Genomic DNA, 72,089 nt, shown 5'->3' on the forward strand with positions numbered 1-72,089 from the left:
CGCATGGTGACTGTTGTATTCAATACCGATGCAATTTCTGTGTTTCATCAACACTCTGATAGTCCACAGATTACAGAATGCCTCCAGATGTGCATCGGAAACCACTACTGGTCTTCCAGGGAACGATCAAAGCGTAGACTGTTTGAGACATTACTCCCATGGAGGAAAGTGCGCATGGTGACTGTTCTATTCAATCCCGATACAATTTCTGTGCTTCATCAACACTCTGATAGTCCACAAATTACAGAATGCCACCAGATGTGCATCGTAAACTACTACCGGTCTTCCAGGGAACGATCAAAGCGTAGACTGTTTGAGAATTACTCCCATGGAGGATAGTTCGCATGGTGACTGTTGTATTCAATCCCGATGCAATTTCTGTGTTTCGTCAACACTCTGATACTCCACAGATTACAGAATGCCTCCAGATGTGCATCGGAAACTACTACTGGTCTTCCAGGGGACGATCAAATCGTAGACTGTTTGAAACATTACTCCCATGAAAGAAAGTGCGCATGGCGACTGTTGTATTCAATCCCGATGCAATTTCTGTGTTTCATCAACATTCTGATAGTCCACAGATTACATAATGCCACCAGATGTGCATCGGAAACTACTACTGGTCTTCCAGGGAACGATCGAACCGTAGACTGTTTGAAACATACCTCCCGTGGAGGAAAGTGCGCATCATGACTGTTGTAATCAATCCCGATGCAATTTCTGTGTTTCATGAACAATCTGATAGTCCACAGATTACAGAATGGCACCAGATGTGCATCGGAAACTACTACTGGTCTTCCAGGGAATGATCAAAGCGTAGACTGTTAGAGACATTACTCCTATGGAGGAAATTGCGCATGGTGACTGTTGCATTCTATCCCGATGCAATTTCTGTGTTTCATCAGCACTCTGATAGTCCACAGATTACAGAATGCCTCCAGATGTGCATCGGAAACTACTACTGGTCTTCCAGGGAACGATCAAAGCGTAAACTCTTTGAGACATTACTACCATGGAGGAAAGTGCGCATGGTGACTGTTGTATTCAATCCCGATACATTTTCTGTGATTCATCAACACTCTGATAGTCCACACATTACAGAATGCCACCAGATGTGCATCGGAAACTACTACTGGTCTTCCAGGGAACGATCAAATCGTAGACTGTTTGAGACATTACTCCTGTATAGCAAAGTGCGCATGGTGACTGTAGTATTCAATCCCGATGCAATTTCTGTGTTTCATCAACACTCTGATAGTCCACAGATTACAGAATGCCTACAGATGTTCTTCGGAAGCTAATACTGGTCTTCCAGGGAACGATCAAAGCGTAGACTGTTTGAGACATTACTCCCATGAAGGAAACTGCGCATGGTGACTGTTGTATTCAATACCGATGCAATTTCTGTGTTTCATCAACACTCTGATAGTCCACAGATTACAGAATGCCTCCAGATGTGCATCGGAAACCACTACTGGTCTTCCAGGGAACGATCAAAGCGTAGACTGTTTGAGACATTACTCCCATGGAGGAAAGTACGCATGGAGACTGTTGTATTCAATCGCGATGCAATTTCTGTGTTTCATCAACACTCTGATAGTCCACAAATTACAGAATGCCACCAGATGTGCATCGGAAACTACTACTGGTCTTCCAGGGAACGATCAAAGCGTAGACTGTTTGAGAATTACTCCCATGGAGGATAGTTCGCATCGTGACTGTTGTATTCAATCCCGATGCAATTTCTGTGTTTCGTCAAGACTCTGATACTCCACCAGATTACAGAATGCTTCCAGATGTGCATCGGAAACTACTACTGGTCTTCCAGGGGACGATCAAATCGTAGACTGTTTGAGACATTACTCCCATGTAAGAAAGAGCGCATGGCGACTGTTGTATTCAGTCCCGATGCAATTTCTGTGTTTCATCAACATTCTGATAGTCCACAGATTACAGAATGCCACCAGATGTGCATCGGAAACTACTACTGGTCTTCCAGGGAACGATCGAATCGTAGACTGTTTGAAACATACCTCCCGTGGAGAAAAGTGCGCATGTTGACTGTTGTAAACAATCCCGATGCAATTTCTGCGTTTCATGAACAATCTGATAGACCACAGATTACAGAATGGCACCAGATGTGCATCGGAAACTACTACTGGTCTTCCAGGGAATGATCAAAGCGTAGACTGTTAGAGACATTACTCCTATGGAGGAAAGTGCGCATGGTGACTGTTGTATTCTATCCCGATGCAATTTCTGTGTTTCATCAACACTCTGATAGTCCACAGATTACAGAATGCCTCCAGATGTGCATCGGAAACTACTACTGGTCTTCCAGGGAACGATCAAAGCGTAAACTCTTTGAGACATTACTCCCATGGAGGAAAGTGCGCATGGTGACTGTTGTATTCAATCCCGATACATTTTCTGTGTTTCATCAACACTCTGATAGTCCACACATTACAGAATGCCACCAGATGTGCATTGGAAACTACTACTGGTCTTCCAGGGAACGATCAAATCGTAGACTGTTTGAGACATTACTCCCATGAAGGAAACTGCGCATGGTGACTGTTGTATTCAATACCGATGCAATTTCTGTGTTTCATCAACAATCTGATACTCCACAGATTACAGAATGCCTCCAGATGTGCATCGGAAACTACTTCTGGTCTTCCAGGGGACGATCATATCGTAGACTGTTTGAGACTTTACTCCCATGAAAGAAAGTGCGCATGGCGACTGTTGTATTCAATCCCGATGCAATTTCTGTGTTTCATCAACATTCTGATAGTCCACAGATTACAGAATGCCACCAGATGTGCATCGGAAACTACTACTGGTCTTCCAGCGAACGATCGAATCGTAGACTGTTTGAAACATACCTCCCGTGGAGGAAAGTGCGCATCTTGACTGTTGTAATCAACCCGATGCAATTTCTGTGTTTCATGAACAATCTGATAGTCCACAGATTACAGAATGGCCCCAGATGTGCATCGGAAACTACTACTGGTCTTCCAGGGAATGATCAAAGCGTAGACTGTTAGAGACATTACTCCTATGGAGGAAAGTGCGCATGGTGACTGTTGTATTCAATACCGATGCAATTTCTGTGTTTCATCAACAATCTGATACTCCACAGATTACAGAATGCCTCCAGATGTGCATCGGAAACTACTTCTGGTCTTCCAGGGGACGATCAAATCGTAGACTGTTTGAGACTTTACTCCCATGAAAGAAAGTGCGCATGGCGACTGTTGTATTCAATCCCGATGCCATTTCTGTGTTTCATGAACAATCTGATAGTCCACAGATTACAGAATGGCACCAGATGTGCATCGGAAACTACTACTGGTCTTCCAGGGAACGATCAAAGCGTAGACTGTTTGAGACATTACTCCCATGAAGGAAACTGCGCATGGTGACTGTTATATTCAATACCGATGCAAATTCTGTGTTTCATCAACACTCTGATAGTCCGCAATTTACAGAATGCCTCCAGATGTGCATCGGAAACCACTACTGGTCTTCCAGGGAACGATCAAAGCGTAGACTGTTTGAGACATTACTCCCATGGAGGAAAGTGTGCATGGTGACTGTTGTATTCAATCCCGATGCAATTTCAGTGTTTCATCAACACTCTGATAGTCCACAAATTACAGAATGCCACCAGATGTGCATCGGAAACTACTACTGGTCTTCCAGGGAACGATAAAAGCGTAGACTGTTTGAGAATTACTCCCATGGAGGATAGTTCGCATCGTGACTGTTGTATTCAATCCCGATGCAATTTCTGTGTTTCGTCAACACTCTGATACTCCACAGATTACAGAATGCCTCCAGATGTGCATCGGAAACTACTACTGGTCTTCCAGGGGACGATCAAATCGTAGACTGTTTGAGACATTACTCACATGAAAGAAAGTGCGAATGGCGACTGTTGTATTCAATCCCGACGCAATTTCTGTGTTTCATCAACATTCTGATAGTCCACAGATTACAGAATGCCACCAGATGTGCATCGGAAACTACTACTGGTCTTCCAGGGAACGATCGAATCGTAGACTGTTTGAAACATACCTCCCGTGGAGGAAAGTGCTCATCATGACTGTTGTAATCAATCCCGATTGCAATTTCTGTGTTTCATGAACAATCTGATAGTCCACAGATTACAGAATGGCACCAGATGTGGATCGGAAACTACTACTGGTCTTCCAGGGAATGATCAAAGCGTAGACTGTTAGAGACATTACTCCTATGGAGGAAAGTGCGCATGGTGACTGTTGTATTCTATCCCGATGCAATTTCTGTGTTTCATCAACACTCTGATAGTCCACAGATTACAGAATGCCTCCAGATGTGCATCGGAAACTACTACTGGTCTTCCAGGGAACGATCAAAGCGTAAACTCTTTGAGACATTACTCCCATGGAGGAAAGTGCGCATGGTGACTGTTGTATTCAATCCCGATACATTTTCTGTGTTTCATCAACACTCTGATAGTCCACACATTACAGAATGCCACCAGATGTGCATCGGAAACTACTACTGGTCTTCCAGGGAACGATCAAAGCGTAGACTGTTTGAGACATTACTCCCATGAAGGAAACTGCGCATGGTGACTGTTGTATTCAATACCGATGCAATTTCTGTGTTTCATCAACACTCTAATAGTCCACAATTTACAGAGTGCCTCCAGATGTGCATCGGAAACCACTACTGGTCTTCCAGGGAACGATCAAAGCGTAGACTGTTTGAGACATTACTCCCATGGAGGAATGTGCGCATGGTGACTGTTGAATTCAATCCCGTTGCAATTTCTGTGTTTCATCAACAACCTGATAGTCCACAAATTACAGAATGCCACCAGATGTGCATCGGAAACTACTACTGGTCTTCCAGGGAACGATCAAAGCGTAGACTGTTTGAGAATTACTCCCATGGAGGATAGTTCGCATGGTGACTGTTGTATTCAATCCCGATGCAATTTCTGTGTTTCGTCAACACTCTGATACTCCACAGATTACAGAATGCCTCCAGATGTGCATCGGAAACTACTACTGGTCTTCCAGGGGACGATCAAATCGTAGACTGTTTGAGACATTACTCCCATGAAAGAAAGTGCGCATGGCGACTGTTGTATTCAATCCCGATGCAATTTCTGTGTTTCATCAACATTCTGATAGTCCACAGATTACAGAATGCCACCAGATGTGCATCGGAAACTACTACTGGTCTTCCAGGGAATGATCAAAGCGTAGACTGTTAGAGGCGTTACTCCTATGGAGGAAAGTGCGCATGGTGACTGATGTATTCAATCCCGATGCAATTTCTGTGTTTCATCAACACTCTGATAGCCCACAGATTACAGAATGCCTCCAGATGTTCATCGGATACTACTACTGGTCTTCCAGGGAACGATCAAAGCGTAGACTGTTTGAGACATTACTCCCGTATAGCAAAGTGCGCATGGTGACTGTAGTATTCAATCCCGATGCAATTTCTGTGTTTCATCAACACTCTGATAGTCCACAGATTACAGAATGCCTCCAGATGTTCTTCGGAAGCTACTACTGGTCTTCCAGGGAACGATCAAAGCGTAGACTGTTTGAGACATTACTCCCATGAAGGAAACTGCGCATGGTGACTGTTGTATTCAATACCGATGCAATTTCTGTGTTTCATCAACACTCTGATAGTCCACAGATTACAGAATGCCTAAAGATGTGCATCGGAAACCACTACTGGTCTTCCAGGGAACGATCAAAGCGTAGACTGTTTGAGACATTACTCCCATGGAGGAAAGTGCGCATGGTGACTGTTGTATTCAATCCCGATGCAATTTCTGTGTTTCATCAACACTCTGATAGTCCACACATTACAGAATGCCTAAAGATGTGCATCGGAAACTACTACTGGTCTTCCAGGGAACGATCAAAGCGTAGACTGTTTGAGAATTACTCCCATGGAGGATAGTTCGCATCGTGACTGTTGTATTCAATCCCGATGCAATTTCTGTGTTTCGTCAACACTCTGATACTCCACAGATTACAGAATGCTTCCAGATGTGCATCGGAAACTATTACTGGTCTTCCAGGGGACGATCAAATCGTAGACAGTTTGAGACACTACTCCTATGAAAGAAAGTGCGCATGGCGACTGTTGTATTCAATCCCGATGCAATTTCTGTGTTTCATCAACATTCTGATAGTCCACAGATTACAGAATGCCACCAGATGTGCATCGAAAACTACTACTGGTCTTCCAGGGAACGATCGAATCGTAGACTGTTTGAAACATACCTCCCGTGGAGAAAAGTGCGCATCTTGACAGTTGTAATCAATTTCGATGCAATTTCTGTGTTTCATGAACAATCTGATAGACCACAGATTACAGAATGGCACCAGATGTGCATCGGAAACTACTACTGGTCTTCCAGGGAATGATCAAAGCGTAGACTGTTAGAGACATTACTCCTATGGAGGAAAGTGCGCATGGTGACTGTTGTATTCTATCCCGATGCAATTTCTGTGTTTCATCAACACTCTGATAGTCCACAGATTACAGAATGCCTCCAGATGTCCATCGGAAACTACTACTGGTCTTCCAGGGAACGATCAAAGCGTAAACTCTTTGAGACATTACTCCCATGGAGGAAAGTGCGCATGGTGACTGTTGTATTCAATCCCGATACTTTTTCTGTGTTTCATCAACACTCTGATGGTCCACACATTACAGAATGCCACCAGATGTGCATCGGAAACTACTACTGGTCTTCCAGGGAACGATCAAAGCTTAGACTGTTTGAGACATTACTCCCATGAAGGAAAGTGCGCATGGTGACTGTTGTATTCAATACCGATGCAATTTCTGTGTTTCATCAACACTCTGATAGTCCACAGATTACAGAATGCCTCCAGATGTGCATCGGAAACCACTACTGGTCTTCCAGGGAACGATCAAAGCGTAGACTGTTTGAGACATTACTCCCATGGAGGAAAGTGCGCATGGTGACTCTTCTATTCAATCCCGATACAATTTCTGTGCTTCATCAACACTCTGATAGTCCACAAATTACAGAATGCCACCAGATGTGCATCGTAAACTACTACCGGTCTTCCAGGGAACGATCAAAGCGTAGACTGTTTAAGAATTACTCCCATGGAGGATAGTTCGCATGGTGACTGTTGTATTCAATCCCGATGCAATTTCTGTGTTTCGTCAACACTCTGATACTCCACAGATTACAGAATGCCTCCAGATGTGCATCGGAAACTACTACTGGTCTTCCAGGGGACGATCAAATCGTAGACTGTTTGAAACATTACTCCCATGAAAGAAAGTGCGCATGGCGACTGTTGTATTCAATCCCGATGCAATTTCTGTGTTTCATCAACATTCTGATAGTCCACAGATTACAGAATGCCACCAGATGTGCATCGGAAACTACTACTGGTCTTCCAGGGAAGTATCGAACCGTAGACTGTTTGAAACATACCTCCCGTGGAGGAAAGTGCGCATCTTGACTGTTGTAATCAACCCGATGCAATTTCTGTGTTTCATGAACAATCTGATAGTCCACAGATTACAGAATGGCCCCAGATGTGCATCGGAAACTACTACTGGTCTTCCAGGGAATGATCAAAGCGTAGACTGTTAGAGACATTACTCCTATGGAGGAAAGTGCGCATGGTGACTGTTGTATTCAATACCGATGCAATTTCTGTGTTTCATCAACCATCTGATACTCCACAGATTACAGAATGCCACCAGATGTGCATCGAAAACTACTACTGGTCTTCCAGGGAACGATCGAATCGTACACTGTTTGAAACATACCTCCCGTGGAGAAAAGTGCGCATCTTGACTGTTGTAATCAATCTCGATGCAATTTCTGTGTTTCATGAACAATCTGATAGACCACAGATTACAGAATGGCACCAGATGTGCATCGGAAACTACTACTGGTCTTCCAGGGAATGATCAAAGCGTAGACTGTTAGAGACATTACTCCTATGGAGGAAAGTGCGCATGGTGACTGTTGTATTCTATCCCGATGCAATTTCTGTGTTTCATCAACACTCTGATAGTCCACAGATTACAGAATGCCTCCAGATGTCCATCGGAAACTACTACTGGTCTTCCAGGGAACGATCAAAGCGTAAACTCTTTGAGACATTACTCCCATGGAGGAAAGTGCGCATGGTGACTGTTGTATTCAATCCCGATACTTTTTCTGTGTTTCATCAACACTCTGATGGTCCACACATTACAGAATGCCACCAGATGTGCATCGGAAACTACTACTGGTCTTCCAGGGAACGATCAAAGCTTAGACTGTTTGAGACATTACTCCCATGAAGGAAAGTGCGCATGGTGACTGTTGTATTCAATACCGATGCAATTTCTGTGTTTCATCAACACTCTGACAGTCCACAGATTACAGAATGCCTCCAGATGTGCATCGGAAACCACTACTGGTCTTCCAGGGAACGATCAAAGCGTAGACTGTTTGAGACATTACTCCCATGGAGGAAAGTGCGCATGGTGACTGTTCTATTCAATCCCGATACAATTTCTGTGCTTCATCAACACTCTGATAGTCCACAAATTACAGAATGCCACCAGATGTGCATCGTAAACTACTACCGGTCTTCCAGGGAACGATCAAAGCGTAGACTGTTTGAGAATTACTCCCATGGAGGATAGTTCGCATGGTGACTGTTGTATTCAATCCCGATGCAATTTCTGTGTTTCGTCAACACTCTGATACTCCACAGATTACAGAATGCCTCCAGATGTGCATCGGAAACTACTACTGGTCTTCCAGGGGACGATCAAATCGTAGACTGTTTGAAACATTACTCCCATGAAAGAAAGTGCGCATGGCGACTGTTGTATTCAATCCCGATGCAATTTCTGTGTTTCATCAACATTCTGATAGTCCACAGATTACAGAATGCCACCAGATGTGCATCGGAAACTACTACTGGTCTTCCAGGGAACGTTCGAACCGTAGACTGTTTGAAACATACCTCCCGTGGAGGAAAGTGCGCATCATGACTGTTGTAATCAATCCCGATGCAATTTCTGTGTTTCATGAACAATCTGATAGTCCACAGATTACAGAATGGCACCAGATGTGCATCGGAAACTACTACTGGTCTTCCAGGGAATGATCAAAGCGTAGACTGTTAGAGACATTACTCCTATGGAGGAAATTGCGCATGGTGACTGTTGCATTCTATCCCGATGCAATTTCTGTGTTTCATCAGCACTCTGATAGTCCACAGATTACAGAATGCCTCCAGATGTGCATCGGAAACTACTACTGGTCTTCCAGGGAACGATCAAAGCGTAAACTCTTTGAGACATTACTCCCATGGAGGAAAGTGCGCATGGTGACTGTTGTATTCAATCCCGATACATTTTCTGTGTTTCATCAACACTCTGATAGTCCACACATTACAGAATGCCACCAGATGTGCATCGGAAACTACTACTGGTCTTCCAGGGAACGATCAAATCGTAGACTGTTTGAGACATTACTCCCGTATAGCAAAGTGCGCATGGTGACTGTAGTATTCAATCCCGATGCAATTTCTGTGTTTCATCAACACTCTGATAGTCCACAGATTACAGAATGCCTACAGATGTTCTTCGGAAGCTAATACTGGTCTTCCAGGGAACGATCAAAGCGTAGACTGTTTGAGACATTACTCCCATGAAGGAAACTGCGCATGGTGACTGTAGTATTCAATACCGATGCAATTTCTGTGTTTCATCAACACTCTGATAGTCCACAGATTACAGAATGCCACCAGATGTGCATCGGAAACTACTACTGGTCTTCCAGCGAACGATCAAAGCGTAAACTCTTTGAGACATTACTCCCATGGAGGAAAGTGCGCATGGTGACTGTTGTATTCAATCCCGATACATTTTCTGTGTTTCATCAACACTCTGATAGTCCACACATTACAGAATGCCACCAGATGTGCATCGGAAACTACTACTGGTCTTCCAGGGGACGATCAAATCGTAGACTGTTTGAAACATTACTCCCATGTAAGAAAGAGCGCATGGCGACTGTTGTATTCAGTCCCGATGCAATTTCTGTGTTTCATCAACATTCTGATAGTCCACAGATTACAGAATGCCACCAGATGTGCATCGGAAACTACTACTGGTCTTCCAGGGAACGATCGAATCGTAGACTGTTTGAAACATACCTCCCGTGGAGAAAAGTGCGCATGTTGACTGTTGTAATCAATCCCGATGCAATTTCTGCGTTTCATGAACAATCTGATGGACCACAGATTACAGAATGGCACCAGATGTGCATCGGAAACTACTACTGGTCTTCCAGGGAATGATCAAAGCGTAGACTGTTAGAGACATTACTCCTATGGAGGAAAGTGCGCATGGTGACTGTTGTATTCTATCCCGATGCAATTTCTGTGTTTCATCAACACTCTGATAGTCCACAGATTACAGAATGCCTCCAGATGTGCATCGGAAACTACTACTGGTCTTCCAGGGAACGATCAAAGCGTAAACTCTTTGAGACATTACTCCCATGGAGGAAAGTGCGCATGGTGACTGTTGTATTCAATCCCGATACATTTTCTGTGTTTCATCAACACTCTGATAGTCCACACATTACAGAATGCCACCAGATGTGCATCGGAAACTACTACTGGTCTTCCAGGGAACGATCAAAGCGTAGACTGTTTGAGACATTACTCCCATGAAGGAAACTGCGCATGGTGACTGTTGTATTCAATACCGATGCAATTTCTGTGTTTCATCAACAATCTGATACTCCACAGATTACAGAATGCCTCCAGATGTGCATCGGAAACTACTACTGGTCTTCCAGCGAACGATCGAATCGTAGACTGTTTGAAACATACCTCCCGTGGAGGAAAGTGCGCATCTTGACTGTTGTAATCAACCCGATGCAATTTCTTTGTTTCATGAACATTCTGATAGTCCACAGATTACAGAATGGCCCCAGATGTGCATCGGAAACTACTACTGGTCTTCCAGGGAATGATCAAAGCGTAGACTGTTAGAGACATTACTCCTATGGAGGAAAGTGCGCATGGTGACTGATGTATTTAATCCCGATGCAATTTCTGTGTTTCATCAACACTCTGATAGCCCACAGATTACAGTGTAATTATGTAATAGGCGTATTTAAACTGTTTTAGCATGTAATTATCTGAACTGTTTCTTATTTAAATAGTTTTGTTAATTAAATTGCATTGTGTATTATTGAGAAAGAGCGGGAAACCGCGCATAGATACATTTTGAGAAAGAGCGGGAAACAGCGCGCAGTAATACATCTGTAATGGTAGCAGGGATTGTCTGCACCAAAAACCATTGTAGGCGGCGATACCGCACTTTTGTAGCATTGAGCGTTGGAAGCGAGCAGTTGCGAGTAAGATGTGAGACGAGGCAGTCGTAGCTAGCGAGACATTGGAGGAGGTCGCTGTAAGCGAGGTATGAATTAACACTTTGAAAGAAGCGGTGTGCTCGCCAGCCACTCGCTATATGTAGCGCAATGCTAGTTTTTATGAATTTTTGTAAAGAACTATGCCCCTTGTAATTGTTTGTCAAGATCGTTCTCAGAATATAGTTATGTAATTTTGATGGAAAATTAGGTACGTAGCGCTACGCTACTTTTTAAGAATTTTTGTAAAGAACTATGCCCCTTGTAATTGTTTGTCAAGATCGTTCTCAGAATATAGTTATGTAATTTTGATGGAAAATTAGGTATGTAGCGCAACGCTACTTTTTAAGAATCTTTGTAAAGAACTATACCCTTTGTAATTGTTTGTCAAGATCGTTCTCAGAATATAGTTAACTTCTACCAGATTAAATGCATTAAGAATTTTCTATCCCAAAATCATTCACGTAAATGCTTTACGGAATTTATTGTTATCTTAAAAGAAAAGTCTAAACTGAGCTTCAGCTTTTATCAAATCTAAATTAACTTCAACTTAAAGAATTCCAGTCACAAAGTATTATGAAACTCCACCAGCAGCTTATAATTATGTTAAAGAGAAGTAAGTATATTCATTCCACAGTTTGCTGTAGCAGTCAGATGGCGATCCAGTATAAATAATTAAAGGTAAGAATCAGTCTTAATAATTTCAGGTAACGACTGAGGGCCACGGCGACAACACATTTTATGTTTCGTCGTAATAATCAGCAGGTAGTCTTGACAGAGCAGCAGTTAAAAGATTTTAAGAGACGCAGCGTTCAGTCAGCAAGCAAACGTTCATCCAATATTAGACGGGAAGGTTTCACTTGGCGATATCCATTCAGTACGACATTTTAGTGAATCTACTGTGGATATGAATATACTGACTTTGATAATAGTGTGAATAAGTTACTGTTAAGTGGCGCAACGCATATACTAAAGTGTATAACTTTTATCCACAGGTCTTCGGCAATTCTGTTTGCTTTATTGATTCGGCGTGGAAAAGTGTTTGTTCAGTGTTGAATCCGCTTTGAACAGTGATATATTTTGTTGCGTTGATGATTATAGACAATGTCCCGCAGAATAATTACTCGTTCTCAAACTGATAAAACTTTTTGTTGCGTGTGATGATTATAGACAATGTCCCGCAGAATAATTACTCGTTCTCAAACTGATAAAACTGTAAAAATACTGACGAGAGATTCTTTTCTGGAATAGGAAGTAATAATACGTGTGAAAACCCTGATTCTGAAACGGTAGGTGAACAGACATTTAATAACTGTAACAATATGGAAGCGTTTAACGAACAAGTAACTTCAGAAATGCCCACAGACAATGAAACGGTAGTGCAAAATAATTTGGCATTAAATGCAACAGACGGTACACAGTCACAAATTCCGCATAGTAGGCATAACAGTTTCAGTAACGAAACCACTACAATGAAGTCAGACAGAGAGACTCCATTAAGCACTGATTTAGATTCAAATGGTACACAGCTACACAACCTGCGTAGCAGATCCAACAGTTCTCATGACCAAAATTCCGAAATTACGGAAAACGTGACGCAGTCACAATCATCTGAGGATGTTCAAATGAACACAGATCTACAGCCTTTAACAACGAATACAAATACACACAGAAGTCAATCTGAAACGGATCCAATAATGGCATTTTTGCTACAAATGAGACAAGACATGAATCAAAACTTTAACAGAGGGTCACAAGAATTAGAAAAAAGGTCACAAGATCTAAAAAACGAAATTAAGGCAGAACACGCACACACAGATCAGAAATTAGACAACATGTACCAAAATCTAAAACACGAAATCAAAGTAGAAATTCAAACAGTCGCTGAAAAATGTTCACAATCAACACAAGAATTACGCGACAAAATTCAAGAAATATCCGATAACCAAGCAACATTTGCAGTTAGTATACGGGAAACAATGACAGAAAACTTTGCTAAACAAAACGCTCAGATTGATGAACGTTTTAACAATCACACAGAAAACTGTTAGATACGTCACCGTAAACTGGTGCGATCGCAGGATAAAGAACGAAAAGAATTACTACAAACAATCACTAAACAGCGTCAGGACGACAAAAAGAAAGTGTTTGCCCAGGGCAAAACATATGTAGACAATCACATACAGTCGATCTCGGAAGAAATGTAAACGGTCAAAGAAACAAATAATCAAATACAAGACAGGCTTACAGAAATCCAAACACAGACAATCGATGTGAAAACTTCTACAGACAATGAAATCCAGAATGTTGAAGATAAATTAACAGAGGACGTTCAGACACTAACTGACAAAATAGAACACATAGAAATTAACCATGACACAGAAAATTTAAAGGCAGATTTTAAGAAAGTCACCAAAAGCAACCGTAAATTACGAAACGAACTGACAGAAAAGATCAATGAACTCACTACAAGAATAGATCTTTTAGATACTAACAATGACGAGAGATCAGACGACACTGCACCAGTCCCAGTGCAACAGAACTCTAATACTAATAACACGCCATTGACAAATATACAACAAAGTATCACAGATCTAAAATCGCGTAATGATTCATTGCATCAGCAAATAAATTCTCTACAGCAAGAGATAGCGGACGCACAAGAAACCGCCGCACATAATCATTTTCAACAGAACACACACCGTTACGAAATGCCTCAGATCCATAATACATATAATGTTGGTAGACTTCAGAGAGTAAGAGATTTTACCCAGGAAGAAAGACACCCGAATCCATATTCAAGACAATACGACAACACTTACACACACAGACATGACAGTTTTGATCACAAACATTTTCTTTCAGTTAGAAAGTTTAAAACATTTAAAAACGACAGGGCGCAAATACATCCGTTGGATTTTATCCAACAGTTCAGGGGAGCACTTCCACTATCATGGCCAGTACAACATAAGTTAGAATTTATTGTCAGTTTTCTTGAAGGAGAACCAGCACGACGAATGCGACCAATTGCTAGACAATGTTTTTCCGTAGAAGCATTTGAGGAAGCATTTTTATCAGCATATTGGTCTGACACTACACAAAACAGCATCAAAGATCGGCTACTTAGTTTGCCAAACTTTGAAAATTCTACCTTTCCAACAATCACACAATTTTTCGAGTACATGGTGGAACAGAACCAGTACCTCAACGAGCCATACAGTCAATCGGCATTAATACAGCTTTGCATTTCAAAACTGCCCAGAGCTTTGAAAGTGTCATTACTGACAGGGCAACAAAAGGACAATGTATCCGCTTTTAGAGACATCTTACAACTATTAGAAGCACACCAGGCAGACTACGCATTTGTTAACAAAAATTTTTCACGACAGAACGGAAAACAAACAAACTCAGCTACTTTTGAACAAACACGATTTGGTAATAACAATCCGAGTAAACGCTTTCGCAGCGAAAATGACAACGAAAACAGGAGTAATGAAAAACATTATACTGACACGGTAAATTTATATTCAGGACTTCAACAGAATCTGAGACTTAACACGCAACCGAATAGGTCAAATTTCCATATGAATCATCGCTCAGATAATGCGACCGGGGAAGCCCATTACGCGGGTCGACCGCAAAATGAACAAAAACAAACGTTTCTACGAGGTGCAGGTGGGCTGCCGTACAGTCACAGTTATAACGACAGGAGAAAAGAAAACGAACACAGACCGCCGAGGACGTTCCACAATGACAATTTTAACGGAAACTACAACAGGGCCCAACAGCTGCGTTACCGTATGAATGTACCAGACACCAGATATCATCCACCAGACACTGCTAATAATCAAAACGGCAGAACTGTACAGTTGATAGAACACATACCAAACTCTCAAGCTGAAAATCACATATCGGAAGAATTATGACTAGAGGAAACCTGCAATGAATCTCTTAATGTCGATACTATGAAATCACACAGAGGAAACATAACGACCGAAAATGCCATTACATTTGACGACGTGAGAGACACATTGTTACAGGAAAAACCAATCCTACAGAAAACAATATATCACCCAATAATAGAGATAAATTTACAGTCGCACAATATTTTAGCGATAATTGATTCAGGTTCACCTATGTGCGTAATTAACGAAGACACATTTAACAGATGCAATAGCAATAATGATTACCCAGTATTTCCATTAAACAGAACGAAGGTCAAGGGAGCTTTTGCAGGAAAAGGCATTGAAGTTAAAAGACAGACACAATTAACATTTGTTTTTGCAGGGGAAACGTTCCACAGTGATTGTTGGATAGTTCCGAATTTAACAACAGACATGATATTAGGAATAAATTTTCTTGTTCAGTACGATGCGAAGATTGACTTCAAATCGTCATACCTCACACTACAAAAGAAAAACAGGGAAGTGATCGTAAGATTTCAAAACACAGTATCCTCCGAAGAACAAAATATGCACAGGATCGAGATTATTACTGATTCTCAAGATAACGATTGTTATATCGCACTATACACGAACACACTTAATAATGACTTGGTAGAGGAACAGGAGTACAATATGTTCGAGACAATTACACGCAAGGTAGACAATAGTGTAGCAAAATGCGACGCAGAACGCACAGAACTTGAAAATATTCTGGTACAACACAGAGCAGTTTTTGCCAATGTTCCAGGAACAATGACAGGATTTATGTACGAATTTCAGGTGAAACCACACGAGACCTTCAAAGCAAAGCATTATCCAATCCCACACATACACACAGAAGCAGTTAAGAAAGAATTACGAGCAATGATCGATCAAGGAATAATAGAACCAACAGCCAGCCAATATATAAATCCACTACACATTGTTGAAAAGAAGGATGGATCACTACGTTTAGTTTTAGATTCACGTCAAGTTAATAAAATAATCAATACAGAAACCGACCGACCACAGACGTTAGAAGAGTTACTGCAAAAATTTCATGGCACCTCCATTTATACTACACTCGACCTCAAATCAGGGTTTTGGCAAATCCAACTACACCCAAATTGCCGAAAATATACGGCATTCCTTTGCTTTGGGGAATGCTATCAATTTTGTAAACTTCCGCCTTTATACGAGGCATGAATACTATTCTACCACAAGATCTGAAAAACAAAATTACTACATATGTCGATGACATTTTAATTGCAGCAGAAAACTGGGAACAACACAATCATACTCTTCAACAATTACTGAATACATTCGAGCAGAATGGTATAACTATAAACTTGCGTAAATCTGAATTTGGTAAAGCGTCAATAAAATTTCTAGGGCACATTATCTCACAAACAGGTATCGCACCAGACCCTGACAAATTGCAAGCACTGAAAGACATCGACGTGCCAACAAACAAAAAGGAACTTCGGAGCTTTTTCGGTCTTATCAATTATTTTAGAAAATTTATCCACTACAAAGCATTAGACACGCCCTTGCTATACCAGCTTACAAGTAAAAACACACTTTGGTCATGGAATGAAGACGTTGAAGCTGAATTCGAGAACTTGAAAGAAGCGTTATTAAAAGCACCTTTGTTATCACACCCTGACCCAACACAAAACTTTTCCGTTGCAACAGATAGTTCAACCACAGCACTAGGAGTACATATTTTCCAAGAAATAAAGGAAGAAGATAAGACAGTCGTGAAACACATTGCTTTTGCAAGCAGGATACTTTCTCCAGCAGAGCGCAATTATTCTGTAACAGAATTAGAGACACTATGTGTAATTTACGCTTTTAAGCGATTCCGTCATTTTCTATATGGCCGACATACAACAATATATACCGATCACCGAGCAATCCAGTTTTTATTGTCAGCAAAACTTACGCACGATAGATTAAGCCGCTGGAAATTATACTTACAAGAGTTTGATTTTACCATTATACACATTCCAGGCACGCAGAATACTGTTGCCGACGCATTGTCGAGGTCCATTCACAATAAACGCATGGAGAAAGAAAATACCTTTTGCTACAACAACCATAGTATTATGTATATTAAACAAGTAGCTTTCGAAAACTTTATATCAGCAGCATTACAGGATATAGAGAGAGAACAGCAGAAAGATGAAACACTGAAAGAGATTGTAACGCTTTGGAAAGACAGAAGTAACGCTAAAGTCAGACTTCATTACACTGTACATCAAAATATACTCTTTATTCGATCATACCGAGACGGTAATAATTGGCTTTTATGCATTCCGGAAGGGATCGTAAATAAACTGATATGGTATACACATCTAAGTTATGGACACTACGGAGCGAGGAAATGCTTTCTGATTCTGCGACAAAATTGCCACTTTAATAACATGGAAAAACACATAAGAAAAGTAATAGCATCATGCAAGATATGTCAAAAAGCTAAATCATCAACAGTGTCACACATTCCACCATTGTATCCCATCATACCGGTTAAGTTAAGACACATGGCAGCAGTGGATCTTTTCGGTCCAATCCCCAGAACAAATAATGGTTATAGTTATATTTTTGTAGCTGTAGAACTAACATCCAAATTTGTAACATTTTCTCCACTAAGGAAAGCAACAGCAAGAACAGTATCAAGAGCGTTTGTAAGAGATTTTCTATCAGTAGTAGGACGTGTACAGAAGGTTATTTCAGATAACGGTCCGCAGTTTAGGTCAGACGTATGGAAGAAAATGTTAGAAAGTAAGAACATAACACCTATTTACATATCAAGATATCACAGTTCTTCCAACCCATCAGAAAGAATAATGAAAGAGATCGGGAAGTTATGCAGAATTTATTGTCATAAAAGACATACAACATGGGATAAATATATTTTACAGTTTCAAGAAGTGATAAATGCAATACCCAATGAATCTACGATGCTATCACCAACCGTAATACTGACAAACAAACACCCACCGAACAAAATTACCGAACTAATTACTTTTCCTAAGACGCGTAGGCTTCGACATTGTGAAATAATAGACACAGCATTAGCAAACACTAAAAGAGCTGCAGATCGGAGGACGAAACAACAGAAGCAGGTAAGTCGACTACAGAAGTACGAGATTGGCGACAAAGTACTGATTCGCACTTATTTTCTTTCCAACAAAGGTAAGCACAGATGCCGTAAATTCGAACTTCTGTATGCAGGCCCTTACAGAGTTCGTAATATTCCACACGCTAATGTAGTGCATGTGGAAACGCTACGTAAGAAGAAATCATTAGGGAATCATCATGTATCCAACGTGAAACATTTCTTGACTTAAATTTTTGCATTTCAGCTGACGAAAGGACGGCGTGACACGTAAGTATGCAACAATGGTAGTTTCAGCGCGCTACAGTAACAAACAAAGCCGCGACACGCAGCGGGCCGCTAATATTTCACCGTACCTTAAAGAACACAGCAGTACTTAATGATGCTACGCCAGCCAAGACAAATAAAAACACGAGAAACATTTCCTAACTTAAAGAGAACATGCAGACAACGACACGACGTATGAATTTGTGCACTGAGAGCTCATAAATGAAAGAAATTTTTTTTATAACGTGACATAATTACTTAAGAAAATGTCGATTTTTGCAATAGCTAAACTGATAATATAGATCGTTCATTAATCAATTATTTTAGTGGTAACATTAACATGTACTCTTTATTCCAGAATGCAGCATTGTTGTCACACGTCATCAAAATGAAACGTAGTTTTAGTTAGAATAAGGATGTGAATCTTTAGGTCACGCAGATAGCTGACGCTAATTGTTATTACAGAAATTTTATAGGTCATGCCGAGAGCTGACGTGATTTTGCAGCAGTTAATATTATGATAAAGTGTTTTATAGGTCATGCCAGGAGCGGACGAGAAGTAACAGAAGATGTTTATTGAAGTCATGCCGTGCACTGACGATAATTAATACTGAATGTTTTATAATAAGTCATGCCGTGGGCTGACGTTAATTAATGCTGAATGTTTATAACAGGTTATGCAGAGAGTTGACACAGATGCAGAAGAGGAATGTGTATGTTATGTTAGTATATAAGAAATGTATGATGTTAAGAAATAATTTTGCTAGCATGTGACACATTGCAACACTATGGATGGGGACCACACATTACAATGTCTAACCAGAATAATGTTTACCTTAATTTTCAGCTGCAAAAAAATACTTTAAATAATTTTATGACAGTAATTTTATTGTATATTATGACCTGACATTTGACGACTCATAACTGACGACTACACCCCTGAATGGAAGATAAAATTTTAGGACAGTAAGTCAAGAAATGCATTGTCAACAAAATTTATAATTAATGATGTAAGAAACTAAGATATGTAAATACAGAATAAGTAATAATGTACTTGTCTATAACAAATCTGTATACTATCAAATACTGAATAAGTAGGAACTTTTATGTGTTTTATATATGAGAATAATTTTCTGGAAGAATTCTTAAATTAAAACTACATATTGTTACAAATTACGACACAACATATTTTGTCATAGGGAAAATTATTTGGTAGTCAAATTATGGTACCAACAATGTCCGTGAACCCATTGCCAAAACAATTTTACCCGTACCTTAATTCCTGTGCATCCCCATGGTTATTGAGCACAGAATCAGTGAATTGTGAAACACGTGACTTCAACCAATGATGTTCTCGACGAGGTGTTTGCATACCTAGATGCACACCACAGCCCGATGTATGTCAATTGGTGCCTACCTACCTAGATACACACCACAGTATGATGTACGACAATAGGTGTTTGCATACCAAGATGCACACCACCAACCTTAATGGACCATTGGAGATGGAACTTAATCCTGATGTGGCTGCGGCAACTCAGGCTACTCGACGACGTACTTAGTGTTTGGGTACACTAAAACTATGGAGCAAGGCGATGATGGAACCACATGGCGAAACCTGGTGTTGTGCGATGTGAGGGAAAGGAACAGACTTTTGAGTGCATTCACAGACAGTTGCCAGTGCTTTGACCATGCTATCCAATTCCTTTTGTACCTTCCTTAATTGTAGTACTAAGAGATGCCAATTTGAATTAAATGTTTCATAATGTAAACTTTCAATTGCTTCATATGATCTGTATATTGATTTTCACATTTACTCTTATTCTTGTTGTTAAATTTAAGGGAACCAAATTTTACTTGATGTACAATTCCTACTAAAACCCTTTCTATTTACATATTCTCTTTATTAGAGATAGACAAATCATTTCGTATGACAGCATTTGTATATACACTTTGTTCAAACTATTTTCTATAATCAAATTTTATACTTATGTTGAGTCCATATGACTCAATACCGTAGTAAAATTTTAAGAAAGCCGAGTAGCGGCATATGTAATTATGTAATAGGCGTATTTAAACTGTTTTAGCATGTAATTATCTGAACTGTTTCTTATTTAAATTGTTTTGTTAATTAAATTGCATTGTGTATTATTGAGAAAGAGCGGGAAACCGCGCATAGATACATTTTGAGAAAGAGCGGGAAACAGCGCGCAGTAATACATCTGTAATGGTAGCAGGGATTGTCTGCACCAAAAACCATTGTTGGCGGCGAGACCGCACTTTTGTAGCATTGAGCGTTGGAAGCGAGCAGTTGCGAGTAAGATGTGAGACGAGGCAGTCGTAGCTAGCGAGACATGAGAGGAGGTCGCTGTAAGCGAGGTATGAATTAACACTTTGAAAGAAGCGGTGTGCTCGCCAGCCACTCGCTATATGTAGCGCAATGCTAGTTTTTAAGAATTTTTGTAAAGAACTATGCCCCTTGTAATTGTTTGTCAAGATCGTTCTCAGAATATAGTTATGTAATTTTGATGGAAAATTAGGTATGTAGCGCTACGCTATATTTTAAGAATTTTTGTAAAGAACTATGCCCCTTTTAATTGTTTGTCAAGATCGTTCTCAGAATATAGTTATGTAATTTTGATGGAAAATTAGGTATGTAGCGCAACGCTACTTTTTAAGAATTTTTGTAAAGAACTATACCCCTTGTAATTGTTTATCAAGATCGTTCTCAGAATATAGTTAACTTCTACCAGACTAAATGCCTTAAGAATTTTCTATCCCAAAATCATTCACGTAAATGATTTACGGAATTTATCGTTATCTTAAAAGAAAAGTCTAAACTGAGCTTCAGCTTTTATCAAATCTAAATTAACTTCAACTTAAAGAATTCCAGTCACAAAGTATTATAAAACTCCACCAGCAGCCTATAACTATGTTAAAGAGAAGTAAGTATATTCATTCCACAGTTTGCTGTAGCAGTCAGATGGCGATCCAGTATAAATAATTAAAGGTAAGAATCAGTCTTAATAATTTCAGGTAACGACTGAGGGCCACGGCGACAACACATTTTATGTTTCGTCGTAATAATCAGCAGGTAGTGTTGACAGAGCAGTAGTTAAAAGATTTTAAGAGACGCAGCGTTCAGTCAGCAAGCAAACGTTCATCCAATATTAGACAGGAAGGTTTCAACAGAATGCCTCCAGATGTGCATCGGTAACTACTACTGGTCTTCCAGGTTATGGTCAAAGCGTAGACTGTTTGAGACATTACTCCCATGGAGGAAAGTGCGCATGGTGACTGTGGTATTCAATTTCGATGCAATTTCTGTGTTTCATCAACACTCTGATAGTCAACAGATTACGGAAAGCTCCAATGTGCATCGGAAAGTACTACTGGTCTTCCAGGGAACGATCAAAGCGTAGACTGTTTGAGACATTACTCCCATGAAGGAAACTGCGCATGGTGACTGTTGTATTCAATCCCGATGCAATTTCTGTGTTTCATCAACACTCTGATAGTCCACAGATTACAGAATGCCTCCAGATGTGCATCGGAAACCACTACTGGTCTTCCAGGGAACGATCAAAGCGTAGACTGTTTAGCACATTACTCCCATGGAGGAAAGTGCGCATGGTGACTGTTGTATTCAATCCCGATGCAATTTCTGTGTTTCATCAACACTCTGATAGTCCACAAATTACAGAATGCCTCCAGATGTGCATCGGAAACTACTACTGGTCTTCCAGGGAGCGATCAAAGCGTAGACTGTTAGAGACATTACTCCCATGGAGGAAAGTGCGCATGGTGACTGTTGTATTCAATCCCGATGCAATTTCTGTGTTTCATCAACACTCTGATAGTCCACAAATTACAGAATGCCACCAGATGTGCATCGGAAACTACTACAGGTATTCCAGGTAAAGATCAAAGCGTAGAGTGTTTGAGACATTACTCCCATGAACGAAAGTGAGCATGGTGACTGTTGTATTCAATCCCGATCCAATTTCTGTGTTTCATCAACACTCTGATAGTCAAGAGACTACAGAATGCCTCCAGATGTGCATCGGAAACTACTAATGGTCTTCCAGGGAACGATCAAAGAGTAGACTGTTTGAGACATTACTCCCATGGAGGAAAGTGCGCATGGTGACTGTTGTATTCAATCCCGATGCAATTTCTGTGTTTCATCAACACTCTGATAGTCCACAGATTACAGAAAGCCTCCAGATGTGCTACGGAAAGTACTACTTGTCTTCCAGGGAACGATCAAAGCGTAGACTGTTAGAGACATTACTCCCATGGAGGAGAGTGCGCATGGTGACTGTTGTACTCAATCCCGATGAAATTTCTGTGTTTCATCAACACTCTGATAGTCCACAGATTACAGAATGCGCCCAGATGTGCATCGGAAACTACTACTGGTCTTCAAGGGAACGATCAAAGCGTAAACTCTTTTAGACATTACTCCAATATGGGGAAGTGCGCATGGTGACTGTTGTATTCAATCCCGATGCAATTTCTGTGATTCATCAACACTCTGTTGTCCACAGATTACAGAATGCCTTCAGATGTGCATCGGAATCTACTACTGGTCTTCCTGGGAACGATTAAATCGTAGACTGTTTGAGACATACCTCCCGTGGAGTAAAGTGCGCATGGTGCCTGTTGTATTCAATCCCGATGCAATTTCTGTGTTTAATCAACACTCTGATACTCCACAGATTACAGAATGCCACCAGATGTGCATCGGAAACTACTACTGGTCTTCCAGGGAACGATCAAATCGTAGACTGTTTGAGACATTACTCCTGTGGAGGAAAGTGCGCATGGTGACTGTTGTATTGAATCCCGATGCAATTTCTGTGTTTCATCAACACTCTGATAGTCCACTGATTACAGAATGCCACCAGATGTGCATCGGAAACTACTACTGGTCTTCCAGGGAACGATCAAAGCGTAGACTGTTTAGCACATTACTCCCATGGAGGAAAGTGCGCATGGTGACTGTTGTATTCAATCCCGATGCAATTTCTGTGTTTCATCTACACTCTGATAGTCCACTGATTACAGAATGCCACCAGATGTGCATCGGAAACTACTACTGGTCTTCCAGGGAACGATCAAAGCGTAGACTGTTTAGCACATTACTCCCATGGAGGAAAGTGCGCATGGTGACTGTTGTATTCAATCCCGATGCAATTTCTGTGTTTCATCAACACTCTGATAGTCCACAAATTACAGAATGCCACCAGATGTGCATCGGAAACTACTACTGGTCTTCCAGGGAACGATCAAAGCGTAGACTGTTTGAGAATTACTCACATGGAGGATAGTTCGCATGGTGACTGTTGTACTCAATCCCGATGCAATTTCTGGGTTTCGTCAACACTCTGATACTCCACGGATTACAGAATGCCTCCAGATGTGCATCGGAAACTACTACTGGTCTTCCAGGGGACGATCAAATCGTAGACTGTTTGAGTCATTACTCCCATGAAAGAAAGTGCGCATGGCGACTGTTGTATTCAATCCCGATGCAATTTCTGTGTTTCATCAACACTCTGATAGTCCACAGATTACAGAATGCATCCAGATGTGCATCGGTAACTACTACTGGTCTTCCAGGTTATGGTCAAAGCGTAGACTGTTAGAGACATCACTCAAATGGAGGAAAGTGCGCCTGGCGACTGTTGTATTCAATCCCGATACAATTTCTGTGTTTCATCAACACTCTGATAGTCCGCAGATTACAGAATGCCTCCAGATGTGCATCGGTAACTACTACTAGTCTTCCAGGGAACGATCAAAGCGTAGACTGTTTGTGACATTACTCCGGTGGAGGTAAGTGCGCATTGTGACTGTTGTATTCAATCCCGATGCAATTTCTGTGTTTCTTCAACGCTCTGATAGTCCACAGATTACAGAATGCCACCAGATGTGCATCGGAAACTACCACTGGTCTTCCAGGGAACGATCAAAGCGGAGACTGTTTGAGAATTACTCCAATGGAGTAAAGTTCGCATGGTGACTGTTGTATTCAATCCCGATGCAATTTCTGTGTTTCATCAACACTCTGATACTCCACAGATTACAAAATGCCTAAAGATGTGCATCGGAAACTACTACAGGTATTCCGTGTAAAGATCAAAGCGTAGAGTGTTTGAGACATTACTCCCATGAACGAAAGTGAGCATGGTGACTGTTGTATTCAATCCCGATCCAATTTCTGTGTTTCATCAACACTCTGATAGTCAAGAGACTACAGAATGCCTCCAGATGTGCATCGGAAACTACTAATGGTCTTCCAGGGAACGATCAAAGAGTAGACTGTTTGAGACATTACTCCCATTTAGGAAAGTGCGCATGGTGACTGTTGTATTCAATCCCGATGCAATTTCTGTGTTTCATCAACACTCTGATAGTCCACAGATTACAGAAAGCCTCCAGATGTGCTACGGAAAGTACTACTTGTCTTCCAGGGAACGATCAAAGCGTAGACTGTTTAGCACATTACTCCCATGGAGGAAAGTGCGCATGGTGACTGTTGTATTCAATCCCGATGCAATTTCTGTGTTTCATCTACACTCTGATAGTCCACTGATTACAGAATGCCACCAGATGTGCATCGGAAACTACTACTGGTCTTCCAGGGAACGATCAAAGCGTAGACTGTTTAGCACATTACTCCCATGGAGGAAAGTGCGCATGGTGACTGTTGTATTCAATCCCGATGCAATTTCTGTGTTTCATCAACACTCTGATAGTCCACAGATTACAGAATGCGCCCAGATGTGCATCGGAAACTACTACTGGTCTTCAAGGGAACGATCAAAGCGTAAACTCTTTTAGACATTACTCCAATATGGGGAAGTGCGCATGGTGACTGTTGTATTCAATCCCGATGCAATTTCTGTGATTCATCAACACTCTGATTGTCCACAGATTACAGAATGCCTTCAGATGTGCATCGGAATCTACTACTGGTCTTCGTGGGAACGATTAAATCGTAGACTGTTTGAGACATACCTCCCGTGGAGTAAAGTGCGCATGGTGCCTGTTGTATTCAATCCCGATGCAATTTCTGTGTTTAATCAACACTCTGATACTCCACAGATTACAGAATGCCACCAGATGTGCATCGGAAACTACTATTGGTCTTCCAGGGAACGATCGAATCGTAGACTGTTTGAGACATTACTCCTGTGGAGGAAAGTGCGCATGGTGACTGTTGTATTCTATCTAGATGCAATTTCTGTGTTTCATCAACACTTTGATAGTCCACAGATTACAGAATGCCTCCAGATGTGCATCGGTAACTACTACTAGTCTTCCAGGGAACGATCAAAGCGTAGACTGTTTGTGACATTACTCCGGTGGAGGTAAGTGCGCATTGTGACTGTTGTATTCAATCCCGATGCAATTTCTGTGTTTCTTCAACGCTCTGATAGTCCACAGATTACAGAATGCCACCAGATGTGCATCGGAAACTACCACTGGTCTTCCAGGGAACGATCAAAGCGTAGACTGTTTAAGACGTTACACCCATGGAGGAAAGTGCGCATGGTGACTGTTGTATTCAATCCCGATACAATTTCTGTGTTTTTCATCAACACTCTGATAGTCCACAGATTACAGAATGCCTCCAGATGTGCATCGGAAACTACTACTGGTCTTCCAGGGAACGATCAAAGCGTAGACTGTTTGAGACGTTACACCCATGGAGGAAAGTGCGCATGGTGACTGTTGTATTCAATCCCGATGCAATTTCTGTGTTTCATCAACACTCTGATAGTCCACAAATTACAGAATGCCTCCAGATGTGCATCGGAAACTACTACTGGTCTTCCAGGGAGCGATCAAAGCGTAGACTGTTAGAGACATTACTCCCATGGAGGAAAGTGCGCATTGTGACTGTTGTATTCAATCCCGATGCAATTTCTGTGTTTCATCAACACTCTGATAGTCCACTGATTACAGAGTGCCACCAGATGTGCATCGGAAACTACTACTGGTCTTCCAGGGAACGATCAAAGCGTAGACTGTTTAGCACATTACTCCCATGGAGGAAAGTGCGCATGGTTACTGTTGTATTCAATCCCGATGCAATTTCTGTGTTTCATCAACACTCTGATAGTCCACAAATTACAGAATGCCACCAGATGTGCATCGGAAACTACTACTGGTCTTCCAGGGAACGATCAAAGCGTAGACTGTTTGAGAATTACTCCCATGGAGGATAGTTCGCATGGTGACTGTTGTACTCAATCCCGATGCAATTTCTGGGTTTCGTCAACACTCTGATACTCCACGGATTACAGAATGCCTCCAGATGTGCATCGGAAACTACTACTGGTCTTCCAGGGGACGATCAAATCGTAGACTGTTTGAGACATTACTCCCATGAAAGAAAGTACGATTGGCGACTGTTGTATCCCGATGCAATTTCTGTGTTTCATCAACACTCTGATAGTCCACAGATTACAGAATGCCTCCAGATGTGCATCGGTAACTACTACTGGTCTTCCAGGTTATGGTCAAAGCGTAGACTGTTAGAGACATTACTCCCATGAACGAAAGTGAGCATGGTGACTGTTGTATTCAATCCCGATCCAATTTCTGTGTTTCATCAACACACTGATAGTCAACAGATTACAGAATGCCTCCAGATGTGTATCGGAAACTACTAATGGTCTACCAGGGAACGGTCAAAGAGTAGACTGTTTGGGACATTACTCCCATGGAGGAAAGTGCGCATTGTGACTGTTGTATTCAATCCCGATGCAATTTCTGTGTTTCATCAACACTCTGATAGTCCACTGATTACAGAAAGCCTCCAGATGTGCTACGGAAAGTACTACTGGTCTTCCAGGGAACGATCAAAGCGTAGACTGTTAGAGACATTACTTCCATGGAGGAGAGTGCGCATGGTGACTGTTGTATTCAATCCCGATGCAATTTCTGTGATTCATCAACACTGTGATTGTCCACAGATTACAGAATGCCTTCAGATGTGCATCGGAAACTACCACTGGTCTTCCTGGGAACGATTAAATCGTAGACTGTTTGAGACATACCTCCCATGGAGTAAAGTGCGCATGGTGACTGTTGTATTCAATCCCGATGCAATTTCTGTGTTTAATCAACACTCTGATACTCCACAGATTACAGAATGCCACCAGATGTGCATCGGAAACTACTACTGGTCTTCCAGGGAACGATCAAATCGTAGACTGTTTGAGACATTACTCCTGTGGAGGAAAGTGCGCATGGTGACTGTTGTATTCAATCTAGATGCAATTTCTGTGTTTCATCAACACTTTGATAGTCCACAGATTACAGAATGCCTCCAGATGTGCATCGGTAACTACTACTAGTCTTCCAGGGAACGATCAAAGCGTAGACTGTTTGTGACATTACTCCGGTGGAGGTAAGTGCGCATTGTGACTGTTGTATTCAATCCCGATGCAATTTCTGTGTTTCTTCAACGCTCTGATAGTCCACAGATTACAGAATGGCACCAGATGTGCATCGGAAACTACCACTGGTCTTCCAGGAAACGATCAAAGCGGAGACTGTTTGAGAATTACTCCAATGGAGTAAAGTTCGCATGGTGACTGTTGTATTCAATCCCGATGCAATTTCTGTGTTTCATCAACACTCTGATACTCCACAGATTACAAAATGCCTCCAGATGTGCATCGGAAACTACTACAGGTATTCCAGGTAACGATCAAAGCGTAGAGTGTTTGAGACATTACTCCCATGAACGAAAGTGAGCATGGTGACTGTTGTATTCAATCCCGATCCAATTTCTGTGTTTCATCAACACTCTGATAGTCAACAGATTACAGAATGCCTCCAGATGTATATCGGAAACTACTAATGGTCTTCCAGGGAACGATCAAAGAGTAGACTGTTTGAGACATTACTCCCATGGAGGAAAGTGCGCATGGTGACTGTTGTATTCAATCCCGATGCAATTTCTGTGTTTCATCAACACTCTGATAGTCCACAGATTACAGAAAGCCTCCAGATGTGCTACGGAAAGTACTACTGGTCTTCCAGGGAACGATCAAAGCGTAAATTTGTTAGAGACATTACTCCCATGGAGGAGAGTGCGCATGGTGACTGTTGTACTCAATCCCGATGAAATTTCTGTGTTTCATCAACACTCTGATAGTCCACAGATTACAGAATGCGCCCAGATGTGCATCGGAAACTACTACTGGTCTTCAAGGGAACGATCGAAGCGTAAACTCTTTTAGACATTACTCCAATATGGGGAAGTGCGCATGGTGACTGTTGTATTCAATCCCGATGCAATTTCTGTGATTCATCAACACTCTGATTGTCCACAGATTACAGAATGCCTTCAGATGTGCATCGGAAACTACTACTGGTCTTCCTGGGAACGATTAAATCGTAGACTGTTTGAGACATACCTCCCGTGGAGTAAAGTGCGCATGGTGACTGTTGTATTCAATCCCGATGCAATTTCTGTGTTTAATCAACACTCTGATACTCCACAGATTACAGAATGCCACCAGATGTGCATCGGAAACTACTACTGGTCTTCCAGGGAACGATCAAATCGTAGACGGTTTGAGACATTACTCCTGGGGAGGAAAGTGCGCATGGTGACTGTTGTATTCAATCTAGATGCAATTTCTGTGTTTCATCAACAATTTGATAGTCCACAGATTACAGAATGCCACCAGATGTGCACCGGAAACTACTACTGGTCTTCCATGGAACGATCAAAACGTAGACTGTTTCAGACATTACTCCCATGGAGGAAAGTGCGGATGGTGACTGTTGTATTCAATCTAGATGCAATTTCTGTGTTTCATCAACACTTTGATAGTCCACAGATTACAGAATGCCTCCAGATGTGCATCGGTAACTACTACTGGTCTTCCAGGGAACGATCAAAGCATAGACTGTTTGAGACATTACTCCCATGGAGGAATGTGCTCATGGTGACTGTTGCATTCAATCCCGATGCATTTTCTGTGTTTCTTCAACATTCTGATAGTCCACAGATTACAGAATGCCGCAAGATGTGCATCGGAAACTACTACTGGTCTTCCAGGGAACGATCAAAGCGTAGACTGTTTAAGACGTTACACCCATGGAGGAAAGTGCGCATGGTGACTGTTGTATTCAATCCCGATACAATTTCTGTGTTTTTCATCAACACTCTGATAGTCCACAGATTACAGAATGCCTCCAGATGTGCATCGGAAACTACTACTGGTCTTCCAGGGAACGATCAAAGCGTAGACTGTTTGAGACGTTACACCCATGGAGGAAAGTGCGCATGGTGACTGTTGTATTCAATCCCGATGCAATTTCTGTGTTTCATCAACACTCTGATAGTCCACAAATTACAGAATGCCTCCAGATGTGCATCGGAAACTACTACTGGTCTTCCAGGGAGCGATCAAAGCGTAGACTGTTAGAGACATTACTCCCATGGAGGAAAGTGCGCATTGTGACTGTTGTATTCAATCCCGATGCAATTTCTGTGTTTCACCAACACTCAGATAGTCCACTGATTACAGAATGCCACCAGATGTGCATCGGAAACTACTACTGGTCTTCCAGGGAACGATCAAAGCGTAGACTGTTTAGCACATTACTCCCATGGAGTAAAGTGCGCATGGTGACTGTTGTATTCATTCCCGATGCAATTTCTGTGTTTCATCAACACTCTGATAGTCCACAAATTACAGAATGCCACCAGATGTGCATCGGAAACTACTACTGGTCTTCCAGGGAACGATCAAAGCGTAGACTGTTTGAGAATTACTCCCATGGAGGATAGTTCGCATGGTGACTGTTGTACTCAATCCCGATGCAATTTCTGGGTTTCGTCAACACTCTGATACTCCACGGATTACAGAATGCCTCCAGATGTGCATCGGAAACTACTACTGGTCTTCCAGGGGACGATCAAATCGTAGACTGTTTGAGACATTACTCCCATGAAAGAAAGTACGATTGGCGACTGTTGTATCCCGATGCAATTTCTGTGTTTCATCAACACTCTGATAGTCCACAGATTACAGAATGCCTCCAGATGTGCATCGGTAACTACTACTGGTCTTCCAGGTTATGGTCAAAGCGTAGACTGTTAGAGACATTACTCCCATGAACGAAAGTGAGCATGGTGACTGTTGTATTCAATCCCGATCCAATTTCTGTGTTTCATCAACACTCTGATAGTCAACAGATTACAGAATGCCACCAGGTGTGTATCGGAAACTGCTAATGGTCTACCAGGGAACGATCAAAGAGTAGACTGTTTGGGACATTACTCCCATGGAGGAAAGTGCGCATGGTGACTGTTGTATTCAATCCCGATGCAATTTCTGTGTTTCATCAACACTCTGATAGTCCACAGATTACAGAAAGCCTCCAGATGTGCTACGGAAAGTACTACTGGTCTTCCAGGGAACGATCAAAGCGTAGACTGTTAGAGACATTACTTCCATGGAGGAGAGTGCGCATGGTGACTGTTGTACTCAATCCCGATGCAATTTCTGTGTTTCATCAACACTCTGATAGTTCACAGATTACAGAATGCGCCCAGATGTGCATCGGAAACTACTACTGGTCTTCAAGGGAACGATCAAAGCGTAAACTCTTTTAGACATTACTCCAATATGGGGAAGTGCGCATGGTGACTGTTGTATTCAATCCCGATGCAATTTCTGTGATTCATCAACACTCTGATTGTCCACAGATTACAGAATGCCTTCAGATGTGCATCGGAAACTACTACTGGTCTTCCTGGGAACGATCAAATCGTAGACCTTTTGAGACATACCTCCCGTGGAGTAAAGTGCGCATGGTGACTGTTGTATTCAATCCCGATGCAATTTCTGTGTTTAATCAACACTCTGATACTCCACAGATTACAGAATGCCACCAGATGTGCACCGGAAACTACTACTGGTCTTCCATGGAACGATCAAAAACGTAGACTGTTTCAGACATTACTCCCATGGAGGAAAGTGCGGATGGTGACTGTTGTATTCAATCTAGATGCAATTTCTGTGTTTCATCAACACTTTGATAGTCCACAGATTACAGAATGCCTCCAGATGTGCATAGGTAACTACTACTGGTCTTCCAGGGAACGATCAAAGCATAGACTATTTGAGACATTACTCCCATGGAGGAAAGTGCTCAAGGTGACTGTTGCATTCAATCCCGATGCATTTTCTGTGTTTCTTCAACAATCTGATAGTCCACAGATTACAGAATGCCACCAGATGTGCATCGGAAACTACTACTGGTCTTCCAGGGACGATCAAAGCGTAGACTGTTTGAGACGTTACACCCATGGAGGAAAGTGCGCATGGTGACTGTTGTATTCAATCCCGATACAATTTCTGTGTTTTTCATCAACACTCTGATAGTCCACAGATTACAGAATGCCTCCAGATGTGCATCGGAAACTACTACTGGTCTTCCAGGGAACGATCAAAGCGTAGACTGTTTGAGACGTTACACCCATGGAGGAAAGTGCGCATGGTGACTGTTGTATTCAATCCCGATGCAATTTCTGTGTTTTATCAACACTCTGATAGTCCACAGATTACAGAAAGCATCCAGATGTGCATCAGAAAGTACTATGGTCTTCCAGGGAACGATCAAATCGTAGGCTGTTAGAGACATTACTCCCATGGTTGAAAGTGTTCATGGTGACGGTTGTATTCAATCCCGATGCAATATCTTTGTTTCATCAACACTCTGATAGTCTACATATTACAGAATGCCACCAGATGTCCATCGGAAACTACTACTGGTCTTCCAGGAAACGATCAAATCGTAGACTGTTTGAGACATTATTCCCATGGAGGAAACTGCGCATGGAGACTGTTGTATTCAATCCCGATGCAATTTCTGTGTTTCATCAACACTCTGAAAGTCCACAGATTACAGAAAGCATCCACATGTGCATCGGAAACTACTACTGGTCTTCCAGGGAACGATCAAAGCGTAGACTGTTTGAGACGTTACACCCATGGAGGAAAGTGCGCATGGTGACTGTTGTATTCAATCCCGATGCATTTTCTGTGTTTCATCAACACTCTGATAGTCCACAGATTACAGAATGCCTCCAGATGTGCATCGGAAACTACTACTGGTCTTCCAGGGAACGATCAAAGCGTAGACTGTTTGAGACGTTACTTTTATGGAGGAATATGCTCATGGAGACTGTTGTATCCCATCCCAATGCAATTTCTGTGCTTCATCAACACTCTGATAGTCCACAGATTACAGAATGCCTCCGGATGTGCATCGGAAACTACTACTGGTATCCAGGGAACGATCAAAGCGTAGACTGTTTGAGACACTACTCCCATGGAGGAAACTGCTCATGGAGACTGTTGTAATCAATCCCGATGCATTTTCTGTGTTTCATCAACACTCTGATAGTCCACAGATTACAGAATGCCGCCAGATGTGCATCGGTAACTACTACTGGTCTTCCAGGGAACGATTACAGCGTAGACTGTTTCAGGGTTACTCCCATGGAGGAAAGTGCGCATGGTGACTGTTGTATTCAATCCCGATGCAATTTCTTAGTTTCATCAACACTCTGATGCACCACAGATTACAGAATGCCTCCAGATGTGCATAGGAAACTACTACTGGTCTTCCAGGGAACGATCAAAGCGTAGACTGTTTGAGACGTTACTCCCATGGAGAAAAGTGCGCATGGTGACTGTTGTATTCAATCCCGGTGCAATATCTGTGTTTCATCAACACTCTGATAGTCCACAGAGTCAGAAAGCCTCCAGATGTGCATCGGAAACTACTACTGGTCTTCCAGGGAACGATCAAAGCGTAGACTGTTTGAGACGTTACTTTTGTGGAGGAAAGTGCTCATGGTGACTGTTGTATTCAATCCCGATGCAATTTCTGTGTTTCATCAACACTCTGATAGTCTACAGATTACAGAATGCCTCTAGATGTGCATCGGAAACTACTACTGGTCTTCCAGGGAACGATCAGAGCGTAGACTGTTTGAGACGTTACACCCATGGAGGAAAGTGCGCATGGTGACTGTTGTATTCAATCCCGATGCATTTTCTGTGTTTCATCAACACTCTGGTAGTCCACAGATGACAGAATGCCACCAGATGTGCATCGGAAACTACTACTGCTCTTCCAGGGAACGATCAAAGCATAGACTGTTTGAGACATTACTCCCAAGGAGGAAAGTGCTCATGGTGACTGTTGCATTCAATCCCGATGCATTTTCTGTGTTTCACAACAATCTGATAGTCCACAGATTACAGAATGCCGCCAGATGTGCATCGGAAACTACTACTGGTCTTCCAGTTAACGATCAAAGCGTAGACTGTTTGAGACGTTACACCCATGGAGGAAAGTGCGCATGGTGACTGTTGTAGTCAATCCCGATGCATTTTCTGTGTTTCATCAACACTCTGACAGTCCACAGATTACAGAATGCCACCAGATGTGCATCGGAAACTACTACTGGTCTTCCAGGGAACGATCAAAGCGTAGACTGTTTGAGACGTTACTTTTATGGAGGAATATGCTCATGGAGACTGTTGTATCCCATCCCAATGCAATTTCTGTGTTTCATCAACACTCTGATAGTCCACAGATTACAGAATGCCTCCGGATGTGCATCGGAAACTACTACTGGTATCCAGGGAACGATCAAAGCGTAGACTGTTTGAGACACTACTCCCATGGAGGAAACTGCTCATGGAGACTGCTGTAATCAATCCCGATGCATTTTCTGTGTTTCATCAACACTCTGATAGTCCACAGATTACAGAATGCCGCCAGATGTGCATCGGTAACTACTACTGGTCTTCCAGGGAACGATTACAGCGTAGACTGTTTCAGGGTTACTCCCATGGAGGAAAGTGCGCATGGTGACTGTTGTATTCAATCCCGATGCAATTTCTTAGTTTCATCAACACTCTGATGCACCACAGATTACAGAATGCCTCCAGATGTGCATAGGAAACTACTACTGGTCTTCCAGGGAACGATCAAAGCGTAGACTGTTTGAGACGTTACTCCCATGGAGAAAAGTGCGCATGGTGACTGTTGTATTCAATCCCGGTGCAATATCTGTGTTTCATCAACACTCTGATAGTCCACAGATTACAGAAAGCCTCCAGATGTGCATCGGAAACTACTACTGGTCTTCCAGGGAACGATCAAAGCGTAGACTGTTTGAGACGTTACTTTTGTGGAGGAATGTGCTCATGGAGACTGTTGTATCCCATCCCGATGCAATTTCTGTGTTTCATCAACACTCTGATAGTCCACAGACTACAGAATGCCTCCAGATGTGCATCGGAAACTACTACTGGTATCCAGGGAACGATCAAAGCTTAGACTGTTTGAGACACTACTCCCATGGAGGAAACTGCGCATGGAGACTCTTGTATTCAATCCCGATGCAATTTCTGTGTTTCATCAACACTCTGAAAGTCCACAGATTACGGAAAGCCTCCAGATGTGCTACGGAAAGTACTACTGGTCTTCCAGGGAACGATCAAAGCGTAGACTGATTGAGACATTACTCCCATGGAGGAGAGTGCGCATGGTGACTGTTGTATTCAATGCCGATGCAATGTCTGTGTTTCATCAACACTCTGATAATCCACAGACTACAGTATGCCACCAGATGTGCATCGGAAACTACTACTGGTCTTCCAGGGAACGATCAATGCGTAGACTGTTTGAGACATAACTCCCATGGAGGAAAGTGCGCATGGTGACTGTTGTATTCAATTCCGATTAAATTTCTGTGTTTCATCAACACTCTGATAGACCACAGATTACAGAATGCCACCAGATGTGCACCGGACACTACTACTGGTCTTCCATGGAACGATCAAAACGTAGACTGTTTCAGACATTACTCCCATGGAGGAAAGTGCGGATGGTGACTGTTATATTCAATCTAGATGCAATTTCTGTGTTTCATCAACACTTTGATAGTCCACAGATTACAGAATGCCTCCAGATGTGCATCGGTAACTACTACTGGTCTTCCAGGGAACGATCAAAGCATTGACTATTTGCGACATTACTCCCATGGAGGAAAGTGCTCATGGTGACTGTTGCATTCAATCCCGATGCATTTTCTGTGTTTCTTCAACAATCTGATAGTCCACAGATTACAGAATGCCGCCAGATGTGCATCGGAAACTACTACTGGTCTTCCAGGGAACGATCAAAGCGTAGACTGTTTGAGACGTTACACCCATGGAGGAAAGTGCGCATGGTGACTGTTGTATTCAATCCCGATACAATTTCTGTGTTTTTCATCAACACTCTGATAGTCCACAGATTACAGAATGCCTCCAGATGTGCATCGGAAACTACTACTGATCTTCCAGGGAACGATCAAAGCGTAGACTGTTTGAGACGTTACACCCATGGAGGAAAGTGCGCATGGTGACTGTTGTATTCAATCCCGATGCAATTTCTGTGTTTTTCATCAACACTCTGATAGTCCACAGATTACAGAATGCCACCAGATGTGCATCGGAAACTACTACTGGTCTTCCAGGGAACGATCAAAGCGTAGACTGTTTCAGACATTACTCCCATGGCGGAAAGTGCGGATAGAGACTGTTGTATTCAATCCCGAAGCAATTTCTGTGTTTCATCAACACTCTGATAGACCACAGAATACAGAATGCCACTAGATGTGCATCGGAAACTACTACTGGTCTTCCAGGGAACGATCAAAGCGTAGACTGTTTTAGACATTACTTTTATGGAGGAAAGTGCGCATGGTGACATTGGTATTCAATCCCGATGCAATTTCTGTGTTTCACCAACACTCTGATAGTCCACAGATTACAGAATGCCTCCAGATGTGCATCGGAAACTACTACTGGTCTTCCAGGGAACGATCAAAGCGTAGACTGTTTGAGACATTACTCCCATGGAGGAAACTGCTCATGGAGACTGTTGTATTCAATCCCGATGCAATTTCTGTGTTTCATCAACACTCTGATAGTCCACAGATTACAGAAAGCATCCAGATGTGCATCAGAAAGTACTATGGTCTTCCAGGGAACGATCAAATCGTAGGCTGTTAGAGACATTATTCCCATGGTTGAAAGTGTTCATGGTGACGGTTGTATTCAATCCCGATGCAATATCTTTGTTTCATCAACACTCTGATAGTCTACATATTACAGAATGCCACCAGATGTGCATCGTAAACTACTTCTGGTCTTCCAGGAAACGATCAAATCGTAGACTGTTTGAGACATTACTCCCATGGAGGAAACTGCGAATGGAGACTGTTGTATTCAATCCCGATGCAATTTCTGTGTTTCATCAACACTCTGAAAGTCCACAGATTACAGAAAGCATCAAGATGTGCATCGGAAACTACTACTGGTCTTCCAGGGAACGATCAGAGCGTAGACTGTTTGAGACGTTACACCCATGGAGGAAAGTGCGAATGGTGACTGTTGTATTCAATCCCGATGCATTTTCTGTGTTTCATCAACACTCTGATAGTCCACAGATGACAGAATGCCACCAGATGTGCATCGGAAACTACTACTGCTCTTCCAGGGAACGATCAAAGCATAGACTGTTTGAGACATTACTCCCAAGGAGGAAAGTGCTCATGGTGACTGTTGCATTCAATCCCGATGCATTTTCTGTGTTTCACAACAATCTGATAGTCCACAGATTACAGAATGCCGCCAGATATGCTTCGGAAACTACTACTGGTCTTCCAGGGAACGATCAAAGCGTAGACTGTTTGAGACGTTACACCCATGGAGGAAAGTGCGCATGGTGACTGTTGTATTCAATCCCGACGCATTTTCTGTGTTTCATCAACACTCTGATAGTCCACAGATTACAGAATGCCACCAGATGTGCATCGGAAACTACTACTGGTCTTCCAGGGAACGATCAAAGCGTAGACTGTTTGAGACGTTACTTTTATGGAGGAATATGCTCATGGAGACTGTTGTATCCCATCCCGATGCAATTTCTGTGTTTCATCAACACTCTGATAGTCCGCAGATTACAGAATGCCTCCGGATGTGCATCGGAAACTACTACTGGTATCCAGGCAACGATCAAAGCGTAGACTGTTTGAGACACTACTCCCATGGAGGAAACTGCTCATGGAGACTGTTGTAATCAATCCCGATGCATTTTCTGTGTTTCATCAACACTCTGATAGTCCACAGATTACAGAATGCCGCCAGATGTGCATCGGTAACTACTACTGGTCTTCCAGGGAACGATTACAGCGTAGACTGTTTCAGGGTTACTCCCATGGGGAAAGTGCGCATGGTGACTGTTGTATTCAATCCCGATGCAATTTCTTAGTTTCATCAACACTCTGATGCACCACAGATTACAGAATGCCTCCAGATGTGCATAGGAAACTACTACTGGTCGTCCAGGGAACGATCAAAGCGTAGACTGTTTGAGACGTTACTTCCATGGAGGAAAGTGCGCATGGTGACTGTTGTATTCAATCCCGGTGCAATATCTGTGTTTCATCAACACTCTGATAGTCCACAGATTACAGAAAGCCTCCAGATGTGCATCGGAAACTACTACTGGTCTTCCAGGGAACGATCAAAGCGTAGACTGTTTGAGACGTTACTTTTGTTGAGGAATGTGCTCATGGAGACTGTTGTATCCCATCCCGATGCAATTTCTGTGTTTCATCAACACTCTGATAGTCCACAGATTACAGAATGCCTCCAGATGTGCATCGGAAACTACTACTGGTATCCAGGGAACGATCTAAGCTTAGACTGTTTGAGACACTACTCCCATGGAGGAAACTGAAAATGGAGACTCTTGTATTCAATCCCGATGCAATATCTGTGTTTCATCAACACTCTGAAAGTCAACAGATTACGGAAAGCCTCCAGATGTGCTACGGAAAGTACTACTGGTGTTCCAGGGAACGATCAAAGCGTAGACTGATTGAGACATTACTCCCATGGAGGAGAGTGCGCATGGTGACTGTTGTATTCAATGCCGATGCAATTTCTTTGTTTCATCAACACTCTGATAGTCCACAGATTACAGAATGCCTCCAGATGTGCATCGGAAACTACTACTGGTCTTCAAGGGAACGATCAAAGCGTAAACTCTTTTAGACATTACTCCAATATAGGGAAGTGCGCATGGTGACTGTTGTATTCAATCCCGATGCAATTTCTGTGTCTCATCAAAACTCTGATTGGCCACAGATTATAGAATGCCTTCAGATGTGCATCGGAAACTACTACTGGTCTTCCTGGGAACGATCAAAGCGTAGGCTGTTTGAGACATTATTCCCATGAGGGAAAGAACGCATGGTGACTGTTGTATTATATCCCGGTGCAATTTCTGTGTTTCATCAACATTCTGATAGTCCACAGATTACAGAATGCCACCAGACGTGCATCGGAGACTACTACTGGTCTTCCAGGGAACGATCAAAGCGTAGACTGTTTGAGACATTACTCCCATGGAGGAAAGTGCGCATGGTGACTGTTGTATTCCATCCCGATGCAATTTCTGTGTTTCATCAACAGCCTTATAGTCCACAGATTACAGAATGCCTCCAGATGTGCATCGGAAACTACTACTGGTCTTCCAGGGAACGATCAAATCGTAGATTGTTTGAGACATTACTCCCATGGAGGAAATTGCGTATGGTGACTGTTGTATTCAATTCCGATTCAATTTATGTGTTTCATCAACACTCTGGTAGACCACAGATTACAGAATGCCACCAGATGTGCACTGGTAACTACTACTGGTCGTCCAGGGAACGATCAAAGCGTAGACTGTTTCAGACATTACTCCCATGGAGGAAAGTACTCATGGTGACTGTTGCATTCAATCCCGATGCATTTTCTGTGTTTCATCAACAATCTGATAGTGCACAGATTACAGAATGCCGCCAGATGTGCATCGGAAACTACTACTGGTCTTCCAGGGAACGATCAAAGCGTAGACTGTTTGAGACGTTACTTTTATGGAGGAATATGCTCATGGAGACTGTTGTATCCCATCCCGATGCAATTTCTGTGTTTCATCAACACTCTGATAGTCCACAGATTACAGAATGCCTCCGGATGTGCATCGGAAACTACTACTGGTATCCAGGGAACGATCAAAGCGTAGACTGTTTGAGACACTACTCCCATGGAGGAATCTGCGCATGGAGACTGTTGTATTCAATCCCGATTCAATTTCTGTGTTTCATCAACACTCTGAAAGTCCACAGATTACAGAAAGCATCCAGATGTTCATCGGAAACTACTACTGGTCTTGCAGGGAACGATCAAAGCGTAGACTCTTAGAGACATTACTCCCATGGAGGAAGGTGCTCATGGTGACTGTTGTATTCAATCCCGATGCAATTTCTGTGTTTCATCAACACTCTGATAGCCCACAGATTACAGAATGCCTCCAGATGTACATCGGAAACCACTACTGGTCTTCCAGGGAACGATCAAAAACGTTGACTGTTTGAGACATAATTCCCATGGAGGAAACTGCTCATGGAGACTGTTGTATTCAATCCCGTTGCAAGTTCTGTGTTTCATCAACACTCTGATAGTATACAGATTACAGAATGCCTCCAGATGTGCATCGGAAACTATTACTGGTCTTCCAGGGCACGATCAAATCGTAGACTGTTTGAGACATTACTCCCGTGGAGGAAAGTGCGCATGGTGACTGTTGTATTCAATCCCGATGCAATTTCTGTGTTTCATCAACACTCTGATAGTCCACAGATTACCGAATGCCTCCAGATGTTCATCGGAAACTACTACTGGTCTTCCAGGGAACGATCAAAGCGTAGACTGTGTGAGACATTACACCAATGGAGGAAAGTGCGCATGGTGACTGTTGTATTCAATCCCGATGCATTTTCTGTGTTTCATCAACACTCTGATAGTCCACAGATTACAGAATGCCACCAGATGTGCATCGGAAACTACTACTGGTCTTCCAGGGAACGATCAAAGCGTAGACTGTTTGAGACGTTACTTTTATGGAGGAATATGCTCATGGAGACTGTTGTATCCCATCCCGATGCAATTTCTGTGTTTCATCAACACTCTGATAGTCCACAGATTACAGAATGCCTCCGGATGTGCATCGGAAACTACTACTGGTATCCAGGGAACGATCAAAGCGTAGACTGTTTGAGACACTACTCCCATGGAGGAAACTGCGCATGGAGACTGTTGTATTCAATCCCGATGCAATTTCTGTGTTTCATCAACACCCTGAAAGTCCACAGATTACAGAAAGCAACCAGATGTTCATCGGAAACTACTACTGGTCTACCAGGGAACGATCAAAGCGTAGACTGTTTGAGACATTACTCCCATGGAGGAAAGTGCTCATGGTGACTGTTGTATTCAATCCCGATGCAATTTCTGTGTTTCATCAACACTCTGATAGCCCACAGATTACAGAATGCCTCCAGATGTACATCGGAAACCACTACAGGTCTTCCAGGGAACGATCAAAAATGTTGACTGTTTGAGACATTATTCCCATGTAGGAAACTGCTCATGGAGACTGTTGTATTCAATCCCGATGCAATTTCTGTGTTTCATCAACACTCTGATAGTATACAGATTACAGAATGCCTCAAGATTTGCATCGGAAACTACTACTGGTCTTCCAGGGCACGATCAAAGCGTAGACTGTTTGAGACATTACTCCCGTGGAGGAAAGTGCGCATGGTGTCTGTTGTATTCAATCCCGATGCAATTTCTGTGTTTCATCAACACTCTGATAGTCCACAGATTACCGAATGCCTCTAGATGTTCATCGGAAACTACTACTGGTCTTCCAAGGAACGATCAAAGCGTAGACTGTGTGAGACATTACTCCCGTGGAGGAAAGTGCGCATGGTGACTGTTGCATTCAATCCCGATGCAATTTCTCTGTTTCATCAACACTCTGATAGTCCACAGATAACAGAACGCCTCCAGATGTTAATCGGAAACTACTACTCGTCTTCCAGGGAACGATCAAAGCGTAGACTGTTTGAGACATTACTCCCATGAAGGAAAGTGCGCATGGTGACTGTTGTATTCAATCCCGATGCAATTTCTGTGTTTCATCAACACTCTGATAGTCCACAGATTACAGAATGCCTCAAGATGTGCATCGGAAACCACTACGGGTCTTCCAGGGAACGATCAAATCGTAGACTGTTTGAGACATTACTCCCATGGAGGAAAGTGCGCATGGTGACTGTTGTATTCAATCTCGATGCATTTTCTGTGTTTCATCAACACTCTGATAGTCCACAGATTACAGAATGCCGCCAGATGTGCATCGGAAACTACTACTGGTCTTCCAGGGAACGATTACAGCGTACACCGTTTCAGGGTTACTCCCATGGAGGAAAGTGCGCATGGTGACTGTTGTATTCAATCCCGATGCAATTTCTTAGTTTCATCAACACTCTGATACACCACAGATTACAGAATGCCTCCAGATGTGCATAGGAAACTACTACTGGTCTTCCAGGTAACGATCAAATCGTAGACTGTTTGAGACGTTACTCCCATGGAGGAAAGTGCGCATGGCGACTGTTGTATTCAATCCCGGTGCAATATCTGTGTTACATCAACACTCTGATAGTCCACAGATTACAGAAAGAATCCAGATGTGCATCGGAAACTACTACTGGTCTTCCAGGGAACGATCAAAGCGTAGACTGTTTGAGACGTTACTTTTATTGAGGAATGTGCTCATGGTGACTGTTGTATCCCATCCCCATGCAATTTCTGTGTTTCATCAACACTCTGAAAGTCCACAGACTACAGAAAGCATTCAGATGTGCATCGGAAACTACTACTGGTCGTCCAGGGAACGATCAAAGCGTAGAATCTTAGAGACATTACTCCCATGGAGGAAAGTGCTCATGATGACTGTTGTATTCAATCCCGATGCAACTTCTGTGTTTCATCAACACTCTGATAGTCTAAAGATTACAGAATGCCTCCAGATGTGCATCGGAAACTACTACTGGTCTTCCGGGGAACGATCAAAGAGTAGACTCTTTGAGACATTACTCCCGTGGAGGAAAGTGCGCATGGTGACTGTTGTATTCAATCCCGATGCAATTTCTCTGTTTCATCAACACTCTGATAGTCCACAGATAACAGAATGCCTCCAGATGTTCATCGGAAACTACTACTGGTCTTCCAGGGAACGATCAAAGCGTAGACTGTGTGAGACATTACTCTCGTGGGGGAAAGTGCGCATGGTGACTGTTGTATTCAATCCCGATGCCATTTCTCTGTTTCATCAACACTCTGATAGTCCACAGATAACAGAATGCCTCCAGATGTTAATCGGAAACTACCACTGGTCTTCCAGGGAACGATCAAAGCGTAGACTGTTTGAGACATTACTCCCATGAAGGAAAGTGCCCATGGTGACTGTTGTATTCAATCCCGATTCATCTTCTGTGTTTCATCAACACTCTGATAGTCCACAGATTACAGAATGCCTCCAGATGTGCATCGGAAACCACTACTGGTCTTCCAGGGAACGATCAATGCGTAGACTGTATGAGACATTACTCCCATGGAGGAAACTGCTCATGGAGACTGTTGTATTCAATCCCGATGCAATTTCTGTGTTTCATCAACACTCTGAAAGTCCACATATTACAGAAAGCATCCAGATGTGCATCGGAAACTACTACTGGTCTTCCAGAGAACGATCAAAGCGTAGACTGCTTGAGACATTACTCCCATGGAGGAAAGTGCGCATGGTGACTGTTGTATTCAATCCCGATGCATTTTCTGTGTTTCATCTACACTCTGATAGTCCACAGATAACAGAATGCCTCCAGATAATAATCGGAAACTACTACTGGTCTTCCAGGGAACGATCAAAGCGTAGACTGTATGAGACATTACTCCCATGAAGGAAAGTGCGCATGGTGACAGTTGTATTCAATCCCGATGCAATTTCTGTGTTTCATCAACACTCTGATAGTCCACAGATTACAGAATTCCTCCAGATCTGCATCGGAAACCACTACTGGTCTTCCAGGGAACGATCAAAGCGTAGACTGTTTGAGACATTACTCCCATGGAGGAAAGTGCGCATGGTGACTGTTGTACTCAATCCCGATGCATTTTCTGTGTTTCATCAACACTCTGATAGTCCACAGATTACAGAATGCCGCCAGATGTGCATCGGAAACTACTACTGGTCTTCCAGGGACGATCAAAGCGTAGACTGTTTGAGACGTTACACCCATGGAGGAAAGGGCGCATGGTGACTGTTGTATTCAATCCCGATACAATTTCTGTGTTTTTCATCAACACTCTGATAGTCCACAGATTACAGAATGCCTCCAGATGTGCATCGGAAACTAGTACTGGTCTTCCAGGGAACGATCAAAGCGTAGACTGTTTGAGACGTTACACCCATGGAGGAATGTGCGCATGGAGACTGTTGTATTCAATCCCGATGCAATTTCTGTGTTTCATCAACACTCTGAAAGTCCATAGATTACAGAAAGCATCCAGATGTGCATCGGAAACTACTACTGGTCTTCCAGGGAACGGTTAAAGCGTAGACTGTTTCAGGGTTACTCCGATGGAGGAAAGTGTGTATGGTGACTGTTGTATTCAATCCCGATGTAATTTCTTAGTTTCATCAACACTCTGATACACCACAGATTACAGAATGCCTCCAGATGTGCATAGGAAACTACTACTGGTCTTCCAGGGAACGATCAATGCGTAGACTGTTTGAGACGTCACTCCCATGGTGGAAAGTGCGCATGGTGATTGTTGTATTCAATCCCGGTGCTATATCTGTGTTTCATCAACACTGTGATAGTCCACAGATTACAGAAAGCCTCCACATGTGCATCGGAAACTACTACTGGACTTCCAGGGAACGATCAAAGCGTAGACTGTTTGAGACATTACTCCCATGGAGGAAACTGCTCATGGAGATTGTTGTATTCAATCCCGATGCAATTTCTGTGTTTCATCAACACTCTGATAGTCCACAGATTACAGAAAGCATCCAGATGTGCATCAGAAACTACTACTGGTCTTCCAGGGAACGATCAAATCGTAGGCTGTTAGAGACATTACTCCCATGGTTGAAAGTGCGCATGGTGACTGTTGTATTCAATCCCGATGCAATATCTTTGTTTCATCAACACTCTGAAAGTCCATAGATTACAGAAAGCATCCAGATGTGCATCGGAAACTACTACTGGCCTTCCAGGGAACGATCAAAGAGTAGACTCTTTGAGACATTACTCCCGTGGAGGAAAGTGCGCATGGTGACTGTTGTATTCAATCCCGATGCAATTTCTCTGTTTCATCAACACTCTGATAGTCCACAGATAACAGAATGCCTCCAGATGTTCATCGAAAACTACTACTGGTCTTCCAGGGAACGATCAAAGCGTAGACTGTGTGAGACATTACTCTCGTGGGGGAAAGTGCGAATGGTGACTGTTGTATTCAATCCCGATGCCATTTCTCTGTTTCATCAACACTCTGATAGTCCACAGATAACAGAATGCCTCCAGATGTTAATCGGAAACTGCCACTGGTCTTCCAGGGAACGATCAAAGCGTAGACTGTTTGATACATTACTCCCATGAAGGAAAGTGCCCATGGTGACTGTTGTATTCAATCCCGATTCATCTTCTGTGTTTCATCAACACTCTGATAGTCCACAGATTACAGAATGCCTCCAGATGTGCATCGGAAACCACTACTGGTCTTCCAGGGAACGATCAATGCGTAGACTGTATGAGACATTACTCCCATGGAGGAAACTGCTCATGGAGAATGTTGTATTCAATCCCGATGCAATTTCTGTGTTTCATCAACACTCTGAAAGTCCACATATTACAGAAAGCATCCAGATGTGCATCGGAAACTACTACTGGTCTTCCAGAGAACGATCAAAGCGTAGACTGCTTGAGACATTACTCCCATGGAGGAAAGTGCGCATGGTGACTGTTGTATTCAATCCCGATGCATTTTCTTTGTTTCATCTACACTCTGATAGTCCACAGATAACAGAATGCCTCCAGATAATAATCGGAAACTACTACTGGTCTTCCAGGGAACGATCAAAGCGTAGACTGTATGAGACATTACTTCCATGAAGGAAAGTGCGCATGGTGACTGTTGTATTCAATCCCGATGCAATTTCTGTGTTTCATCAACACTCTGATAGTCCACAGATTACAGAATACCTCCAGATCTGCATCGGAAACCACTACTGGTCTTCCAGGGAACGATCAAAGCGTAGACTGTTTGAGACATTACTCCCATGGAGGAAAGTGCGCATGGTGACTGTTGTACTCAATCCCGATGCATTTTCTGTGTTTCATCAACACTCTGATAGTCCACAGATTACAGAATGCCGCCAGATGTGCATCGGAAACTACTACTGGTCTTCCAGGGACGATCAAAGCGTAGACTGTTTGAGACGTTACACCCATGGAGGAAAGGGCGCATGGTGACTGTTGTATTCAATCCCGATGCATTTTCTGTGTTTCACAACAATCTGATAGTCCACAGATTACAGAATGCCGCCAGATATGCTTCGGAAACTACTACTGGTCTTCCAGGGAACGATCAAAGCGTAGACTGTTTGAGACGTTACACCCATGGAGGAAAGTGCGCATGGTGACTGTTGTATTCAATCCCGACGCATTTTCTGTGTTTCATCAACACTCTGATAGTCCACAGATTACAGAATGCCACCAGATGTGCATCGGAAACTACTACTGGTCTTCCAGGGAACGATCAAAGCGTAGACTGTTTGAGACGTTACTTTTATGGAGGAATATGCTCATGGAGACTGTTGTATCCCATCCCGATGCTATTTCTGTGTTTCATCAACACTCTGATAGTCCGCAGATTACAGAATGCCTCCGGATGTGCATCGGAAACTACTACTGGTATCCAGGCAACGATCAAAGCGTAGACTGTTTGAGACACTACTCCCATGGAGGAAACTGCTCATGGAGACTGTTGTAATCAACCCCGATGCATTTTCTGTGTTTCATCAACACTCTGATAGTCCACAGATTACAGAATGCCGCCAGATGTGCATCGGTAACTACTACTGGTCTTCCAGGGAACGATTACAGCGTAGACTGTTTCAGGGTTACTCCCATGGGGAAAGTGCGCATGGTGACTGTTGTATTCAATCCCGATGCAATTTCTTAGTTTCATCAACACTCTGATGCACCACAGATTACAGAATGCCTCCAGATGTGCATAGGAAACTACTACTGGTCGTCCAGGGAACGATCAAAGCGTAGACTGTTTGAGACGTTACTTCCATGGAGGAAAGTGCGCATGGTGACTGTTGTATTCAATCCCGGTGCAATATCTGTGTTTCATCAACACTCTGATAGTCCACAGATTACAGAAAGCCTCCAGATGTGCATCGGAAACTACTACTGGTCTTCCAGGGAACGATCAAAGCGTAGACTGTTTGAGACGTTACTTTTGTTGAGGAATGTGCTCATGGAGACTGTTGTATCCCATCCCGATGCAATTTCTGTGTTTCATCAACACTCTGATAGTCCACAGATTACAGAATGCCTCCAGATGTGCATCGGAAACTACTACTGGTATCCAGGGAACGATCTAAGCTTAGACTGTTTGAGACACTACTCCCATGGAGGAAACTGCGCATGGAGACTCTTGTATTCAATCCCGATGCAATTTCTGTGTTTCATCAACACTCTGAAAGTCCACAGATTACGGAAAGCCTCCAGATGTGCTACGGAAAGTACTTCTGGTGTTCCAGGGAACGATCAAAGCGTAGACTGATTGAGACATTACTCCCATGGAGGAGAGTGCGCATGGTGACTGTTGTATTCAATGCCGATGCAATTTCTTTGTTTCATCAACACTCTGATAGTCCACAGATTACAGAATGCCTCCAGATGTGCATCGGAAACTACTACTGGTCTTCAAGGGAACGATCAAAGCGTAAACTCTTTTAGACATTACTCCAATATAGGGAAGTGCGCATGGTGACTGTTGTATTCAATCCCGATGCAATTTCTGTGTCTCATCAAAACTCTGATTGGCCACAGATTATAGAATGCCTTCAGATGTGCATCGGAAACTACTACTGGTCTTCCTGGGAACGATCAAAGCGTAGGCTGTTTGAGACATTATTCCCATGAGGGAAAGAACGCATGGTGACTGTTGTATTATATCCCGGTGCAATTTCTGTGTTTCATCAACATTCTGATAGTCCACAGATTACAGAATGCCACCAGACGTGCATCGGAGACTACTACTGGTCTTCCAGGGAACGATCAAAGCGTAGACTGTTTGAGACATTACTCCCATGGAGGAAAGTGCGCATGGTGACTGTTGTATTCCATCCCGATGCAATTTCTGTGTTTCATCAACAGCCTTATAGTCCACAGATTACAGAATGCCTCCAGATGTGCATCGGAAACTACTACTGGTCTTCCAGGGAACGATCAAATCGTAGATTGTTTGAGACATTACTCCCATGGAGGAAATTGCGTATGGTGACTGTTGTATTCAATTCCGATTCAATTTATGTGTTTCATCAACACTCTGGTAGACCACAGATTACAGAATGCCACCAGATGTGCACTGGTAACTACTACTGGTCGTCCAGGGAACGATCAAAGCGTAGACTGTTTCAGACATTACTCCCATGGAGGAAAGTGCTCATGGTGACTGTTGCATTCAATCCCGATGCATTTTCTGTGTTTCATCAACAATCTGATAGTGCACAGATTACAGAATGCCGCCAGATGTGCATCGGAAACTACTACTGGTCTTCCAGGGAACGATCAAAGCGTAGACTGTTTGAGACGTTACTTTTATGGAGGAATATGCTCATGGAGACTGTTGTATCCCATCCCGATGCAATTTCTGTGTTTCATCAACACTCTGATAGTCCACAGATTACAGAATGCCTCCGGATGTGCATCGGAAACTACTACTGGTATCCAGGGAACGATCAAAGCGTAGACTGTTTGAGACACTACTCCCATGGAGGAATCTGCGCATGGAGACTGTTGTATTCAATCCCGATTCAATTTCTGTGTTTCATCAACACTCTGAAAGTCCACAGATTACAGAAAGCATCCAGATGTTCATCGGAAACTACTACTGGTCTTGCAGGGAACGATCAAAGCGTAGACTCTTAGAGACATTACTCCCATGGAGGAAGGTGCTCATGGTGACTGTTGTATTCAATCCCGATGCAATTTCTGTGTTTCATCAACACTCTGATAGCCCACAGATTACAGAATGCCTCCAGATGTACATCGGAAACCACTACTGGTCTTCCAGGGAACGATCAAAAACGTTGACTGTTTGAGACATAATTCCCATGGAGGAAACTGCTCATGGAGACTGTTGTATTCAATCCCGTTGCAATTTCTGTGTTTCATCAACACTCTGATAGTATACAGATTACAGAATGCCTCCAGATGTGCATCGGAAACTATTACTGGTCTTCCAGGGCACGATCAAATCGTAGACTGTTTGAGACATTACTCCCGTGGAGGAAAGTGCGCATGGTGACTGTTGTATTCAATCCCGATGCAATTTCTGTGTTTCATCAACACTCTGATAGTCCACAGATTACCGAATGCCTCCAGATGTTCATCGGAAACTACTACTGGTCTTCCAGGGAACGATCAAAGCGTAGACTGTGTGAGACATTACACCAATGGAGGAAAGTGCGCATGGTGACTGTTGTATTCAATCCCGATGCATTTTCTGTGTTTCATCAACACTCTGATAGTCCACAGATTACAGAATGCCACCAGATGTGCATCGGAAACTACTACTGGTCTTCCAGGGAACGATCAAAGCGTAGACTGTTTGAGACGTTACTTTTATGGAGGAATATGCTCATGGAGACTGTTGTATCCCATCCCGATGCAATTTCTGTGTTTCATCAACACTCTGATAGTCCACAGATTACAGAATGCCTCCGGATGTGCATCGGAAACTACTACTGGTATCCAGGGAACGATCAAAGCGTAGACTGTTTGAGACACTACTCCCATGGAGGAAACTGCGCATGGAGACTGTTGTATTCAATCCCGATGCAATTTCTGTGTTTCATCAACACCCTGAAAGTCCACAGATTACAGAAAGCAACCAGATGTTCATCGGAAACTACTACTGGTCTACCAGGGAACGATCAAAGCGTAGACTGTTTGAGACATTACTCCCATGGAGGAAAGTGCTCATGGTGACTGTTGTATTCAATCCCGATGCAATTTCTGTGTTTCATCAACACTCTGATAGCCCACAGATTACAGAATGCCTCCAGATGTACATCGGAAACCACTACAGGTCTTCCAGGGAACGATCAAAAATGTTGACTGTTTGAGACATTATTCCCATGTAGGAAACTGCTCATGGAGACTGTTGTATTCAATCCCGATGCAATTTCTGTGTTTCATCAACACTCTGATAGTATACAGATTACAGAATGCCTCAAGATTTGCATCGGAAACTACTACTGGTCTTCCAGGGCACGATCAAAGCGTAGACTGTTTGAGACATTACTCCCGTGGAGGAAAGTGCGCATGGTGTCTGTTGTATTCAATCCCGATGCAATTTCTGTGTTTCATCAACACTCTGATAGTCCACAGATTACCGAATGCCTCTAGATGTTCATCGGAAACTACTACTGGTCTTCCAAGGAACGATCAAAGCGTAGACTGTGTGAGACATTACTCCCGTGGAGGAAAGTGCGCATGGTGACTGTTGCATTCAATCCCGATGCAATTTCTCTGTTTCATCAACACTCTGATAGTCCACAGATAACAGAACGCCTCCAGATGTTAATCGGAAACTACTACTCGTCTTCCAGGGAACGATCAAAGCGTAGACTGTTTGAGACATTACTCCCATGAAGGAAAGTGCGCATGGTGACTGTTGTATTCAATCCCGATGCAATTTCTGTGTTTCATCAACACTCTGATAGTCCACAGATTACAGAATGCCTCAAGATGTGCATCGGAAACCACTACGGGTCTTCCAGGGAACGATCAAATCGTAGACTGTTTGAGACATTACTCCCATGGAGGAAAGTGCGCATGGTGACTGTTGTATTCAATCTCGATGCATTTTCTGTGTTTCATCAACACTCTGATAGTCCACAGATTACAGAATGCCGCCAGATGTGCATCGGAAACTACTACTGGTCTTCCAGGGAACGATTACAGCGTACACCGTTTCAGGGTTACTCCCATGGAGGAAAGTGCGCATGGTGACTGTTGTATTCAATCCCGATGCAATTTCTTAGTTTCATCAACACTCTGATACACCACAGATTACAGAATGCCTCCAGATGTGCATAGGAAACTACTACTGGTCTTCCAGGTAACGATCAAATCGTAGACTGTTTGAGACGTTACTCCCATGGAGGAAAGTGCGCATGGCGACTGTTGTATTCAATCCCGGTGCAATATCTGTGTTACATCAACACTCTGATAGTCCACAGATTACAGAAAGAATCCAGATGTGCATCGGAAACTACTACTGGTCTTCCAGGGAACGATCAAAGCGTAGACTGTTTGAGACGTTACTTTTATTGAGGAATGTGCTCATGGTGACTGTTGTATCCCATCCCCATGCAATTTCTGTGTTTCATCAACACTCTGAAAGTCCACAGACTACAGAAAGCATTCAGATGTGCATCGGAAACTACTACTGGTCGTCCAGGGAACGATCAAAGCGTAGAATCTTAGAGACATTACTCCCATGGAGGAAAGTGCTCATGATGACTGTTGTATTCAATCCCGATGCAACTTCTGTGTTTCATCAACACTCTGATAGTCTAAAGATTACAGAATGCCTCCAGATGTGCATCGGAAACTACTACTGGTCTTCCAGGGAACGATCAAAGAGTAGACTCTTTGAGACATTACTCCCGTGGAGGAAAGTGCGCATGGTGACTGTTGTATTCAATCCCGATGCAATTTCTCTGTTTCATCAACACTCTGATAGTCCACAGATAACAGAATGCCTCCAGATGTTCATCGGAAACTACTACTGGTCTTCCAGGGAACGATCAAAGCGTAGACTGTGTGAGACATTACTCTCGTGGGGGAAAGTGCGCATGGTGACTGTTGTATTCAATCCCGATGCCATTTCTCTGTTTCATCAACACTCTGATAGTCCACAGATAACAGAATGCCTCCAGATGTTAATCGGAAACTACCACTGGTCTTCCAGGGAACGTTCAAAGCGTAGACTGTTTGAGACATTACTCCCATGAAGGAAAGTGCCCATGGTGACTGTTGTATTCAATCCCGATTCATCTTCTGTGTTTCATCAACACTCTGATAGTCCACAGATTACAGAATGCCTCCAGATGTGCATCGGAAACCACTACTGGTCTTCCAGGGAACGATCAATGCGTAGACTGTATGAGACATTACTCCCATGGAGGAAACTGCTCATGGAGACTGTTGTATTCAATCCCGATGCAATTTCTGTGTTTCATCAACACTCTGAAAGTCCACATATTACAGAAAGCATCCAGATGTGCATCGGAAACTACTACTGGTCTTCCAGAGAACGATCAAAGCGTAGACTGCTTGAGACATTACTCCCATGGAGGAAAGTGCGCATGGTGACTGTTGTATTCAATCCCGATGCATTTTCTGTGTTTCATCTACACTCTGATAGTCCACAGATAACAGAATGCCTCCAGATAATAATCGGAAACTACTACTGGTCTTCCAGGGAACGATCAAAGCGTAGACTGTATGAGACATTACTCCCATGAAGGAAAGTGCGCATGGTGACAGTTGTATTCAATCCCGATGCAATTTCTGTGTTTCATCAACACTCTGATAGTCCACAGATTACAGAATTCCTCCAGATCTGCATCGGAAACCACTACTGGTCTTCCAGGGAACGATCAAAGCGTAGACTGTTTGAGACATTACTCCCATGGAGGAAAGTGCGCATGGTGACTGTTGTACTCAATCCCGATGCATTTTCTGTGTTTCATCAACACTCTGATAGTCCACAGATTACAGAATGCCGCCAGATGTGCATCGGAAACTACTACTGGTCTTCCAGGGACGATCAAAGCGTAGACTGTTTGAGACGTTACACCCATGGAGGAAAGGGCGCATGGTGACTGTTGTATTCAATCCCGATACAATTTCTGTGTTTTTCATCAACACTCTGATAGTCCACAGATTACAGAATGCCTCCAGATGTGCATCGGAAACTAGTACTGGTCTTCCAGGGAACGATCAAAGCGTAGACTGTTTGAGACGTTACACCCATGGAGGAATGTGCGCATGGAGACTGTTGTATTCAATCCCGATGCAATTTCTGTGTTTCATCAACACTCTGAAAGTCCATAGATTACAGAAAGCATCCAGATGTGCATCGGAAACTACTACTGGTCTTCCAGGGAACGGTTAAAGCGTAGACTGTTTCAGGGTTACTCCGATGGAGGAAAGTGTGTATGGTGACTGTTGTATTCAATCCCGATGTAATTTCTTAGTTTCATCAACACTCTGATACACCACAGATTACAGAATGCCTCCAGATGTGCATAGGAAACTACTACTGGTCTTCCAGGGAACGATCAATGCGTAGACTGTTTGAGACGTCACTCCCATGGTGGAAAGTGCGCATGGTGATTGTTGTATTCAATCCCGGTGCTATATCTGTGTTTCATCAACACTGTGATAGTCCACAGATTACAGAAAGCCTCCACATGTGCATCGGAAACTACTACTGGACTTCCAGGGAACGATCAAAGCGTAGACTGTTTGAGACATTACTCCCATGGAGGAAACTGCTCATGGAGATTGTTGTATTCAATCCCGATGCAATTTCTGTGTTTCATCAACACTCTGATAGTCCACAGATTACAGAAAGCATCCAGATGTGCATCAGAAACTACTACTGGTCTTCCAGGGAACGATCAAATCGTAGGCTGTTAGAGACATTACTCCCATGGTTGAAAGTGCGCATGGTGACTGTTGTATTCAATCCCGATGCAATATCTTTGTTTCATCAACACTCTGAAAGTCCATAGATTACAGAAAGCATCCAGATGTGCATCGGAAACTACTACTGGCCTTCCAGGGAACGATCAAATCGTAGACTCTTAGAGACATTACTCCTATGGAGGAATGTGCGCATGGTGACTGTTGTATTCAATCCCGATGCAATTTCTGTGTTTCATCAACACTCTGATAGTCCACAGATTACAGAAAGCATCCAGATGTGCATCGGAAACTACTACTGGCCTTCCAGGGAACGATCAAAGAGTAGACTCTTTGAGACATTACTCCCGTGGAGGAAAGTGCGCATGGTGACTGTTGTATTCAATCCCGATGCAATTTCTCTGTTTCATCAACACTCTGATAGTCCACAGATAACAGAATGCCTCCAGATGTTCATCGAAAACTACTACTGGTCTTCCAGGGAACGATCAAAGCGTAGACTGTGTGAGACATTACTCTCGTGGGGGAAAGTGCGAATGGTGACTGTTGTATTCAATCCCGATGCCATTTCTCTGTTTCATCAACACTCTGATAGTCCACAGATAACAGAATGCCTCCAGATGTTAATCGGAAACTGCCACTGGTCTTCCAGGGAACGATCAAAGCGTAGACTGTTTGATACATTACTCCCATGAAGGAAAGTGCCCATGGTGACTGTTGTATTCAATCCCGATTCATCTTCTGTGTTTCATCAACACTCTGATAGTCCACAGATTACAGAATGCCTCCAGATGTGCATCGGAAACCACTACTGGTCTTCCAGGGAACGATCAATGCGTAGACTGTATGAGACATTACTCCCATGGAGGAAACTGCTCATGGAGAATGTTGTATTCAATCCCGATGCAATTTCTGTGTTTCATCAACACTCTGAAAGTCCACATATTACAGAAAGCATCCAGATGTGCATCGGAAACTACTACTGGTCTTCCAGAGAACGATCAAAGCGTAGACTGCTTGAGACATTACTCCCATGGAGGAAAGTGCGCATGGTGACTGTTGTATTCAATCCCGATGCATTTTCTTTGTTTCATCTACACTCTGATAGTCCACAGATAACAGAATGCCTCCAGATAATAATCGGAAACTACTACTGGTCTTCCAGGGAACGATCAAAGCGTAGACTGTATGAGACATTACTTCCATGAAGGAAAGTGCGCATGGTGACTGTTGTATTCAATCCCGATGCAATTTCTGTGTTTCATCAACACTCTGATAGTCCACAGATTACAGAATACCTCCAGATCTGCATCGGAAACCACTACTGGTCTTCCAGGGAACGATCAAAGCGTAGACTGTTTGAGACATTACTCCCATGGAGGAAAGTGCGCATGGTGACTGTTGTACTCAATCCCGATGCATTTTCTGTGTTTCATCAACACTCTGATAGTCCACAGATTACAGAATGCCGCCAGATGTGCATCGGAAACTACTACTGGTCTTCCAGGGACGATCAAAGCGTAGACTGTTTGAGACGTTACACCCATGGAGGAAAGGGCGCATGGTGACTGTTGTATTCAATCCCGATACAATTTCTGTGTTTTTCATCAACACTCTGATAGTCCACAGATTACAGAATGCCTCCAGATGTGCATCGGAAACTACTACTGGTCTTCCAGGGAACGATCAAAGCGTAGACTGTTTGAGACGTTACACCCATGGAGGAAAGTGCGCATGGAGACTGTTGTATTCAATCCCGATGCAATATCTGTGTTTCATCAACACTCTGAAAGTCCATAGATTACAGAAAGCATCCAGATGTGCATCGGAAACTACTACTGGTCTTCCAGGGAACGGTTAAAGCGTAGACTGTTTCAGGGTTACTCCGATGGAGGAAAGTGTGTATGGTGACTGTTGTATTCAATCCCGATGTAATTTCTTAGTTTCATCAACACTCTGATACACCACAGATTACAGAATGCCTCCAGATGTGCATAGGAAACTACTACTGGTCTTCCAGGGAACGATCAATGCGTAGACTGTTTGAGACGTCACTCCCATGGTGGAAAGTGCGCATGGTGATTGTTGTATTCAATCCCGGTGCTATGTCTGTGTTTCATCAACACTGTGATAGTCCACAGATTACAGAAAGCCTCCAGATGTGCATCGGAAACTACTACTGGACTTCCAGGGAACGATCAAAGCGTAGACTGTTTGAGACATTACTCCCATGGAGGAAACTGCTCATGGAGATTGTTGTATTCAATCCCGATGCAATTTCTGTGTTTCATCAACACTCTGATAGTCCACAGATTACAGAAAGCATCCAGATGTGCATCAGAAACTACTACTGGTCTTCCAGGGAACGATCAAATCGTAGGCTGTTAGAGACATTACTCCCATGGTTGAAAGTGCGCATGGTGACTGTTGTATTCAATCCCGATGCAATATCTTTGTTTCATCAACACTCTGAAAGTCCATAGATTACAGAAAGCATCCAGATGTGCATCGGAAACTACTACTGGCCTTCCAGGGAACGATCAAATCGTAGACTCTTAGAGACATTACTCCTATGGAGGAATGTGCGCATGGTGACTGTTGTATTCAATCCCGATGCAATTTCTGTGTTTCATCAACACTCTGATAGTCCACAGATTACAGAAAGCATCCAGATGTGCATCGGAAACTACTACTGGCCTTCCAGGGAACGATCAAATCGTAGACTCTTAGAGACATTACTCCTATGGAGGAATGTGCGCATGGTGACTGTTGTATTCAATCCCGATGCAATTTCTGTGTTTCATCAACACTCTGATAGTCCACAGATTACAGAATGCCACCAGATGTGCATCGGAAACTACTACTGGTCTTCCAGGGAACGATCAAAGCGTAGACTGTTTGAGAATTACTCCCATGGAGGAAAGTTCGCATGGTGACTGTTGGATTCAATCCCGATGCAATTTCTGTGTTTTATCAACACTCTGATAGTCCACAGATAACAGAATTCCTCCAGATGTGCACCGGAAACTACTACTGGTCTTCCAGGGAACAATCAGAGCGTAGAGAGTTTGAGACATTACTCCCATGAAGGGAAGTGAGCATGGTGACTGTTGTATTCAATCCCGATGCAATTTCTGTGTTTCATCAACACTCTGATAGTCCACAGATTACAGAATGCCTCCAGATGTGCATCGGAAACCACTACTGGTCTTCCAGGGAACGATCAAAGCTGTTGAGACATTACTCCCATGGACGAAAGAGCGCATGGTGAGAGTTGTATTCAATCCCGATGCAATATCTGTGTTTCATCAGCACTCTTATAGTCCACAGATTACAGAATTTCCCCAGATGTGCATCGGAAACTACTACTGGTCTTCCAGGGACCGATCAAATCCTAGACTGTTTGAGACTTTACTCCCGTAGAGGAAAGTGCTTATGGTGACTGTTGTATTCAATCCCGATGCAATTTCTGTGTTTCATCAACACTCTGATAGTCCACAGATTACAGAATGCCTCCAGATGTGCATCGGAAACTAATACTGGTCTTCCAGTGAACGATCAAAGCGTATACTGTTTTAGACATTATTTTTATGGAGGAAAGTGCGCATGGTGACATTGGTATTCAATCCCGATGCAATGTCTGTGTTTCACCAACACTCTGATAGTCCACAGATTACAGAATGCCTCCAGATGTGGATCGGAAACTACTACTGGTCTTCCAGGGAACGATCAAAGCGTAGACTGTTTGAGACATTACTCCCATGGAGGAAACTGCTCATAGGGACTGTTGTATTCAATCCCAATGCAATTTCTGTGTTTCATCAAAACTCTGATAGTCCACAGATTACAGAAAGCATCCAGATGTGCATCAGAAACTACTACTGGTCTTCCAGGGAACGATCAAATCGTAGGCTGTTAGAGACATTACTCCCATGGTTATAAGTGCGCATGGTGACTGTTGTATTCAATCCCGATGCAATATCTTTGTTTCATCAACACTCTGATAGTCTACATGTTACGGAATGCCACCAGATGTGCATCGGAAACTACTACTGGTCTTCCATTGAACGATCAATGCGTAGACTGTTTGAGACATTACTCCCGTTGAGGAAAGTGCGCATGGTGACTGTTGTATGCAATCCCGATGCAATTTCTCTGTTTCATCAACACTCTGATAGTCCACAAATTACAGAATGCCTCCCGATGTTCATCGGAAACTACTACTGGTTTTCCACAGGAACGATCAAAGCGTAGACTGTTTGAGACATTACTCCCATGAAGGAAAGTGCGCATGGTGACTGTTGTATTCAATCCCGATGCAATTTCTGTGTTCCATCAACACTCTGATAGTCCACAGATTACAGAATGCCTCCAGATGTTCATCGGAAACTACTACTGGTCTTCCAGGGAACGATCAAAGAGTAGACTGTTTCAGACGTTACTCCCATGGAGGAAAGTGCACATGGTGACAGTTATATTCAATCCCGATGCAATTTCTTAACTTCATCAACACTCTGATACACCACAGATTACAGAATGCCTCCAGATGTGCATCGGAAACTACTACTGGTCTTCCAGGGAACGATCAAAGAGTAGACTGTTTGAGACGTTACTCCCATGGAGGAAAGTGCGCATGGTGACTGTTGTATTCAATCCAGATGCAATATCTGTGTTTCATCAACACTCTGATAGTCCACAGATTACAGAATGCCTCCAGATGTGCATCGGAAACTACTACTGGTCTTCAAGTGAACGATCAAAGCGTAAACTCTTTTAGACATTACTCCAATATAGGGAAGTGCGCATAGTGACTGTTGTATTCAATCCCGATGCAATTTCTGTGTTTCATCAACACTCTGATAGTCCACAGATTACGGAAAGCATCCAGATCTGCATCAGAAACTACTACTGGTCTTCCAGGGAACGATCAAATCGTAGGCTGTTAGAGACATTACTCTCATGGTTGAAAGTGCGCATGGTGACTGTTGTATTCAATCCCGATGCTATATCTTTGTTTCATCAACACTCTGATTGTCTACATATTACAGAATGCCACCAGATGTGCATCGGAAACTACTACTGGTCTTCCAGGGAACGATCAAAGCGTAGACTGTTTGAGACTTTAATCCCATTTAGGAAACTGCTCATGGAGACTGTGGTATTCAATCCCGATGCTATTTCTGTGTTTCATCAACACTCTGATAGTCCACAGATTACAGAATGCCTCCAGATGTGCATCGAAAACTACTACTGGTCTTCCAGGGAACGATCAAAGCGTAAACTCTTTGAGACATTACTCCCATGGAGGAAAGTGCGCATGCTGACTGTTGTATTCAATCCCGATGCATTTTCTGTGTTTCATCAACACTCTGATAGTCCACAGATTACAGAATGCCACCAGATGTGCATCGGAAACTACTACTGGTCTTCCAGGGAACGATCAAAGAATTGGCTGTTTCAGACATTACTCCCATGGCGGAAAGTGCGGATAATGACTGTTGTATTCAATCCCGATGCAATTTCTGTGTTTCATCAACACTCTGATAGTCCACAGATTACAGAATGCCACCAGATGTGCATCGGAAACTACTACTGGTCTTCCAGGGAACGATCAAAGCTTAGACTGTTCTAGACATTACTTTTATTGAGGAAAGTGCGCATGGTGATATTGGTATTCAATCCCGATGCAATTTCTGTGTTTCACCAACACTCTGTTAGTCCACAGATTACAGAATGCCTCCAGATGTGCATCGGAAACTACTACTGATCTTCCAGGGAACGATCAAAGCGTAGATTGTTTGAGACATTACTCCCATGGAGGAAACTGCGCATGGAGACTGTTGTATTCAATCCCGATGCAATTTCTGTGTTTCATCAACACTCTGAAAGTCCACAGATTACATAAGGCATCCAGATGTGCATCGGAAACTACTACTGGTCTTCCAGGGAACGATCAAAGCGTAGACTCTTAGGGACATTACTCCCATGGAGGAAAGTGCTCATGGTGACTGTTGTATTCAATCCCGATGCAATTTCTGTGTTTCATCAACACTCTGATAGTCTACAGATTATAGAATGCCTCCAGATGTGCATCGGAAACTACTACTGGTCTTCCAGAGAACGATCAAAGCGTAGACTGTTTGAGACATTACTCCCGTGGAGGAAAGTGCGCATGGTGACTGTTGTATTCAATCCCGATGCAATTTCTGTGTTTCATCAACACTCTGATAGTCCACAGATTACCGAATGCCTCCAGATGTTCATCGGAAACTACTACTGGTCTTCCAGGGAACGATCAAAGCGTAGACAGTGTGAGACATTACTCCCGTGGAGGAAAGTGCGCATGGTGACTGTTGTATTCAATCCCGATGTAATTTCTTAGTTTCATCAACACTCTGATACACCACAGATTACAGAATACCTCCAGATCTGCATCGGAAACCACTACTGGTCTTCCAGGGAACGATCAAAGCGTAGACTGTTTGAGACATTACTCCCATGGAGGAAAGTGCGCATGGTGACTGTTGTACTCAATCCCGATGCATTTTCTGTGTTTCATCAACACTCTGATAGTCCACAGATTACAGAATGCCGCCAGATGTGCATCGAAAACTACTACTGGTCTTCCAGGGACGATCAAAGCGTAGACTGTTTGAGACGTTACACCCATGGAGGAAAGGGCGCATGGTGACTGTTGTATTCAATCCCGATACAATTTCTGTGTTTTTCATCAACACTCTGATAGTCCACAGATTACAGAATGCCTCCAGATGTGCATCGGAAACTACTACTGGTCTTCCAGGGAACGGTTAAAGCGTAGACTGTTTCAGGGTTACTCCGATGGAGGAAAGTGTGTATGGTGACTGTTGTATTCAATCCCGATGTAATTTCTTAGTTTCATCAACACTCTGATACACCACAGATTACAGAATGCCTCCAGATGTGCATAGGAAACTACTACTGGTCTTCCAGGGAACGATCAATGCGTAGACTGTTTGAGACGTCACTCCCATGGTGGAAAGTGCGCATGGTGATTGTTGTATTCAATCCCGGTGCTATGTCTGTGTTTCACCAACACTCTGATAGTCCACAGATTACAGAATGCCTCCAGATGTGCATCGGGAAACTACTACTGGTCTTCCAGGGAACGATCAAAGCGTAGACTGTTCGAGACATTACTCCCATGGAGGAAACTGCTCATGGAGACTGTTGTATTCAATCCCGATGCAATTTCTTTGTTTCATCAGCACTCTGATAGTCCACAGATTACGGAAAGCATCCAGATGTGCATCAGAAACTACTACTAGTCTTCCAGGGAACGATCAAAGCGTAGACTCTTAGAGACATTACTCCCATGGAGGAAAGTGCTCATGGTACTGTTGTATTCAATCCCGATGCAATTTCTATGTTTCATCAACACTCTGATAGTCCACAGATTACAGAATGCTTTCAGATGTGCATCGGAAACACTACTACTGGTCTTCCTGGGAACGATCAAAGAGTAGACTGTTTGAGACCTAACTCAAATGGAGGAAAGTGCGAATGGTGACTGTTGTATTCAATCCCGATGCAATATCTGAGTTTCATCAACACTCTGATAGTCCACAGATTACAGAATGCCACCAGATGTGCATTGGAAACTACTACTGGACCTCCAGGGAACGATCAAAGCGTAGACTGTTTTAGACATTACTTTTATGGAGGAAAGTCCGCATGGTGACTTTGGTATTCAATACCGATGCAATTTCTGTGTTTCACCAACACTCTGATAGTCCACAGATTACAGAATGCCACCAGATGTGCATCGGAAGCTACTACTGGTCTTCCAGGGAACGATCAAAGCGTAGACTGTGTCAGACATTACTCCCATACAGGAAAGTGCGGATGGTGACTGTTGTATTCAATCCCGATGCAATTTCTGTGTTTCACCAACACTCTGATAGTCCACAGATTACAAAATGCCTCCAGATGTGCATCGGAAACTACTACTGGTCTTCCAGGGAACGATCAAAGAGTAGACTGTTTGAGGCATTACTCCCGTGGAGGAAAGTGCGCATGGTGACTGTTGTATTCAATCCCGATGCGATTTCTGTGTTTCATCAACACTCTGATTGTCCACAGATTACCGAATGCCTCCAGATGCTCATGGGAAACTACTACTGGTCTTCCAGGGAACGATCAAAGCATAGACTGTTTGAGACATTACTCCCATGAAGGAAAGTGCGCATGGTGACTGTTGTATTCAATCCCGATGCAATTTCTGTGTTTCATCAACACTCTGATAGTCCACAGATTACAGAATGCCTCCAGATGTGCATCGGAAACCACTACTGGTCTTCCAGGGAACGATCAAAGCGTATACTGTTTGAGATATTACTCCCATGGAGGAAAGTGCGCATGGTGATTGTTGTATTCAATCCCGATGCAATTTCTGTGTTTCATCAACACTCTGATAGTCCACAGATTACAGAATGCCACCAGATGTGCAACAAAAACTACTACCGGCTTCAGGGGAACGATCAAAGCGTAGACTGTTTGCGACATTAGTCCCGTGGAGGAAAGTGCGCATGGTGACTGTTGTATTCAATCCCGATGCAATTTCTGTGTTTCATCAGAGACTGTTTGAGACCTTACTCCCATGGAGGACAGTACGCATGGTGACTGTTGTATTCTATCCCGATGCAATTTCTGTGCTTCATCAACATTCTGATAGTCCACAGTTTACGAAAAGCCTCCAGATGAGCCTCGGAAAGTACTACTGGTAGTAGTACTGATCAAAGCGTAGACTGTTAGAGAGATTACTCCCATGGAGGAAAGTGACTGTGTGAGACATTACTCCCGTGGAGGAAAGTGCGCATGGTGACTGTTGTATTCAATCCCGATGCAATTTCTCTGTATCATCAACACTCTGATAGTCCACAGACAACAGAATGCCTCCAGATGTCCATCAGAAACTACTACTGGTCTTCCAGGGAACGATCAAAGCATAGACTGTTTGAGACATTACTCCCATGAAGGAAAGTGCGCATGGTGACTGTTGTATTCAATCCCGATGCAATTTCTGTGTTTCATCAAAACTCTGATAGTCCACAGATTACAGAATGCCTCCAGATGTGCATCGGAAACCACTACTGGTCTCCCAGGGAACGATCAAAGTGTATACTGTTTGAGACATTACTCCCATGGAGGCAAGTGCGCGTGGTGAATGTTGTATTCAATCCCGATGCAATTTCTGTGTTTCATCAACACTCTGATAGTCCACAGATTACAGAATGCCACCAGATTTGCAACGAAAACTACTACTGGTCTTCCGGGGAACGATCAAAGCGTAGACTGTTTGAGACCTTACTCCCATGGAGGAAAGTGCGCATGGTGACTGTTGTACTCTATCCCGATGCAATTTCTGTGCTTCATCAACATTCTGATAGTCCACAGTTTACGAAAAGCCTCCAGATGAGCCTCGGAAAGTACTACTGGTCTTCCAGGGAACGATCAAAGCGTAGACTGTTAGAGACATTACTCCCATGGAGGAAAGTGGGCATGGTGACTTTTGTATTCAATCCCGATGCAATTTCTGTGTTTCATCAACACTCTGATAGTCCACAGATTACAGAATGCCTCCAGATGTGCATCGGAAACTACTACTGGTCTTCCAGGGAACGATCAAAGCGTAAACTCTTTGAGACATGACTCCCATGGAGGGATGTGCGCATGGTGACTGTTGTATTCAATCCCGATGCAATATCTGAGTTTCATCAACACTCTGATAGTCCACAGATTACAGAATGCAACCAGATGTGCATCGGAAACTACTACTGGACTTCGAGGGAACGATCAAAGCGTAGACTGTTTTAGACATTACTTTTATGGAGGAAAGTGCGCATGGTGACTTTGGTATTCAATCCCGATGTAATTTCTGTGTTTCACCAACACTCTGATAGTCCACAGACTACAGAATGCCACCAGATGTGCATCGGAAACTACTACTGGTCTTCCAGGGAACGATCAAAGCGTAGACTGTGTCAGACATTACTCCCATACAGGAAAGTGCGGATGGTGACTGTTGTATTCAATCCCGATGCAATATCTGAGTTTCATCAACACTCTGATAGTCCACAGATTACAGAATGCAACCAGATGTGCATCGGAAACTACTACTGGACTTCGAGGGAACGATCAAAGCGTAGACTGTTTTAGACATTACTTTTATGGAGGAAAGTGCGCATGGTGACTTTGGTATTCAATCCCGATGTAATTTCTGTGTTTCACCAACACTCTGATAGTCCACAGATTACAGAATGCCACCAGATGTGCATCGGAAACTACTACTGGTCTTCCAGGGAACGATCAAAGCGTAGACTGTGTCAGACATTACTCCCATACAGGAAAGTGCGGATGGTGACTGTTGTATTCAATCCCGATGCAATTTCTGTGTTTCACCAACACTCTGATAGTCCACAGATTACAGAATGCCTCCAGATGTGCATCGGAAACTACTACTGGTCTTCCAGGGAACGATCAAAGCGTAGACTGTTCGAGACATTACTCCCATGGAGGAAACTGCTCATGGAGACTGTTGTATTCAATCCCGATGCAATTTCTTTGTTTCATCAGCACTCTGATAGTCCACAGATTACGGAAAGCATCCAAATGTGCATCAGAAACTACTACTGGTCTTCCAGGGAACGATCAAAGCGTAGACTCTTAGAGACATTACTCCCATGGAGGAAAGTGCTCATGGTACTGTTGTATTCAATCCCGATGCAATTACTATGTTTCATCAACACTCTGATAGTCTACAGATTACAGAATGCCACCAGATGTGCAACGAAAACTACTACCGGTCTTCAGTGGAACGATCAAAGCGTAGACTGTTTGTGACATTAGTCCCGTGGAGGAAAGTGCGCATGGTGACTGTTGTATTCAATCCCGATGCAATTTCTGTGTTTCATCAACACTCTGATAGTCCACATATTACAGAATGCCACCAGATGTGCATCGGAAACTACTACTGGTCTTCCAGGGAACGATCAATGAGTAGACTGTTTGAGACCTTACTCCCATGTAGGAAAGTACGCATGGTGACTGTTGTATTCTATCCCGATGCAATTTCTGTGCTTCATCAACATTCTGATAGTCCACAGTTTACGAAAAGCCTCCAGATGAGACTCGGAAAGTACTACTGGTAGTAGTACTGATCAAGGCGTAGACTGTTAGAGAGATTACTCCCATGGAGGAAAGTGTGCTTGGTGACTGTTGTATTCAATCCCGATGCAATTTCTGTGTTTCATCAGCACTCTTATAGTCCACAGATTACAGAATGCTTTCAGATGTGCATCGGAAACACTACTACTGGTCTTCCTGGGAACGATCAAAGAGTAGACTGTTTCAGACCTAACTCAAATGGAGGAAAGTGCGAATGATGACTGTTGTATTCAATCCCGATGCAATATCTGAGTTTCATCAACACTCTGATAGTCCACAGATTACAGAATGCCACCAGATGTGCATTGGAAACTACTACTGGACCTCCAGGGAACGATCAAAGCGTAGACTGTTTTAGACATTACTTTTATGGAGGAAAGTCCGCATGGTGACTTTGGTATTCAATCCCGATGCAATTTCTGTGTTTCACCAACACTCTGATAGTCCACAGATTACAGAATGCCACCAGATGTGCATCGGAAACTACTACTGGTCTTCCAGGGAACGATCAAAGCGTAGACTGTGTCAGACATTACTCCCATACAGGAAAGTGCGGATGGTGACTGTTGTATTCAATCCCGATGCAATTTCTGTGTTTCACCAACACTCTGATAGTCCACAGATTACAGAATGCCTCCAGATGTGCATCGGAAACTACTACTGGTCTTCCAGGGAACGATCAAAGAGTAGACTGTTTGAGGCATTACTCCCGTGGAGGAAAGTGCGCATGGTGACTGTTGTATTCAATCCCGATGCGATTTCTGTGTTTCATCAACACTCTGATAGTCCACAGATTACCGAATGCCTCCAGATGCTCATGGGAAACTACTACTGGTCTTCCAGGGAACGATCAAAGCATAGACTGTTTGAGACATTACTCACATGAAGGAAAGTGCGCATGGTGACTGTTGTATTCAATCCCGATGCAATTTCTGTGTTTCATCAACACTCTGATAGTCCACAGATTACAGAATGCCTCCAGATGTGCATCGGAAACCACTACTGGTCTTCCAGGGAACGATCAAAGCGTATACTGTTTGAGATATTACTCCCATGGAGGAAAGTGCACATGGTGATTGTTGTATTCAATCCCGATGCAATTTCTGTGTTTCATCAACACTCTGATAGTCCACAGATTACAGAATGCCACCAGATGTGCAACAAAAACTACTACCGGCTTCAGGGGAACGATCAAAGCGTAGACTGTTTGTGACATTAGTCCCGTGGAGGAAAGTGCGCATGGTGACTGTTGTATTCAATCCCGATGCAATTTCTGTGTTTCATCAGAGACTGTTTGAGACCTTACTCCCATGGAGGACAGTACGCATGGTGACTGTTGTATTCTATCCCGATGCAATTTCTGTGCTTCATCAACATTCTGATAGTCCACAGTTTACGAAAAGCCTCCAGATGAGCCTCGGAAAGTACTACTGGTAGTAGTACTGATCAAAGCGTAGACTGTTAGAGAGATTACTCCCATGGAGGAAAGTGACTGTGTGAGACATTACTCCCGTGGAGGAAAGTGCGCATGGTGACTGTTGTATTCAATCCCGATGCAATTTCTGTGTTTCATCAACACTCTGATAGTCCACAGATTACAGAATGCCTCCAGATGTGCATCGGAAACCACTACTGGTCTCCCAGGGAACGATCAAAGTGTATACTGTTTGAGACATTACTCCCATGGAGGCAAGTGCGCATGGTGACTGTTGTATTCAATCCCGATGCAATTTCTGTGTTTCATCAACACTCTGATAGTCCACAGATTACAGAATGCCACCAGATTTGCAACGAAAACTACTACTGGTCTTCCGGGGAACAATCAAAGCGTAGACTGTTTGAGACCTTACTCCCATGGAGGAAAGTGCGCATGGTGACTGTTGTACTCTATCCCGATGCAATTTCTGTGCTTCATCAACATTCTGATAGTCCACAGTTTACGAAAAGCCTCCAGATGAGCCTCGGAAAGTACTACTGGTCTTCCAGGGAACGATCAAGGCGTAGACTGTTAGAGACATTACTCCCATGGAGGAAAGTGGGCATGGTGACTGTTGTATTCAATCCCGATGCAATTTCTGTGTTTCATCAACACTCTGATAGTCCACAGATTACAGAAAGCATACAGATGTGCATCAGAAACTACTACTGGTCTTCCAGGGAACAATCAAATCGTAGGCTGTTAGAGACATTACTCCCATGGTTGGAAGTGCGCATGGTGACTGTTGTATTCAATCCCGATGCAATTTCTGTGTTTCATCAACACTCTGATAGTCCACAGATTACCGAATGCCTCCAGATGCTCATGGGAAACTACTACTGGTCTTCCAGGGAACGATCAAAGCGTATTCTGTGTGAGACATTACTCCCGTGGAGGAAAGTGCGCATGGTGACTGTTGTATTCAATCCCGATGCAATTTCTCTGTTTCATCATCACTCTGATAGTCCACAGACAACAGAATGCCTCCAGATGTTCATCAGAAACTACTACTGGTCTTCCAGGGAACGATCAAAGCATAGACTGTTTGAGACATTACTCCCATGAAGGAAAGTTCGCATGGTGACTGTTGTATTCAATCCCGATGCAATTTCTGTGTTTCATCAACACTCTGATAGTCCACTGATTACAGAATGCCACCAGATGTGCATCGGAAACTACTACTGGTCTTCCAGGGAACGATCAACGCGTAGACTGTTTAGCACATTACTCCCATGGAGGAAAGTGCGCATGGTTACTGTTGTATTCAATCCCGATGCAATTTCTGTGTTTCATCAACACTCTGATAGTCCACAAATTACAGAATGCCACCAGATGTGCATCGGAAACTACTACTGGTCTTCCAGGGAACGATCAAAGCGTAGACTGTTTGAGAATTACTCCCATGGAGGATAGTTCGCATGGTGACTGTTGTACTCAATCCCGATGCAATTTCTGGGTTTCGTCAACACTCTGATTGTCCACAGATTACAGAATGCCACCAGATGTGCATCGGAAACTACTACTGGTCTTCCAGGGACAAATCAAAGCGTAGACTGTTTGAGTCATTACTCCCGAGGAGGAAAGTGCGCATGGTGACTGTTGTATTCAATCCCGATGCAATTTCTGTGTTTCATCAACACTCTAATAGTCCACAGATTACAGAATGCCTAAAGATGTGCGTCGGAAACTACTACTGGTCTTCCAGGGAACGATGAAAGCGTAGACTGTTAGAGACATTACTCCCATGGGTGAAAGTGCGTATGGTGACTGTTGTACTCAATCCCAATGCAATATCTTTGTTTCATCAACACTCTGATAGTCTACATATTACAGATTGCCACCAGATGTGCATCGGAAACTACTACTGGTCTTCCAGGGAACGATCAAAAAGTAGACTGTTTGAGACCTTACTCCCATGGAGGAAAGTGCGCATGGTGACTGTTGTATTCAATCCCGATGCAATTTCTGTGTTTCATCGACACTCTGATAGTCCACAGATTACAGAATGCCTAAAGATGTGCATCGGAAACTACTACTGGTCTTCCAGGGAACGATCAAAGCGTAGGCTGTTTGAGACATTACTTCCATGGAGGAAACTGCTCATGGAGACTGTTGTATTCAATCCCGATGCTATTTCTGTGTTTCATCAACACTCTGATAGCCCACAGATTACGGAAAGCATCCAGATGTGCATCAGAAACTACTGGTCTTCCAGGGAACGATTAAATCGTAGGCTGTTAGAGATATTACTCCCATGGTTGAAAGTGCGCATGGTGACTGTTGTATTCAATCCCGATGCAATATCTTTGTTTCATCAACACTCTGATAGTCTACAAATTACAGAATGCCACCAGATGTGCATCGGAAACTACTACTGGTCTTCCAGGGAACGATCAAAGCGTAGACTGTGTCAGACATTACTCCCATGGAGGAAAGTGCGCATATTGACTGTTGTATTCAATCCCGATGCAAATTCTGTGTTGCATCTGCACTCGTATAGTCCACAGATTACAGAATGCTTCCAGATGTGCATCGGAAACTACTACTGGTCTTTCTGGGAACGATCAAAGCGTAGACTATTTGAGACATTATTCTCATTAAGGAATGTGCGCATTGTGGCTGTTGTATTCACTCCCGAGGCAATTTCTGTGTTTCATCAACACTCTGATAGTCCACAGATTACAGAGTGCCACCAGACGTGCATCGGAAACTACTACTGGTCTTCCAGGGAACGATCAAAGCGTAGATTGTGTCAGACATTACTCCCATGGAGGAAAGTGCGCATGGTGACTGTTGTATTCAATCCCGAAGCTATTTCTGTGTTTCTTCAACACTCTGATAGTCCACAGATTACCGAATGCCTCCAGATGCTCATGGGAAACTACTACTGGACTTCCAGGGAACGATCAAAGCGTAGACTGTGTGAGACATTACTCCCGTGGAGGAAAGTGCGCATGGTGACTGTTGTATTCAATCCCGATGCAATTTCTCTGTATCATCAACACTCTGATAGTCCACAGACAACAGAATGCCTCCAAATGTTCATCAGAAACTACTACTGGTATTCCAGGGAACGATCAAAGCATAGACTGTTTGAGACATTACTCCCATGAAGGAAAGTGCGCATGGTGACTGTTGTATTCAATCCCGATGCAATTTCTGTGTTTCATCAACACTCTGATAGTCCACAGATTACAGAATGCCTCCAGATGTGCATCGGAAACCACTACTGGTCATCCAGGGAACGATCAAAGCGTATACTGTTTGAGACATTACTCCCATGGAGGCAAGTGTGCATGGTGACTCTTGTATTCAATCCCGATGCAATTTCTGTGTTTCATCAACACTCTGATAGTCCACAGATTACAGAATGCCACCAGATGTGCAACGAAAACTACTACTGGTCTTCCGGGGAACGATCAAAGCGTAAACTGTTTGAGACATTACTCCCGTGTAGGAGATTGCGCATGGTGACTGTTATATTCAATCCCGATGCAATTTCTGTGTTTCATCAGCACTCTTATAGTCCACAGATTACAGAATGCCTCCAGATGTGCATCGGAAACTACTACTGGTCTTCCAGGGAACGATCAAAGCGTAAACTCTTTGAGACATGACACCCTTGGAGGGAAGTGCGCATTGTGACTGTTGTATTCAATCCCGATGCAAATTCTGTGTTTCATCTGCACTCGTATAGTCCACAGATTACCAGAATGCTTCCAGATGTGCATCGGAAACTACTACTGGTCTTCCTGGGAACGATCAAAGCGTAGACTATTTGAGACATTATTCTCATGAAGGAATGTGCGCATTGTGGCTGTTGTATTCACTCCCGAGGCAATTTCTGTGTTTCATCAACACTCTGATAGTCCACAGTTTACAGAGTGCCACCAGACGTGCATCGGAAACTACTACTGGCCTTCCAGGGAACGATCAAAGCATAGACTGTTTGAGACATTACTCCCGTGGAGGAAAGTGCGCATTGTGACTGTTGTATTCAATTCCCATTCAATTTCTGTGTTTCATCAACACTCTGATAGTCCACAGATTACAGAATGCCTCCAGATGTGCATCGGAAACCAATACTGGTCTTCTAGGGAAAGATCAAAGCGTATACTGTTTGAGATATTACTCCCATGGAGGAAAGTGTGTATGGTGACTGTTGTATTCAATCCCGATGCAATTTCTGTGTTTCATCAACACTCTGATAGTCCACAGATTACAGAATGCCACCAGATGTGCAACGAAAACTACTACTGGTCTTCCAGGGACCGATCAAAGCGTAGACTGTTTGAGACATTACTCCCGTGTAGGAGATTGCGCATGGTGACTGTTATATTCAATCCCGATGCAATTTCTGTGTTTCATCAGCACTCTTATAGTCCACAGATTACATAATGCTTTCAGATGTGCATTGGAACTACTACTACCGGTCTTCCTGGGAACGATTAAAGCGTAGACTGTTTGAGACATTATTCCCATGAAGGAATGTGCGCATTGTGACTGTTGTATTCAATCCCGAGGCAATCTCTGTGTTTCATCAACACTCTGATAGTCCACAGATTACAGAATGCCACCAGACGTGCATCGGAAACTACTACTGGTCTACCAGGAACGATCAAAGCGTAGACTGTTTGAGACATTACTCCCGAGGAGGAAAGTGCGCATGGTGACTGTTGTATTCTATTCCGATGCAATTTCTGTGTTTAATCAACACTCTGATACGCCACAGATCACCGAATGCCACCAGATGTGCATTTGAAACTACTACTGGTCTTCCAGGGAACGATGAAAGCGTAGACTGTTAGAGACATTAGTCCCATGGTTGAAAGTGCGTATGGTGACTGTTGTACTCAATCCCTATGCAATATCTTTGTTTCATCAACACTCTGATAGTCTACATATTACAGAATGCCAACAGATGTGCATCGGAAACTACTACTGGTCTTCCAGGGAACGATCAAATAGTAGACTGTTTAAGACCTTACTCCCATGGAGGAAAGTGGGCATGGTGACTGTTGTATTCAATCCCGATGCAATTTCTGTGTTTCATCAACACTCTGATAGTAAACAGATTACAGAATGCCTAAAGATGTGCATCGGAAACTACTACTGGTCTTCCAGGGAACGATCAAAGCGTAGACTGTTTGAGACATTACTTCCATGGAGGAAACTGCTCATGGAGACTGTTGTATTCAATCCCGATGCAATTTCTGTGTTTCATCAACACTCTGATAGTCCACAGATTACGGAAAGCATGCAGATGTGCATCAGAAATTACTACTGGTCTTCCAGGGAACGATCAAATCGTAGGCTGTTAGAGACATTACTCCCATGGTTGAAAGTGCGCATGGTGACTGTTGTATTCAATCCCGATGCAATATCTTTGTTTCATCAACACTCTGATAGTCTACATATTACAGAATGCCACCAGATGTGCATCGGAAGCTGCTACTGGTCTTCCAGGGAACGATCAAAGCGTAGACTGTTTTAGACATTACTCCCATGGAGGAAAGTGCGCATGGTGACTGTTGTATTCAATCCCGATGCAATTTCTGTGTTTCATCAACACTCTGATAGTCCACAGATTA

This window comes from Schistocerca gregaria, unplaced genomic scaffold (genome assembly GCF_023897955.1).
Source record: "Schistocerca gregaria isolate iqSchGreg1 unplaced genomic scaffold, iqSchGreg1.2 ptg000066l, whole genome shotgun sequence".
In the NCBI taxonomy this organism is placed as follows: Eukaryota; Metazoa; Arthropoda; class Insecta; order Orthoptera; family Acrididae; genus Schistocerca; species Schistocerca gregaria.